Source organism: Acomys russatus, chromosome 1 (genome assembly GCF_903995435.1).
Source record: "Acomys russatus chromosome 1, mAcoRus1.1, whole genome shotgun sequence".
NCBI lineage: Eukaryota > Metazoa > Chordata > Mammalia > Rodentia > Muridae > Acomys > Acomys russatus.
In genome coordinates this window covers 46,113,240-46,185,328 of record NC_067137.1, presented here as the reverse complement: position 1 = coordinate 46,185,328, position 72,089 = coordinate 46,113,240, and the positions used below count along the sequence as shown (strand labels likewise).

The following is a 72,089-nucleotide window of genomic DNA, read 5'->3' as shown; positions in this document are numbered from 1 at the left end:
CAGACAAATGCATTAGTTACTTTTCTGTTGCTGTGATAAAACACCATAACCAAGACAACTTATAGAATAAAGTTTACTTATGGTTGTAGAACAATTAGACTCTGGCATGGCAACAAGCATCAGTCATGACAGCTGGGACAAGAAGCTAATAGCTCACCTCTTGAACTGCAAACACCCAGCAGAGAAAGTGACTTGGAAATGACATGGAGTCTTTAAACTCTCAAAGCATACTTCCACAAACATAAATCTTCTAAAAAGGCTCATCTTCTGGAGCTCCTCAAATAGGACCCTACCTGGGGAACATATATCCAAGTATCTTAGCCTATGGAAGATACTTTCAGTCAGTCCTCTACAGTGTTTTTAGGACGTGTGCCTGGTGGGCTTTTCCTCCTTGTCTGTAGTTTGTAATCCACTAAGGATGGAGTGGGTCACAGAGAAGCTGGGTAAAAGTCTTTTCAGCTGAGGTATCTTTGGGAGCAAGAGAGAGCAGAACATAGCCATCTCTGGACAAAAATTCTCTCTGGACCTAGAATCTGTGCGCCTCAGAGGTCAAAAACAAGAGCCACAGTGGCACTGTTCAGAGTTTATTCTCTGTTTGTTAGTGGTCATTGTTTATATATGGCATATCTCCATATGTGGTGGTAGAAAAATACACATTGCCCATGAAAACCCACCAAATCAGAGAAGGCTCCCCGATCCCTGGTTCTTATGGATGTCACTTTAGTACCTTCTGCCCTGTAACATGGTCAGCCCTGTGTAGTCCTCTCAGTGGGTTTTTGTCAGTCACTCCATCTAGCCAAACCCGGCCAGTGTAGTCTGTGGAGACCCAGAATTGGCAATATGCTGTCTGAATTTTCAAGATGCCTCTTTAAGATGACTCCTGGCTACAGCACCCAGAGGGTTGCTAGGGGATAAATAGATTTCTTCTTCAAAGCCAGACTACTGGTCAGATTTCAGGCATCTTAGGAACTTAAGACTGTAAACATGTAAGGCCATGACCTTCTGCCACAGCTAGGGTTGCCAATATCTGTGCTGACATCTTTCTTTTACTCTTTTACCTAGATCCCTTCATCCTATGAAGCAGCAGCTAGAAAATTGTTTCTCTTGCTCTGATGACATCTCAGGTCTCTGGAGTTTTACAAAGTTTCTGTTTCTGTACCATAGAAGTCAAGAGCTCCCCTGTGGCCACTGGCCTGACTGTAGCCATATTCTCTAGTTCTTTTCACAGAAGAGGAGTGCTGACATCTTCCCTGCCTCCTCCAATATGGAAAATTAGCGTCAAATATCTTGTTCAAAATAATTTGAGAGAAAGGATGTTAAGCAAAATCAGTGAGTTTGATATAAGCAAGATTAAGTAAAAATACAATATTTTAAGTATTAGTATAAAGTCATAGTACCTTAAAACTTCCAGGGTTTCAACTTCTGGAATGGTGGAGAACACTGGCACTAGGCTCAAGCCAAAGTTCGTGTGTGTGTGTGTGTGTAATCATATATAAAAGATTTTTATATAATCTTATCTTTATATTATAACTTATATAAAAAATCTTTTATAGAATTTTTACACAAAATCTTATATATTATATTCTTTTATATATACAATCTTATCTTTTATATATAGACTCTAATCTTCATATAATAATTAATTGACTTCTTTTCCTGTTTGTACTATCTTCATCTCCTTCACTTGTTCTAGCTAAGACTTCAAATGCTATATTTTAAAAGAAAGGAAAGGGTGAATATCTATATCTTATTCGTGATTCTAGTGTAAATAGTTTTGTTTGTTTTTTGTTTTTGTTTTTGTTTTTTTAGTTTAGCATGATGCTGACTGTGAGCTTGTGGTATATTGCCTTTATTATGTTGAGATGTGTCTCCTGTATCCCTAGACTTGGCAGGAGTTTGTTCACATGGTGGATTACATTTATTGATTTATGAACACTGAATCATCAGTGCATCCCTGGTGTGAAGCTGATTTGATCATGGTAAATAAGATTTTTTGATGTATTTTGGGACTCAATTTGCAAATGTATTTGAGATTATGTATATCTATGCTCATCAGAGCTATGGGCTTATAATTTTATTTCTTTTTTGTTGGGTCTTTGTCTGGTTTTGATGTCATGCTAATTTTTTTTATAGAGGAATTTAGGAATGTTCCAAGACAGTAGTGGACTTTCTATAAAGTTAGGAGATTCTTACAGCCTTGAGAGTCTAGAGAGCTACTTGGGGTTTTCCAGGCAACAAGAGCTAGACTCCAATCTGAAGGGAGGGGGGTGGCCAGAGGGTGAGCTGCAAGATGGGTAAAGTGGGTAGTACTCAGGTCTCTGCCTGAAGAAGTGGGACGGGGGAGGAGGGATGATGGAACATGTGGGAAACCTGGTCCTTAGACAGGTCCACACCCATAGGGGCTGGCTGATGGCATGAGCCCAGTGTCCCTACCCAGAGAGCAGGGGTTGAGGGAGTGCCAGAAGGCAGGTAGGAGATGTGTGATCCACAGGCATGTTGAAGGAGTGCCTAAACATTAATTTTGAATGAAGCCTCTAGAGTTACCATCATTTATAGAGAGCATATAAGGCCATCGTGAGGCACTCAACATGCTGAAGACTGTGGGCATGTTTCAGAGATAAGGGGCCGTTCATTCACCAGAATAAGTGGAGTGGCGGAGGGCCAAAAGAGGTGGGTGTAGGGAACCGTATGCTAGAGTAGACTTAAGAGCCATGTAAGCCCGTTGCAACTTATGATCTCATTTGAACACTGATTCTAAGGTGTTTCTCCCATCCCCCCAAAAAAGGAAAAGAAAAAGAATACACTAGTTACTTTTCTATTGCTATGACAAAACACCATGAAGAAGGCAACTTATAAATAAAACATTTAATTGGGTTCACAGTTCCAGAGAGTTAGAGTCCATGACAGCAGAGCAAACGCATGGCAGTAGGAACATCTGAGAGCTCACATCCTGATCCGCTAGCATGAGGCAGGGAGAGCTGACTTTCAATGACAGGAGTCTTTTGAAATGTCAGAACCTACCCTGTGACATACTTCCTGCAACAAGGCCACACCAAAATCTTCCCCAAACAGCCACCAACCAGGGACCAAATATTCAAATGCCAGACACTTGTGGAGAACATCTCATTCCAACCACTACAGACAATAAGGGAAACTTGTGCACAAATCAGATATTTGATATTAAAATTATGGTCTTTGGTGTGACAAACAACGAAATCAAGGTTTCATTTAGAATAGAGTTATTTTACCACAGGAAACAGTTAATGCTTAAAACCAAAAACCTTCCTGGGAATGGTTCCACACGCCTCTAATCACAGCACTCAGGAGCCAGAGGCAGGTGGATCTCTGAATTTGAGGCCAGCCTGGTCTACAGAGTGCATTTCAGGACAGCAAGGGTTATACAGAGAAACCCTATCTCAGAAAATCAATCAATCAGTCAATCAATCAATCAATCAAACAATAAAACAAAACTTGAATTAGTCCTTATCAAGCTTCCTGAGGAAATGAGCTGGTAGACAGATGAATGACTTAACTATCAAAGACTCTTCAAAAAGGTTTTCAGATCTATAAAATGCCAAGGAAGTAAAACACACAACACAGCACAACACAACACAACAAAGCAGACTATTCAGGAGACACTGGGAGAACTTTGATATCTACCTTTGTATTGCTCTAATTCTTTTAGTTTTCTTACCCAGAGCCAAAAGCACTAGTTCCAATGACAAGATAAATCATTTGTTCTTTTTGGCTAGCATGTCTTTGAGCAAACGTGTGAACTCATACAAGCAGAGCTGAAGGCAGCTTTCCTCTGAAGAACTAATTATTAGTTGGCAGCATATGAAAATCGCAAGCATAACCTTCTCATCTCTCCCCAGACATATTCCATCCATCTCTGTTCTTCTGCATATCAGTTAAATACTCTTCAAAAGTAAAGTTGGATCAGATGTGCTGACTTGATAGCTGAGCAAATGTTACACATATACAGCCTCGAAGGGCACAGTCCAATGGAGTTAGCCTGGGAGAGGCCGTCAGCCTTACCAGGGGTGAGCATGGCAGCTTCCCCATGTGACTCCTCTCAGTTTCCTGTGGTTCTCAAACACCAGGAAGTCCCCAGAGAGGGAGGGAAGCCTGGAAGGAAGCCACTGGCTGGTCCTTCTGCAGATGGTTTTGCCCCGGAGTCCAGGCAGACTGTCGAAGATGCCCCTTTCTCTCTTGCTAGGACCTTTGCTACCTTCTTCCCACAAGCTCAGGTGACCTAGGGACAGTCTGGTCTATGCTGTGCTCTTTACCCATTTGGCAAGTTCATCCTACAGATGTATTTTCTGCCCTTGATGTAAAGCTGTGGCCGTCAGCTGTCTGAGATGTGGTTTGAGGGAGGACCAATCAAGCCATCCTACTGCCTCCTCCCAAACAGTTCAAGTCAGCAGCCAAAGGAACTAAAAATAGTTGGAAAGGCTTTGGCTCGTCTGTCTCAAGGGAGTGGGTCAGCTGAGGTTCCAGAAAAGGGAGAGATGGAGCCTGGCAAGCAAGAAATGCAATTGCTTATTTTCCAAAAGCCGTGTGTGGCTTTAGCAGAAGAGTAACAGACACATACTTATGTACACATTCATGTCTGTGTGATAATATGCACACACAGCACACAGTGGCCAGCCATTTCAGAGTAGGGCAGAACCAAGGTGATATGTGTATAGGTTCACGAACATGTTTCCTGGGCCTTCTGGAGGAAGAGACAAGAAAATCAGATGTGTATGTGTAGACAGATAGTGAGGAGGTCCGTTTTGATGTGCCTGGTGAATACAGAGTCAGAACCATGAGAGGCAGCCTAGGAGCCAAACAGCCTTCCTGTACAGAGCCCTTTTTAGAACAAAAGGAGGAAATGTTGTGTTTGGAATTTCCCACAAGATGCAGCCGAATGGCTGACTGGTTGCTCTTAATTATTATTATCATTATTATTGTTTTTGTCTTAAAAAGTACCAGTTTTTGGCTTGAGGCAAATGAGGGCTCGGGGCATACCGAGCAGAAGTGGGTAGAGAATGAACCGTGGCTTGATGGTGTTAGGTGGGGAGGGGGTGTGCGGCAGGGTTCAGGATGGTGAGCATCCCTCTGTTGGGTACGTGAGAGCTGTGTGTGCTCTGTAGGCCAAGCCTCAGCTTAGACCTGAAGCACACGTTCTAATTTAGTGAGCAGAACCAGGCAAGGTCTCTTACCAAAGAGACAGTTCCAGCCAAGGAGTCAAAAGTCTCACTCATCAAGTTCCTGTCACTTGACTTAGAGGCCCTGAAATAATCTTCAACTATTCAGGATGTCTGTTATGTGTATGTAGTTTCCCACAATTATGTATATTTTTTTCTGTTCTTTGTTTCAAAACCACCTGAGAGGGATGAGATATTTACCTACCCGCCCCCTCTCCCGCTCCCTGCTTTCTCATACACACAGAAACAGAAAGGTCAGTTGCTGTTTGGTTCACTACCCATCCCCCGCAGTGGACTCTGAGCCCTGGATAACAGAAAGTTCTGCTCACCCACCACCAGTAATTTCCTGAGAAGGCCTGGGCACGCCACCGCCGGACTCAGCTAGAATTGGCAATTATGTAATAGTGTTTTCCTTGCTTAATAATAAAAGCAATACTTTATATACTACAGAGAATAAGAGTAAGTCAGAAAACTCTAGAATTTTTTATGCATGTAAATTTTATGATACAGCCTCCTTAGAGTTGTTGTTTACCAAAAGAGGGAGAAGATATGTTTGGACTGGTCACTAGATTTGCAGACTGAGAATGATGCAAGATGTCTTTCTCAGTTAAGTTATATTCTGCTACCCGGAGGAAAAACACAGTGACCTTTCCATCCACAGGCAGGCTAGGGTGATGACAAGTTTTATGAGCCTCAGAGGACCACTTGTGGCCATCTTGTGCTGAGCCTTGTTCCCTAAGCAGGAGAGAGAGCGAGCACTACTAACACAGGGATAAAGGGCATCCATTGGTCCTAGGGGTGAAATCCTCCTCCAAAGCTGGGGAGGTGCTCTACACACAACAGTGGTTCTCAACCAAGTAACTGACCAAGACCTTCCTACTGTCATTTTCTGGCATGTATCAGATTTTTAGGAGTAAATGTGTGAAGTTCAGAAAAGCCCATAGGTAACCTGATGGATTGTCCCTTTCACCACCCACCTATCAATGAAAGACTGATATACCATAATCCCACACAAGTGCAGAAAATGTGCATGAGGAAACAACAGTGGAAGCACGAGACTCTAGAAACACAGTGAAGAGCAGCACTGTGTCTTACATGCATCTTTTCCTGCACTGACTACCCTCTGACATTTCCAAACATGGCTCATCTGAGAAGAGTGGGCACTGTCTGAAGCTTTATTTTCCCCAAGGCTTAGTAAATAAGCCACAGCCTGGTGTTGGAATGCTCTGTTCCTTTTGGGCGCCACACTTTGCTGGCACACTATTCTGGGGAATGAGTGACGTCAGCAACCCTGAACACACAAGCCATCTGACCACAGGAAAAAGTGCAGCTATGGCTCCAGCCAACTGTCTCTTTAAAGACACTCCATCCTTGTCTCAGATGTGGCTTTTTAAAGTGGCAAATAGGTCTACCTTTTAATGCCTTTAGGGTATGTATGGTTCACATTATATACATAAAAGTTATGATTAATCTTGCTTTTTGGTTAATTGTTTCACCTGCTTTTCTCGTTTATTAAAAAATATAAACATTTGACTTTTTCCTGTTGGTCTGAAAGCGATATACTTACTTCCATGCCCGTTCGTTCAGCTTGTACATGCACCTTACACTATAAGATGGATGAGTAGCTTAGGCCAGCCTTCCTGATAACTAAAGCACTCAGAACATCTAATTCCAATTTGCTACTGATTTGTACTATTGTGGTGCCAATCCTGTTTAAGTAAATTCTGGGCATATTGCTTCTCACTGTTGTTTCATATAGTCAGGATCTCCTGGGTTTACTGTCTGTTCCTTTGATTTTTCCTCCTCCCTTTATCCCGCAGAATTTTCCAAAATCGTGGCATGCAGAAAATGCCACAGTTTTTGGTGTTGTGGCAGAACTGTTTATTCTTATTCCTGAAACTGGTTCAGTGGGAACAAGGTTGTCTTGGGAATGACTTCCCAGTTCAGACACGGGCATCCACTGCAGCTGCTGGGGCAGTAGTAGCTCTTTCCTTAGAACATGCTTTGTTCTGGCCTTCACCAATATTTTTATTAGCAAGTGTGTGAAATAATGGGCTTATAACATTTCCATGTGTGCTAATCATTGTGCTTCGCTCAGATCTGTACCCCCAACCCTGTGCCTTTCAAAGATGCCCTTTGCAACTCCAGGCTTGCAGTACTACTCTCCTGTCTGGATGGGAGTTGATTTTACCAAGGATTCATTGAGATTTAGTTAATATTTAGATGGTTGCTTCCCTCGAGTTCAGGTGAATCCTGAGGCTTTATGAAAAACAACCATTTATTATTTGTACAAAGTATGGACTTTCAAGACAGGGCCTCACTATATTCCCGAGGCTGGCCCAATTTGTGATCCTTCTACCTCAGCCTTTGTTAAGACATTTTAAAAAGATGTATACAATGTACTTTGATCCTATTCAGCCATTCAGTCTATCTCTGGTTGGTGTGATTCCTCCTCCTAGATAGCCCCCTTCTCTGCATTCACACTTAAAAAAAAAAAAAAAAGATTCTGCATATGAGAAGGAACTTTCACTACCTGTCCAAGCCTGACTTACTTTTCCCTCACTTGATGGTCTCCAGCTCCATCCATTTTCCTGCAAATGATGTTTGCTGCTCTTTATGGCTGAATCAAAAGCACTGTGTACACACACACCTGCTGTTAAGATGATTCCGTAACTGGGCTATTGTAAACAGTATAGCAATACACGAGTGAGCACATACCTTTTAATATGATCGTGACTGAGTATATACCCAAGTGGTAATTTCAACTTAAAAGATATGTATGTAAAACTTCCATACTGCCTTCCATTGTGGCAGCACTGATGTATACTGTCAACAGCATCCAAGGGGTCTCACTTTCCTTCTCCCCCAGCATCTGTTTCTATACCTTTGATAACAACCACTCTGACTGGGATAGGTGGAGTTTCTCTGTGGCTTCACTTTGTATTTCCCTGATGGCTGAGAATTCTCAACCTTTTCCCCATGCATTTACTTACTGAAGACTTCTACTACTTTTGAAGTCTGTTCACTTCTTGCTCTTTTGAGAGCAGTTTTGTGGTTTATTTGTTGAGTTCTCTGTATGTTCTGGATACTCACCTCCTGCTAGATGAACAGCAAAGATCTCCCATTTTGGAGGTTTCATGCAGTCTTTGCTTTGATTCTTGAGCTCCCTGGTCCTATTTGTGCCTGTACTCATGTCTCCCACTGTTTCACTTCCACTTTCTCTTACATTGAGGTTTTTGATTCATTTGGAGTTCATTTTGATACAGGATGTAAAATACAGTTCCAGTTTCATTTTCCTATACTTGGGCATCCCATTTCATGGGACTATTTGTTAAAGAGGCTGTCTTTTCTTCACTGTAGAATCAGGTAGCTGCATGGACTTAATTTCCGGGTTCTCAATTCTGCTGCATTGGTCTATGTCTTTTGTGTCATATGTCTGCCTGTGTATGTATATGTTGTGTATGTATGTATCTATGCATGCATGCATGAGTCTTAGGGTTTTATTGCTGTTAAGAGACACCATATTTAACTGGGGGTTTGTTTTCAGTCTCAGTTCGTTACTGTCATGGCGGGAAGCATGGCAGCATGCACACAGACCGCAGTGTTGGAGGAACTCAAAGAGTTCTACATCTTGATCTGAAGACAGTGAGGAGACTGGATGTGTTTCACGCTGGGCATAACTTGAGCATTTAAGACCTCAAAGCCCTTCCTCCATGACATACTTCCAAGGCCACACCTCCTAGTACTGCCACTCACTATGGCCAAACATTCAAACACATTAATCTGTGGGGTCCATACCGATCCAAACCATCACATTATGTAATGTGTGTGCGCGTGTGTGACATGCTAATTTTTGCTGAAGTTCAAGCTCTTAAAATATATCCTCTACCCTTCTTTTATCTATTCTAGAACACTAAGACTGATGTTGGGCCTTTTTCAGCTTCTGTTTTTTAATTGCTTAACTTCTATTTCTTCCTATGCTGAACAATTCCTTCTGACCTGCCTTCCAAGTCATTGGTCCCCTCAGTAGCTTTGCACTTTTGATTCTCACATTCTATCAATCCTCTTTTCAAATATTACATTTAAAATCTCATTTCTGGCGCCTGTTTCAAAGTGATTTTGTAAAAAAAACATTATTTATTTTTGAGACACGGTTTCTTTGTATAACCTTGGCTGTCCCGGACTTGTTTTGTAGACCAGGTTGGCCTGGAACTCAGAGATCTGCCTGCCTCTGCCTCCCTGCGTGTTGGGATTACAAACGTGCACCACCGTGCCCAGCATTTTTCATTTTTAAACAACATACCAATCTGTCTCCTAACTCATGTCTTAAGTCCCTGCTTTGTTGGCAGTATTTTGTGTAATTACTCTGTGAGCTGTTCATATTTCTTAGAACATTATTTTCATAACTCACCGAGGTTATGCTTTTACTTCTCCCATCACTAAGGGATTCTGACCATTCTTAGTCCGACAGTCTACTAATATACAAGAATAGGATTTGGACTGCAGTGACAGCCTAAGCTTTTCCTTTTATAATTACCTGCTCTGAGTGTGAGCAGCTTTCCATGGAGTGTCCCAGGGGCTGGAGGGTCTACTGGCTCATGGTCATCCTGAAGGGTGGGGTAGACTCCTAGGGAGCCTGCTTTAGAGCAGCAGCATCTCTGTCCATCATGGCCCTCAACATTTAGTTTACCCCATTTTGGAGAACATCTCTAGGCGAAAGTTTACTGTTTGTTGACCTTCCATCTGCACTTAGATTCTGACCTGGTAATTTCTTTGTTGCTCGGCCCAGTCCTCGGAAACCAGTGAGCACTTGGTACTGCTTACTTGCACAGATATCAGGTGTTTTCAGTCTCCTACATCATTTGGTCAGACTTTTTTTTTCCTTCTGGGGAGGGAGGTGTAGACAGGATTTCACTAGCTAGCTCAGGCTGACTCCAAACTCACCACCCTCCTGCTTCACCTGTATAGTGCTGTTCAGAGTCCAAAGCACACGGCTGCTTCCGGGCTCCTTGCTTTCAGCTCTTGAGCTTAATTTCTATCCCTAACAGCCATGACCCAGAGTGTGAGTCAGTGAAACCAGGAAGCTTAGAGCTTGTCCATTGTGTTTATTCACAATTAAGACGTTTTATGGGAGAAGGGTCTATAGCTGTCATCAACTCTGGGGGCTGAGGGTTTGAACTTGGGTCTCCATGCTTGTGTAGCAAGTCTTTATACTCACTAAGCTGTCTCTCCCCAGATAAAACTTTCCTCTGACTCTATTATTACTTCTTTCTCTTTATGATGCTGATCAGTATCCTTTGTTTGCTTATGCTACACCACTTAACCTTCAGAAGTTCACTGCAAGTTGGTCTTGGTTTGTTATGAGGCTGAGATTCCTTTTCTGGAAAATGTAAGGTAGTGGAGTATCTCAGCTTTCAGGCTCTAGCTTGTGTTTCAACTACTCAACTCTTACCACCATGGCACACTAAGGCATGAAAACAATGGTGACCATAACTAAATGAATGGGCAGGGCTATGTTCCAATAAAATTATTTGCAAACCAGATAGTGGGTTGCATTGCCAGAAGAAGGGGTGGGATGGGTGTTGCCAACTTCTCCACACTCTTCAGAGTTGTCTCCTCCACTGAACATGTACGTGTGTGTACACACACACACACACACACACACACACACACACACACACACACACACACACACACACACACACCTACCTAGGGGACCTTCTGTATCCAATTCTGTGTTCTCCAAATACCCATTTACTCTCTGCATCTGAATGTCCCCAAGTCCCCCAAACCCTCACCACTCTTAGTAAGTGGTTCTGCCATCCAGAGCTGCTGAGGGCTGAAAACGGGTGTGATCCTCAACATGCCCGCTTCTCTCATCCTCTACTTCTTCGGAGATAGCTAGAAGAGGTAGGTCTGGAAATGGCATTTGACACACACAGTCAAATTTAACATTTCACTAACAGAACTAAATTTTATTTCCATGTTTATTACATGTTTGTCTTTGATGCTGAGTACATATTAGAATTGACTTAACATACAATTTGTTCGAAAGTTTGATAGTCTCCACTGAATGGGTTAAAAAGGAATGTAAAACTACAAAACTCTAGTTTCATCTTGAGTTCTAAATTATGGTAAATACAACAACAAATATCTTGCTATTTTTCTCTAATTTTCCAAGATGGATTTCACTATAAAAGCTTTTTTGTTTCAAGGAAGGAAGGAAGGAAGGAAGGAAGGAAGGAAGGAAGGAAGGAAGGACTACTCATAAAAACCTTTTTAAGTGTAGGGTACAAATAAAAGCCTTAACACAAAATCCTACTGCCTACTTAAAGTCATGAATTGAATCTAGTGTCATAAATCTGCATATGCAATTTGCTTTTGTCAGGGATGGTTAGGCCAATCTAAGGGTGACACACGATTTAACTCCATTTGACATAGGCCAATCTAAGGGTGACACACGATTTAACTCCATTTGACATTCATGTTAACCATTTGGTATTCAGAATGGGGATGGCTAAATACTGCTTCGTGACAGAAATTAAAAATTAATCAGTTCCAAGCATACCGAGCCAAGATAAATGCTCACTCCACTTCCAGACCCACAATGTACACAAATGGGGTCCACTAGTCTTCACTGTATGTTTCCAGACAAAACTGCTATGTGGAGCTGGTAGAGTTCACATAACACAAACATACTGATTGTAGTGTGGTATTAATGGCAATTTTCTGTAGTATTCTGTAAGCCTTGTAGCATATTTTGTGAAGCTGTACCTCTCCTTTCTGGGATGAGAGTCTAGGGTCTATATAGCTCAGGCTGGTTTTGAACTCAACAATCCTCCTGTGTATATACCTCTCAAGTACTGTGATTACCACTGCCTATCCCTACCTCATCCAGGACATGCCTTTTTAGTGCTATTAATCTTAGGGACATTATAATTTTCTTGAACCAGGTAGCACAGGCTAGCCTGGAATTTGCTATGAAGTCAAGGATGATGCTGGGTTCTGATCTCTTTGTCTCCACTTCAGTTCTGGGACTACAGGCATGTAGCACACCACACCCAGACTACTTATGTTACATTTAAAAAAAAAAATCAGTTTAAAATATATGTATTTCAGACCATGTATTACAGGATAAGAATTACTAAGGCTGAGTACCGCTCACTGTGCAAAAACTTCTAATTTATCTCATTATTAATATGCTTTCTCACATAACTGTTTTAGATGATTTATGGCTTTTAAAACTTCATCTTAATGGCAAGTTGTTAAAACTTTTCTAAATCAGGTTTCTGGTATCAGATTCTTAAATGAGAAAGAAGAGAAACTCCATAAATTCACCTTCCTCCCTTCCCAGAAAAACCAACATTTCTCTTAAGATGCAAAGGCAGGCTCCTTTCTTAGAGCACAGGCCAGCGAGCTTCCTGTGTTTGTGTGGTGAGCGCAGAAGCGCACATTCCAGGCTTCGTGAACTATTTGTCTTTACTGCAACTCCTCAGTTCCTGCCAGTGAAATGGGAGGCAGCCTTAGGCAGTATGCAATGACAAATGAAGGAGCAGTGTGAAGTTGGCCTGCAGGGAACTGGCCAATCCCACCTTAGAGCTGATGCAGTGTCACCTCCAAGAGATTAGTGTCTTGTTGGGTGTGATGGCTACTCAGGATCTAGCAGTAAATCATATGAACACAGATGGTGAATATTTTAAATTTGGCTAAATCTCTGCATTAAATAATATTCTTCTAGTAAGAACTGATTATGTTTTCCATTGGGGATAACATCGAGAAATTGCCTAAGTGTTAGTTACTAAGGGTTTAATTTGAAATTAAATGATTTTAAATCATTTAAAAATAAATGATGTCCATACAGTTTAATATCCAATTTAATTTTTAAAAAACTTAATGAAAATATAACAGAATCAAGACATTTAAAATAAACGCACTCACTACCCACTCCAGCAATTCATTTAAGTCATACCAACTATAGAATATGAAAAATAAATTCAGAAGTGTAATTACTTTAAAATACACTGCTTCCACTTTAATATTTTACATTTATGTATATAGTCTATAGTGGAAGCAGAAATTCTCTCTAAAAACATTATCTCCTTAAAATCTTGAGGTGCAATTAGAGCCACAGGCAATATCTGACATATAAAATTGCAGAACAGGCCTTTCGAATTTGGCATCACTGGTACAACACAATGACCAAGGTGAAGAACTGTACAATGCCTAGACACTCGAGTAAGAATCATTATTCTCTTCGATGTAGAATGACTAATGCAAATTCTACAAGGGCAGTGAGGTTAGTAATTCTGTTGGGTATATGTCCTGACATAATTTCCAAATGTACAACAACACAAACAACTTCGTTAAGGCCATGTTTTATTTGCTGATTAATGGACAAAAGGCAATGTAATTTATTTTCAAGTATTTTCTTGAAAGTCTGTGCTCATAAAAATCATGAAAAGTTGGAAACGACTGTTAAATCACTGAAACTTTAAATATATCTTACACAATCTCATTTGTACAAAAATACAAGTTAAATATAAACATAAAGCAGTCATGGTAATTTTATGCAAATCTGTTTTATGTGATCTGTAGTTATATATAAAAGTTTCTTGGTTCTGTTATTTGTGAAAAGATCAACACCAGATTGAGTTACTATCTATTAGCAAAGGGCCCTAAAAAGCTTACTTTAGCCATTAATCTTGTACATGGTTATAAGTCTTTTCTAATTTGAGATCATCTAAACACTGAGAAAAAGAAATTAAAAGGGCAGTATGTCCATAAACCAACAAATAATCTGGCTGCAATGTATTATAAACACAAACCCACACATCTGTACAATGGACATGTTATTACACACACATAGGCACACACACACGTGCATGTATGTCTACACACACTGCACACATAACAAGCAGGCTGAACAAGCCTAGTGAGGTGCCACATCCTGCTCGATGTTCAGCTGTGCATTTTTTCTGACTTCATCAAATGAATAGCTTTTTGTCACCTTCCCATTCTTGAACACTGTATGGAGAAGATCCTGTAGAATGTAAATTTCATTATTAAAAAGACCATTACCAAATATTCAAGTCATGCTTTGATGAATTTACCTAAGAGGTCAACTTATAATAGTAAGATTATGAGAAAACATTCTTAGGCCTGTTTTCTTAAAAGGAGAAACAAAACACCAGATGCCTCATCTTTCCACTGTTGAAGAAATATGTTTGCTTGGAGGTGGCCCTGGCAATTATTATTCATAAAGCCTGGCCAACAGCCTAGACCTATCAATCTACAACTTTAATAAATGTGTTAGCCATTCAATTTTGGCCTTAAAAAAGGGATCAGATCCCCAAACCAAACACAAGATAGAAACAGAAAACCAGGTATTGATTTCTGTTTCATTATAGTGACCAACGTACATGAAGACTCTTCCCTCGAAGTCACTGAGGACTCAGCAGAGCACGAGGGCTGGATCTTCCTTGGGCTCTGCAAAGCCCAGTTTCTACATGAAAAACCCACTGAAGCTCATCTTAATTTCCTTTCTCATGAGACACAATACTAGCTGGAATATTGTGTGCTCCAAATGACAGTGTTCTAGATGTAGCATTTTCTTTTATAAGTTTCAATATAAAGTAGCAGAAAATGCTGGTTTTTATGTGCCAACCAAAATGTCCCCACGATCATTACCGTTATACTACGACTGCACAGCAGACTGGACTGATGTCACACACGCATTTCCTTTCACTTCACCTCAACTGGCTTTGCCTCATTTGAGATGACCCAATACAGCAGAACCTTGGTGGCTCCAATTGTTATGTGAAACCTACTCAAAGCACTGCTGGTGGATTACATATCTAAAAGCTAATGTACAAGGTCACATGGTTTTTACAAAAAGATTATCTTATTAATTCCAACCCCAAACCTTAGAAGACATAGTTGTTGAAGCAGCCTAATTTGCACAGTACCAAAGCATCACAATAGCACTAAATGCGCCTTTGTTTGTGGAGAACATAAACACTCATGACAAGCTTTTTCTCTCTAACTGCATCCCTCCTTCCATCTAGTGGCTTTAGCATCCATCATCTTTTTTTTTTTTTTTTGCTTTATCTGAACATTTTATTTTTTATTATTCTTATTTTTTAATTACATATTTTTATTAATTTATTCATATTTCATCTGGATTGTTAGCCCTTCCCCTGTTTCCTCCCATTCCTCCCTCCCCCCCACTCCCCCCCTTCTTTCCTCCCCTATGTCTGTGATTGAGGGAGACCTCCTCCCCCTATATATGCTCTTAGAATATCGAGTCTCTTCTTGGTAACTTGCTATCCTTCCTCTGAGTGCCACCAGGCCTCCCCATCCAGGGGACGTGGTCAGAAAAGGGGCACCAGAGTTCATGTGAGAGTCAGATCTCACTCTCCACTCAACGGTGGAGAATATCCTGTTCATCGGCTAGGTCATGGTAGGGGTTCGAAGTTTACTGCCTATATTCTCCTTGGCTGGTGCCTTAGTTTGAGGAAGACCCCAGGACCCAGATCTGACTGTCATAAAGTTCTTCTTGTAGGTTTCCAGGACCCTGTGGATCCTACTATTTCCCCATTCTTCCATGCTACTCTCACCTAAAGTCTCAATAGGATGTCCTCTCCTCTGACCCACTTTCTTGGTAAGTAAAGTTTTTCATGGTACGTATCCCTTGGGCTAGTGTTTTGATATAAGTGAGTATATACCGTTTGTCTCTTTTTGCTTCTGGGTGAACTCACTCATTATAATTTCTAGATCAATCCATTTGTCCGCAAAATTTGGGAATTCCTTGTTTTTAATAGCTGAGTAGTATTCCATAGTGTAAATGTACCACAGTTTCTTAGTCCATTCTTCTACTGAGGGACACTTAGGCTGTTTCCATGTTCTGGCTATTATGTATAAAGCCGCTTTGAACATGGTTGAGCATATGTCCCTGTTGTGTGGTAGGGCATTTTCTGGGTATATTCCAAGGAGTGGGATAGCTGGGTCTTGAGGAAGCCCTATTCCCATTTTTCTGAGATAGCACCAGATAGATTTCCAAAGTGGTTGTACTAGTTTGCATTCCCACCAGCAATGAAGGAGTCTTCCTCTCTCTCCACATCCTCGCCAGCATGTGGTGTCATTTGAGTTTTTGATCTTAGCCATTCTGATGGGTGTAAGATGGAATCTCAGTGTCGTTTTGATTTGCATTTCTCTGATGACTAACGAGGACGAGCATTTCTTTAAGTGTTTCTCAGCCATTTGATATTCCTCTGTTGAGAATTCTCTGTTTAGTTCTGAGCCCCATTTCTCAATTGGATTGTTTGGTTTGGTGGTGTTTAATTTCTTGAGTTCTTGACATATTTTGGATATTAAACCTTTGTCAGATGAAGGGTTAGTGAAGATCTTTTCCCATTCTGTAGGCTGTTGCTTTGTTCTACTGCCAGTGTCTCCTGCCTTACAGAAGCTTCTCAGCCTCATGAGGTCCCATTTATTAATTGCTGACATTAAGGCCTGGGCCGTTGGTGTTCTGTTCAGGAAGTTGTTTCCTGTGCCTATGTGTCCCAGGCTCTTCCCCACTTTTTCCTCTAACTGAATTAATGTCTCTGGTTTTAAGTTGAGGTCTTTAATCCACTTGGACTTGAGTTTTGTGCATGGTGATAAATAAGGGTCTAATTGCATTTTTCTACATGTAGACATCCAGTTAGACCAGCACCATTTGTTGAAGATGCTATCCTTTTTCCATTGAATAGATTTGGCGTCTTTGTCAAAAATCAAGTGAACAAATGTGTGTGGATTCATATCTGGGTCTTCAATTCGATTCCATTGATCCACCAGCCTATTGCTTTGCCAGTACCATGCTGTTTTAATTACTGTTGCTCTGTAGTACAGCTTGAGATCAGGTATGGAGATTCCTCCGGAGGATCTTTTATTGTATAAAATTGTTTTTGCTATTCTGGGTTTTTTTATTTCTCCATATGAATTTGAGAATTGATCTTTCAATATCTTCAAAGTATTTTGTAGGTGTCTTGATAGGAATTGCGTTGAATCTGTAAATTGCTTTTGGTAAGATGGTCATTTTTACTATGTTGATTCTCCCGATCCACGAACAAGGTAAATCCTTCCATCTTCTGATGTTATCTTCAATCTCTTTCTTCAGAGGTTTAAAGTTTTTTTTTGAATAAGTCCTTCACTTGCTTGGTTAGAGTTACTCCTAGATATTTTATATTGTTTGTGGCTATCGTGAAGGGAGTAGTTTTCCTAATTTCTTCCTCTGCCTGTTTGTCATTTGTGTACAGGAAAGCTACTGACTTTGAGTTTATTTTGTATCCTGCCAATTTGCTGAAGGTGTTTATCAGCTGTAGGAGTTCTCTGGTGGAATTTTGGGGGTCACTTATATACACTATCATATCATCTGTAAATAGGGATAATTTGACTTCTTCCTTTCCCATTTGGATCCCCTTGATCTTCTTTTGATGTCTTATTGCTCTGGCTAGAACTTCAAGAACTATGCATCCATCGTCTTTTAACCCTTTTGTACACAGTTTTAAGTGTGCTTATGCTGAAAGCCATCAGGTCCCATGACCTATGTCAGCACACAGACTGGATGTTCTTTCCAGTTTGGTTAACTAGAATAAAAAAACTCAGTTACGGCTTTCCCGTCTGCTAATTATATAATCTGAATGACCCACTCCATTTCTATGATACTAAGACAACTAGGTTTTTTTAAGCTCAGAATTTGAGACTCATGAAAACCTTCTAGAACAGTTATTAAGTTCTAAACATAGCTTTTCAAAAAGTTTGTTATATGGCTATTTGGTCTATTATAAAATTGCGATATTTTTCAATAATACAAGTAGTTATGTGAAGTCCAATAGCAATATCTAAACCAAGTATTCTTTGCTATGCTTCTCCAGAAATGAGTCACTGCTAGCTGACAGTAAGATTAAGACCAAATACGTACAAAAGCCTATGAAAGGTCATCAATATCTAGCATGCTGGTCACTGTGGAAAAAAAAATTATTTCAATGCCAGAAAACTGTTGTGAAAACAATGTGAAAGTGTAACATAAAAACTCCTTTTTCTTATTTTGAAAAGCCAGTTCAGTGCTGTTGTGAAAACTCCAGTCAGCAGACACTTACGTGGCCATACTCCTCAAGGTCCCCTTTCCCTTCCTCCAGTGTAACGAAGTTCCCCGCGGGCGTCCTGTGTAAAGACAACCGGCCCTTTTTTGACCTTTTGTTGGGATCAGCAACTGGATCCTTAAAGACATTAACCTGAAATCCAAATTAAGAGAAAAACGATACGTCATTTTCCACCAAATGTCTCTGAAAGCATGTATACAGCTCAATGCTAGAGCTCTCGCCAGCACACATAAGGCTTTGGGTTGGATCTCTAGCTAAAACCAAGTTTGTTTGTTTGTTTTTAAGTGTATTATATACAAATTTAAAAAGTCTGTAATGTTGCATGTGTAACTACATCAGTCTACAACTGGCTGTTAGAACTCATTAATTAACCTCTTCCTTTGAAATAGTCATGCTATGGAAACCCAAATCTTGGGTATCTTTTATAGGATGATTTGGATAGACATGCATTTACACATGGTAGAAAGAACTAGAGTGTTTAAGATAAAGACATTTTTGTTCCATAAACTCTTCCTTTTGCTACTTTATTACCTTCACTCTAGTAAGAGCTCAGAGGTGGATTTAGCATTCAAGTCTAGCCCGGGCCACTACACTGCAAGACCCTGAATCAGAACCCAAAAGACTTAAAAAAAAAAATCTGAAGACAGGGGAAAGGGGGAAGGGGGTGGGAGTGGGAAAAGAGGAAGGGGGCTGTGTTTGGGATGTAAACAAACAAACAATCTGAAGCCAGTTTACTTTAGGACCAGAAAAATCAGGGGCAAACCACTAACAGATGGCACCAGCAATTGCAGTGGCATGGAAGAGCAACAGATAACCTTGAATTCTCTGGAATCTCCAAAGAAAGGTGGTAGAGCACACACAGGCTTTCTTAAGGGTGTTTGTTTATTGCTGTGTGCATGTATGTGAAGGTGGCCAAAGTACAACTCTGTAGAGTTGGTTCTCTCCTCCACCTCTATGTGGGTTCTGTGGATTGAACTCTGGTTACCACACTTGCACGGAAAACAACTCTGCTGAGCCATCAAGCCTGCTCTATTTTTTCAAGGCTCATAGCATTTCCTGAGCCCTACTCCACAGATTGCTCAGTCTTTAAGAGGTGATGAGAGATGAGAGGGAGGGCCTCCTAGCTACACTATGACAATGGAACATGATTCTGGTATCACAATCAGGAGCTCAAACTCCAGCCTCATAATGGTCTTGGCAGTGATTACTGTCAGTACTTAATGGCCAAGGTAGCTGACAATCTAACCCAAATAGAACCAACTTCTTTATACAAAGGCATATACCAAAACAGTGACAACAACTGATCAACACCCTTTCTCTTAAATTATTCAGTTTATTGGTTCCCCCATTTCTTTTGTTACTCCCTGATGTCTTTCTTTCCCTGGTTCTAAGTTAGGTAGTGCCCATCAACATCATATTGTCCTTTGAGTATGGCACTCACTGCACTTTCCCCAGATTCATGGAAGTAACAGGAGAAGAAAAGCTGAAGGGCATACCCCGAGGCCATTGGTTACAACATAGCTGCACTTGAAGGAGCAATTCAAGAGGTCTCTTGTTAACTTCTGCAGCAAAGCTCCGCCAGAACCAAAGGAAACATTCTCAATGCTCCATTTTTTCTGTTTCATTCCCTCTACAATCTAGAAGATAAAAAACAAGCAAACACATGGTCTGGAAGATGACGCAGGTTATTCCCAAAGGACAATATTGTGAAACTCTACAGTTGTTTTGTACCAGTCAATACTTAGATAAGCCTAGGCAGACAATAGCACACACTTTCTTTCTAAAGTCTCCCTCATTGCGAAAAAGGCAGGCTGAAACAGGTGTGCAGTTTTTCATTGCATTGTCTTTGCAGTTGGGCTGTGGGAGTGAAGAGGAATGAGGAAATTGTCTGTATATAGTTACAGCTTTGTAAGCTCTCTCTCCCAGCCACCTCAAAAAATTACTGCCAATGCCATTAACCATAGCTGAATACTTGCTCCAAATTACTAGACTCCAGGGATTTCTAGTCATCACAAATAAATCACAGTGCACCGTGTTACTACATGTGACAGATATTATATACACAGTAATGAATATGTGAGTCAGTTGTTATTGGCAGGAGCATGTAATACTTCTTGTATGTAACACCAGTGACACTGCCTGGTCCTCCAATGCATAAACAAGATAATGGATGATGCTCTCTAGGTGTTAGGACTTAAGACTACATCACCGGGAAAGGATGATTATGAGGCAGTGGGAGAGACCTGCATGGTACACAGTTCTGCTGTTTTATATAGTTTTGTCAAGGGATGTAAGATTTAAAAACTACGTTGTCAGTGTTACCTATGTTTCTTAAGGTACTGATTTACCAATCGCATACCTTATTTACAAACAAATCCAATCATGTTTTCTATAGAAACAGTAAATGAAATTTATTAAGTTTTATTTTTTTGATTCATGAAAATAGCTGTTTTGTTTAAAAGGCCTATTTAAAATGCATTTCTGAAGTGATTAAAACAGGTCAGTTATAGCTTTAAAACGAATCTTTTACACATGTCCCCACATATCATTTACATGCTCTCCTGCCATACTGTCTCAAATTAACCTTTTCTCTTGAATTTCAACATTGTAAAAGGAATCAGAATCCCAAACAGCCTCACGTTAGTAATCCAACAAAGAGAAATACAATCATTTTTAATATTCCAGCCATCTAATTCTTGTATAGATTAAAAAAAAAACAAAACAAAAAACTGTTTTTCAGTAAGACTTAAGGTAAACCACACAGTTTACTTTAATAAAGTGATTCCTTCAGCTTTTATACAAATTTGGCCTGGTGTCTGGTGTGCCCTACGGGAGGCCTGGGGCTTCTTGTGCTCACAGAGAAGCACCACGGGAACAGAGATGCAAACACATCAGACTGCCTCTTCCAAGAGACAGATACAGAACCTGCTTCCAGCCAGGAAGGCTAGGAGTAGATGTGGTTAACAGCCTAGTGACTTTTGAACTTTCTGTATGGCTGACACCACATCCAATCTTCCCCCAGGGCCCTTAAGCTTGCCAACCTACAGAACTTACTGTAGGCACCATCTTTATAGAAGATGTCATATTATTTTATGAAGTGCGTCTTCAGCTTTACTGTACAAAAAAGATTCACCAGAAAAGCAAATTCTCCAAATTGTGCTGCGCTTAAATATGACTGCAGTAAAGTACCTGGGGCCAGACTCTTGAAGTATGAACCAACAACTCCCTAGTTGTGTTGAACTGAACTACCTTCTTGCTGCCTGAGAACTACTCAGAGTTACTGTTAGCTGTGGTGGTCACAAAGGCTCTGCCCCAGCCAACACATTGCCCAAACTCAAAGGTGTACGAGGACCTAAACACAGAGCTTACACTGAGGGGAATATGAATGAAGTGAGTTTCAATATGAAACCATCCGAGAGACGTAGCTAGAAGGGTTCCTAGATCCGGGTGCAGGACAGCTGAAGGAGAGGGAATGCCTCATTACCTGAACAGAGACAGTGCGATGTAACACCCTGAGCAGAAACACCTTGGGAATCTGTTAGATGTCAAAGAAACCCTACCTCTATGGACTTTGAGGGGGTCAGTACTATTTTAATCATATTAGTAAGTCTGTGTAGTGTAGCGAGCCTAACTGTACACAAGGAGATCTAGTCCCCAGGACACCAACTGAAAAGGACACTGTTTTGTGTAATACAAGTGAGACTTTGGGCCAAGCTTCTAAGCAGATTGGTTCTGGTTCAGAGTAGAAGCTAGAGCAGGATGCTGCAGGAGAATGGCTATGGGGGCGGGGCGGGGCGGAGCAGGATCTCAGGGTGAGTGAGGCTGGCAGTCAAGGAGGGAGGGCAGTTTGTTAGATAAAGCGCAACCCTCCATTTTTATCAAAATGAAGGAATCTGATTAGCATATGTAGAGAGGAACTGTTCAGATGAATTCTGTTTCTTGGTTCTAAAACCACACAAATTTCACTTCCAACATGAAAAACTCAGGTACTATCCTCTGGGTGTGGATTTCTTCCACCCACTTCTCTAAACTACTTTGCTTTGAGAACCAATTTAAGATGTTATTCCTATACCCATGAATGCATTTGCACCAACAGAAAACTGTACATCACAATCGGATAGAGCTGGCTGCCATTGTGACACAGACAGGAAGAGGGAACTGTAACTGAAGAATTGCCCAGATCAGACCGGCCTGTGGTCATGTCATTGGGACATTTTCTTAATTGCTAATTGATGCAGGAGGGCCCATCCCACTGTGAACAGTTGTCACTCTCAATGTAGTGGGCCTGGGCTGCCCTGAGACAGGTAGTTGAATGACGGGGTCTAGAACAATTCAATGTGCCATCCCCAGTTTCTATAGTCAAGGTTCCCCCCATTCCCCTGTAGGCTGTCCTACCAGTACTTAATTCCTTTTCACACAATCATGTCACATGATTAGCTACAGCTGTATTGTGAAACAACCTATAGTCACAGGAAGAGGGAACTTCAACTGAAGCTTCTAATGTCCCAAGACCCAGTGTCTTTAAGCTAAGGGAGTTCCCACTTAAGCAAGGCAGTTTGAGAAAGCAGGCAGAAGCACCTTCATTCTGCTCTTACAACCCCCAGACACCTCACTGTGAAACATAGACCACAGAAACCCCATTATACACCAAAGCACCCATCTTCAACTCAACCTTTGGAAAATGATGTAACCTGGGCACTGGCTTGACTCATACTATCTTATAGTTTCTTTACCTACTGTGATAAAATACCCCAAGAAAGCAATTCAGGGCTGGAGACAGGTTTATTTGGCTCACATCCAAATCACAGTCCCTCAGTGTGGGGAAGTCAAGACAGCACAGGACTCAGTCCTAGGGAATTGTGTAGTCCACAATGGATGCATTTTCCCACCACAAGCTCACACACCCACCTGATCTAGATGATTCCTCAGTGAGACTGTTCCCAAGTGACTCGAGATTTGCCGTGCTGACAACGAATACCAGTTCTTATACACTCTAAGCTCTCCAAACCAAAGTCTGTATTTCCTTTTCTCTTTAGACTCGTAGCAGAAGGTACCTATAGAGGCTTTGGCTTCCATCTCAGTACTGTAAGCTATTATTATTGCTAAACTTTAAGTGCTCCACCAAAGGCATTTATCATCCATCATAAGTCTTTAAAAGAAAATAACTGCATTTAAATTTTAATAGGCTGTTTATGAATAAAAACAACCTGTTTCAAGAATGAGGATTTCGTTCTTGGGACACTGATGCAAACACATACCTCCTGTAAAGTATTGATGTCCACGCCATCTCCTTGAATGACTCTAAGATAAGGCGGCAGCAATCTGTAGCCCTTTGAGTTCTCAGTAACAGGAAACTTCTTGCCTAAAATATCTAAGACCTGAATGAAAAACAAACAAACAAAAGAAACACATGACATAAGTAACGAAAACTGAGGTGGAGGGTGTATGCTTCCCAAGCTAAAAAAGGTTAAACGATTTTGAGAATAAAAAAGTTAAATTACTTAAAATAATCTTAAAACCACATATAAAGTTGTATAAAATTTGGTTCCAATACCTTTCAATCACATTAGAAACAGGCATGTTCTTTCCTATTCATTCAATTTATATCATTAAAGTTGCACAAACGAGTTTTCCTTCACATCTTTCAAACTACACAGATTCAGGGAAAAAACCATAATAGTAAAACACCTATTTGAAAGAACGTAGGGCACAGCACGACAAACTCATCATTATGCCTTTGATTAGGGCTTATTCTGCTTGTGGCCAACAGTTCTGCTTGCTTAATATTTGTCTGAAATTGAGTCACAACCCTGAGAGAAAATGCAACATCAGAGTAAGATGGAAACAAAGCATATATAATGTGTAGTGTGTCCAAAGCTCTTGGCTCCATTAAAGCTAACTCATGTGTACTTAACTCACTCTACCTGATGACCTCTGCTCAGAATTTTAATAGCAGCTTGCATTTAACAGATTTGAAAACTTGGTAAGAGACACTATCAGACACACTCCCTTTCCACAATAATTACTTCCTTTCCTGATACAAATTGCTTAAAGATCTTAATAAAAATATTCCATGTAAATGACTTTCTTTATTCTTATAGCTTCCCAATGGAAATGGAAACGCTGTTTAGTTTGTCAAAAGTAAAATACTTCAGGCTAAGGCATTGAGACTGGGCTGTTTACAGAATAAAAAAGACCTCCTGTAATCTACAGCCCCACTTCCTACAAGTAAATAGGGACATGCCATTTGCTCATTAGCTGCGAACAGTTGTATAGGAGAACTCCAGGCAGAGGCCTACATTGGATACTAGGACCCTATTTCCAGGTTTCTCAACCTTGATTTCCTCCTTTAAACAGAGACAGTAAGAGCTACCAGAATTTGTTTTGTTTTAAAGATTAAAGAAAACATTTTGGTATGAAGCACTGCATGGTAGTTCTCTAGTAGAAGGCACCAATGAACACCTGCTGTGACGAATACTTTGTAAAAAAGGCAAATCAGGCCTTGAACAGTAAATAGGACTTTCTGCTTATTGGAGACGCAGTATTATCTCCAGCAGGCAGACCTTGAAGCGGTTTTGAATTATCTGTGTTCCTTATGACTCTGAACACACGCCTTCTGTACTAACAACTTCAAAGTTGTAACAGTGATTTCTAATAAATGGAACAGACCATAAGTAAGCTGCTTAAAGCGAGAGCCTGAGTAAGGTGGGGATGCTACTAATTCTGAAGGCACACAGGAAGTATTCAGCAGCCCTTAACCATCTACTTGACAATATAGAAGTAAACTAACCTTTATATCCTTTCTCTGTAATTAAAGTGTGACCTTGGGAAAATTTATTGCTCTGTCTCTGAGTTAAAACTCTGAAAAATAGGAGACTTTCCCGGAGAGCCGTGAAATGATGTCTACCCAGATGAGTAGCGAAGCAGCTGGTGTACAGGCACTAATAGTATAGATTATAACTTACCTTCAACACAGTGTCCAGTGGGTTTCCAGAATCAGGTCTAATGATAAGTGGTGCCTCTGTACTTCTCGATACTATTAAATGCCTTAGGTCTTCACCCCATATTTTCTCACACGCATTATAGATGTCATAGCTATCGCTGACTACAGACACAGGCACTGATGAGAACTGTGTTACTATGTGTTCAAAAGCATCTTTTTCGTGGTCTTTCCCCCAAGCTGTTATGGTACTAGAAAACAAAGTGAAAGTACAGATTGACTCAGGCAGACACACGACCTGTTTCTGAAGCGTCATTAACCACCTTACTCATCACACCACAGTACCAGTGTCACAGGGAAGGAGCTCAGTTAGTAAAGTGCACATCAGACGGCAAAAATGAGATGCTTGGGCCAAACCACTCCTTGGCCATCTCGTTTTTAGGACTACAAGTTTTTATATTCACTTAGTAGTTATTATCACTTAGCTCTGAAATCAGTAGCTAATCAATAACAAACCAAGTTTAGTTTCAGCATCCCTCATTCTACTCAGTCCGTGAGCTGAAAGCACACACAGACTTCCAAGATGTTAGGAAGTGGGAATATATGCTCCCATTTTTGCTTGGCAACGCTAGCACTTGGTTCTTCTCTACAAATTTCTGAAACTGTATACCAAGCCACATGTCTGTCTGTTCTTCCAAAATCTTATACTTAGAAGCAATTATTTATACTGTATAAACAGTATATACTATATAATTATAATTGTTTTATCTTAAAATGCCCAGTAATAAGCAGTGATACAGTTTACTGATAGGTTCCTTATTAATATGTGCTCAAGGAACAAGAATCTTAACACTTAGTTTAAGTATAACGTAATTTAAGTCAGAAAGTAAAATGTAAAAGCTTCTGTTAGAAAAGAGTAACTTATGACCTTGCCATTGGCCCACAGTGGCCCACTGTACCAAGCAACTAAGGGCAAACCTGACACCACGAGCCATATTGTGTTCCTCCTTTAAGATGATTTTCTCAGGTATTCCTTGATGAGGATGGGAAGTCAACTAACTATATTCAATGAACTCAGGAGTTGTAATTTTAGGTTATTCTTTTTATCCTAACAGGCTAAAGTAAACACCTTTTCTCTGTCAGTGGTCGTTAGGGGTAGCCAGCAGATGAGTTTGAGGACTATAAATAAGACTACACTCATTAAATCAAGAAAGGGCCTATTTATACAAGTCACATCATAGTGAACACTTCTTATAAACCAGTGGCTATGACATCACACTTCATGCAGTTGTCTGCATGCTACGGGGAAGACACAGATGAGAAGCCCACTCTCATCAGAATGGCTCGTGTCCTAAGTCAGAGAATTAAACTCAGGGGTCACCAACCCTGGAGATTCACAACATAGAACCAACTGCTAGTCTTATGTAGCTTAAGCAGCTCCTACTGCGTAAGTCCATATTGTCAGCCCCAGGCTGTTGTTTGTGCACACTGGTCTGTTAGCCACTGTCAGTTAGTTGCTGAACTTTCCTAATGCATGTTTCTCTTTCCCTTGACTTCAATGTCACCTTCCACATTTCAGTGTTTTGGAATGTCTTCCTTTCTCCTTCCATGTAACTGGGAGCCTGGCTCTCTTAGACACTGGAACTCTTTATCCACCCCACAGACACATGGGACGCAACTTCTGCACAGCATCACCCAAACACCTACTTCTCTAGGACGGCATTTCTACAGACCATCAGTGGCTTTCTTTTAATGATGCCACTGCTCCAATCCACTCGTCAGATTGGGCTGACACCTTTCTAGTCTGAGGGGAAACGGTGCCTAACTGAATGACCTTGACTTCTTGAGTCAAATTCTCTAAGGAGATATTTACAAGAGCAGCTATGGTGTAGAGCTGTTGCAGATTTGTCCTAAATGGTCTTCTGTTGTCAACTTGCAGCTTCTCCTTTTGTGTGGTTGGATAGAAATGGAAGCAAAGAGGGATGAATGAGGTACGCAAACCACCCACTGTGTCAGCTCTTAAGTCACTTTCAGTCAGAGAGAAAATATTATGGGACCATGAAGTACACGGGGCTTCCACCCTGTGTATGCACACAGTGTCCTCTTCATTTAGCCCAGAAGCCCCAAGAGACTTTCCGTGTCTTAGACTCAGGGGATAGCATGTACTACAACTTCAAGATGTATTCAGCTGGCAGCCCGCTGTGTGATTACTACAGTAAACGTGTAAAAGACGTGTATACACAAAGAGAAACTCAAAAACTTTCATCACTTAACACCCACAACTTTCCATTTCTTAATCTTGACACTTTCATGAAAAAGTCCTCCAACGGCCCTCCCACATAGCAGTCTTCTTACGGTTAGCGAATCTCTTCTCCTGAATCGCAGGTTAGCAATTTTACCTGGTGTTTATCAACTTCTTTGCATTCATTCAGCCACCTAGCTCTGGACCTGACCTCCCCAAGGCTACTGTTCCCTATACAATTTCCTAAAAAGCCTACATTCTAGTGTTTCTGCTTTGCTGCTATCTAAATAACGTAAAAACTATTTCTAATATATCATTTGCTCAAAACTTCAGGATCTACTTTTCTGTGAAAATGTCTAATTAATAGTAAGCTAGAGCTGGATATAATCACAGCACTTTGGAAACAGAGGCAGAGAATCAGGAGTTCAAGCTACATAATACGTTTGAGGCCAGCCTGGGCTAAATGAGACCCTGTATTAAAAAACAAACAAACAAGCCAGCATAATGTACACACTGCTAACACTCAACATTAAGGTTCTTAATAAATTAACTTTCACTTTGACATACCTGTTTCAGCCCTTAGTCCCCTAAAGCATGCATATACTCTATTATAATGCTTAGTAATTGGTAAAACATGAAAAAGTATTACACAGAAAATGTTCAATCAAATTTTATCATTCTCTTAAGAAGTCAAGATTCCACATATTGTCTCTATAAAAGCTTTTTTGATCTGGCCAATGGATAGGAACTCTCTTCAGCTTGTTTGCGGCTACAACAAACACCCTAATTGTGCTTCTTTAAATAAAAATGCTTAGCAAACAGAGCAACTGTTACTAGAGTACTATTTTTATCTTCAGAGGATCAGCTTTGTATCTTTCTGTCCCTTGCAGTACCCAGCAGACTGCCTTGCACATGAGAGCTGGTGAGTTACTATGTGTCAGAGAGTCATAAGTTCCAGCTTGTTCTATACTCAAATGTGGACAAGGTTTGACATACACTTACCACACATGCTGTTTACCTCCAATAAAGGGAGCTCTAGAACCAGACTGCCTGCAACCAGGATTATAATTCTCTAGTGTATCTTGAGATGGTTTAGTAAGAGTAAATAAGTAAGCGTAGGAGAATCAGAACACCTTTACTATGTTTAAAATATTTTTATTAAAATGTCTTATCTAGAATTGAAAACACTGGGTCCAGAAGACAATTTTCTGGGCAAGATAGGTGAGATCATATAGAAAAGCAAGGGAAAAAACCCAGCACATACAACATTTTCAGTCTTCATTCAATGAAGAAAAATCTGCATAAGCAATGCAGCAAGTGAAAAATCATTCCTTAAAATAAAATCCCAACATGGCAACTGTTAAATGCTGGGAAAGCTCTTCAATTCTTTTACTAGAGAGGTTCAAAGTGCTAGTCCTGCTGGGTGCTACTCTTATAAAAAGTGTGACTATCCAGTACTGTCCATCAAAGTTTACTTAGCATCTGGCTCTGTTGTCAGGTAAGGCATTGCCGAGTTACAAATAACAAGTTCAAACAAGTTTTATAGAGCAAGTGTTTGTTTGCAGGGCCACAGATAGAACCAGGGCTTTGTGCATGCACGGCAAGTGTTCAAATAACAAACATGAGATTGAGAACAAACTCAGTTTTACCTGTGCTCTGCTGCTGGAACAGAGTAGCCTGGAACAGGATCTTTTGTCCCATAGTACTTTTTAATTAGAGCAATTCCCGCCACTGTATCTGTTCCTTTGAAGTTAACCAAATGAGCAGACGCCCCTATGCCAGCAGTCTGGAAGATCAAGCACAAACCAAAATTCAAAAGAGGAGCATAACAGCCACCTGCCTCACCCACTTCTCACCAGTGTCTCAGCCCTGTGCGTGTGCTGCTCTGTTCCAGTACGCACTGCACCTGTCTGTCTACCCTCCATGGGACACGTGCTGAGAGGTGTGCTCCACACACTGGGAACAGGACACACAGTAGGTGTTGGGTTATCTGTTGACTATGTCTCCAGAATCGCAAGAAATGGCCTACTTAAAAGCAAGCTGTCCCAGTGCTATGCTGGCCAGTTGACGGTGGCTTGTCACTGTTCTGGTTTAGATGCGAATGTTCCCTATTATAGGCTCAGACACTGGAACACCTGGTGGTGCGTGTGGAGGAGCCTTCATGGCTTGAGCCTCATGGCACTTCCAATTTTCTCACTGTGCTTCACGCTTGCATTTGGAAGTGTAGGCTCTTGGCCTCCTGTCCCTCAAAACTTCCTTCCATCTGTTGCTTTTGGTAATGATGTTTTCTCATGGCAACAAAAGAAGCTAATACAGCACCAACAATCTACATTGCATTCCAGGAGACTCATCTTGGTTTCTTACCTCTTGCGAAGAGACGCCTCTATAACCGAAGTCATGTAACTTGTATTCTAGACCATCTAAGTTACCAGAAGTTTCTAACAAATATTTGGCCAATATTTTCTTCTGCTCTCTCGAATTTGTGGCCACTGTAATTGGATACCAGGATTGAACAAGAATAGTCTGTAACAAAAATTAACCACATTAGAATCATAAAATATTGGGTTTCTTTTGGGAGAAATCACAGCTTTCTCAGAAGAAACATCCTGTACATCTGGACTCTTAGAAACTTCAGTTGGCTCTCTGAGGAGATAGACACGAGGTGCACTGCAGACGTAGTGTCGTTCCATCACTGTAAAAGGAAGTAAGTGAGCTCTCGAAGCCTCAGGGAGACAACTCCAAACAAACTTTTGATTCAAAGCTACAAAGAGGAAAATGTTTTGAGTGACCGATGAAGGACCAGCTCATGTTGAGGTAGCATCAAACTGTCCTAAGTTCCTAAATGGTTGTTCTTGATTTCTTTACTTGTGTGGGTCTGCACCAAACAGGCCCACACAACAGCTCTGACTTTGCACTAGACTCTAAGAAGTACTTACTTAAAGTAGTCATGTCGTTACTCCTTTAGACCAACTTGGTTCTAGTAGGGCTACTAACATTAGAGAATTCCATTTGGAGACACATGCTTTGCTTCCTTAGCTTTTATTAAAGCTTGTTGTAAGAAAGAGGTGAAGTAACTATGTGAAGAACAGTTGTTAGGTTCTTACTTTCTAGTACAACTGTTCTATAGTTTCACTTTTTTCTTGGCTGCCAGAAACTCCAAATTCATGCTGGTGTGTAACCATAGAATAATGCTAGTTAATTTGGATTGAGAATTTAGTACTTCATCCTAGGATGATAAATTTCCATTTTTACTTTCTAAGCCTGACAGTATGTTTTCAGAAGCAGCTTCCAATCTACTTTGAAAAAAAGCTAAAAGATATCATTACTAAAATGGTAACAATAGATATCTGAGCTCAATGAAAAAGACTGTTCATTTTTGATATAAATTGTACGAACCAGACTTACTAAATAAACATAAGCTAAGTGATCAGTAAATGAAACAAGTAAAGAGAGATTATTTTATGTTAGCCATCATAATCTGCTAATCTAAAAAGAAAACTACTGTGGTTTAGTCCTGTGGCTGAATTAATTAATAGTGTCCTCTAAGCTCCTCCGCTCATTTGAAGCTCCAGCCCTCACTCCTTGATTCTGGGTTATCCTATGATCAAGCTTGTCTCTCTCTTTGTCTCTGTGTGTGCGCTCCCCCACCCCCTTTCACTGCCTGCCTGCCTGAGGGGTTGCCTAGTTTAGCTGAAGGCAGGTGTTTAAATCCAAGCAAGACCCGAGGAACATCAGGGGAAATCACAAAACTACAGGAACAATAGCTGTATAAATCTACAAAGTCTAGGAATGGTTTGTTAGACAACAGACTGACGCACTTCTCACCTCTGACCTCACGAAATTCCTCTTCTGACCCCACTACCAATCATGATCCTAAATCCAGTGTTAGCCTGTGACCTGTGCTTCACTCTGCCACTGGGTATCATTCCAATATGAGCTTTAGACAGGCTCTGTCATCTTTTCGTCTGTTTTTTGAAACAGGGGTTCTCTTGGAGTCCTGGCTGTCCTGGACTCGCTTTGTAGATCAGGCTGGCCTCAAACTCAGAGATCAGCCTGCCTTTGCATCCCTGAATGCTGGCATTATGGGCATGCACCACGCCCAACTTTTGGTTCTATCATTCTTTACAAAGCATTAATTATTCAATTAAGACAGGAGCTCACTGTGTTGTCAAAGTCAGCCTTGAACTTATTCCTGCTTCTGCCACCATGTCTGGCTCCTCACAAAGTTTAATTGCCATCTATCTGCTTTCCGTGAGGTATGGGAGGCAATGGCAATTCAAATAGACATGAGGTCTACTATGGTCTTGTCATGTTTACCACCTTAAACAGCTCTGTCACTACAGCTTTCATTTTCACACTGCCACCTTTACTGAACTATGTCCACCCCCTCAGCTCTTTTAACTCCCCCCCGCCCCCTGCAATTTTATGATTCCTAGGACAGAATTTCCCATTCCTCTAATACCAACTCATCATACATTTTCATATTTATATTCAGTTAGCTAACAAGCTGCCATTCTCCCATAAAGGACCTTAATAAGGTATCTTACTCTAATTTTTGTGCCAAGCACCAAGATGGATTTATTGAATCAAGTCCAATCAGCTCTACATTTGTTTGTCACTATGTCGCCCTGGCTGGCCTTGAACTCAGAGGCCTGAGTGCTGGGATTAAAAGTGTGTACTATACCTAGCTCACCTCTATATTTTAATTAAGCTTGGCCATCAGTTTTTTTTTCCCAGGAGTATGGCAAAGATAAATAAAGCACAACCTGAAAAACTCTAGTTGTGTTAACACGACAGAGAAACTATCAGAGACAGTGCTCCCGCACAACACCAACAATCCAGCTTAAATTATACTGCTGTAGTAGCACACCCCTCTACAAACGACACTGTAGATGTAAGAAGCAAAGGTGTGTGTGTGTGTTACAGTGCTGTAGAACCACACCCCTCTACAATTTGGGCTAGTCCAAGGTCTACGGTAGGAGGCAGGCAGGCAGGCCTTGACAGCAACATTTCCAAATAGCAGTATGCCCGCACAGATCAAGACAGGTTTTAGCAGCAAACTGAGACCCGTGCTTTCAGAAGTGCTTTTTACAATGGCACTTATGTAACTGAAATGATGTGGCTATTCTCCCATCTGCTCCCCTGGCAGGCCTCAGTTTCTCCATCTTTGAAATAGCATTTCATCACTGTAATCTTTTAAAATCATCTTTTAGTACCAGAAAGTTTCATTCTGTTATTTAGTCATAAGAGAGTGTCTGGCCTAATGTGCTTGTTCCTCAGCCCACTTGTATGCCTGAAAGCCTCTACAGAGCTCCTAGGCTCTCTTATTAAACTTATCTGGAGATATAGTTTGAAAGGACTAGGAGGCTTTTCCTGGCACCAATGCTCACTCAGGTGAGTGGCCATCTACAAAGTTATTCACTGTTTCAAACACACATTCAGAGAGGGAAGTGAGCTGTCTGATGTCCTTTAAGTATGTTAAAGGACAAGCATGTTCAAGTTTGTAAGTAGTCAGTTTGCTGTGTTGGGCAACAGATTTTAAGTATCCAGTGGGAAACTCAGAGCTGAGGACTCAGGATGGATTTCTACAAAAGAAATAGTGACTCCACTTATGTTTAGCAGTTTGTGTGCATGTGCCCTTGCAGAGGAAGAAGGGTGCTCAGTGGCCTCTTCTCTCCTTTGCCTTGCTCCCTCGAGGAGAATGAGAACTCTTTTTGCAGTTGGAGTTCATTGATTTTTGGTGCTGCTGGTTGTCAGCAAGCTCTAGTAATTTCCCTGTCCTCCCACCCCTACCCAGCATGTGAAGGTGCACATGGCCTTGCTAGCTTTTTGTGTGGTTACTGGTCACTGTGACTCAGATTCTCACACGGGCGCAGCAAATACTCTTACCATTGAGCCATCTCTATAGCACCATTTGTTTAATAATTTTTTAAAATTAAAACTGGTATTTATCAAAGGAGAGAGGGGAACAAATGCTAATTACATTTTGCTAGCTACCACTCTAAGCCATGTGATAATTATTTTTTTTTTAACTTTGTGGCTTCTTAGTAAAATATACCAAAGATAACGACAATCATTAAACAGTCACTTTCAGAAGAGTATAAAGGAAAACTCTAAGGAGAAGGTGACATGCTAATTATTTAATCTTTTTTTTTTCTTTTACTTTCTTCACTTTTCAAGTGTGTGTGTGTGTGTGTGTGTGTGTGTGTGTGTGTGTGTGTGTGTGTGTGTGTGTGTGTGTGTCTGTGTATATGGATACCTGAGCTTCATGTTGGGAATCATCCAGGATTGCTCTTCCATTTTATTCATTGAGACAGGGTCTCTCAATCAAACCCAGAGCTGGTCTCCCTGGCTTGCTCTGGGGATTCTGTCTCTGTCTTCTATTAAGCCCACCTAGCATTTACATGGGTTCTTGGAATCTGTACTCCCATGTTTACAAGACTGTGAGGAATTACTTTAACCACTAAGCCCCCTCCAGCTCCCACTGCACACTCTTTATCTGCCTCTGGAAAGTCAACTGATCCCAGCAGGCAGGACTGAATGAGGGGCTCCTCAGCTACACAGTGGAAGTGATCAGTGTGCCTCATGGCTTGAGGACAAAATGCTAGTGTGCATGTACTAGCTGAGGTAGTGTGGTTGAGAACCACTCTACTACAGGCAGGGACACATCTTAGAGCGACAGGTATGTGCTTAGCATGTACGCTGTCTTGTGCGCTGGGCTCCATCTCCAGTACTAACAAAACCAAATCCCCAAGCCCTTCCCTGACTCTTATGTTTTTTTTTGTTTTTTTTGGTGTTTTGAGACAAGGTTTCTCTGTGTAGTTTTGGCTGTCCTGGACTATCTTTGAAGACCAGGCTGGCCTTGAACTCACAGTGAACCGCCTGCCTCTGTCTCCTGAGTGCTGGGATTAAAGATGTGCACCACCATGCCCAGCGACTCCTATGTCTTTATCTTTTATCTTCCAAATTCAAAATCTGTGAACACAAACTAAGATTGATTGTCATTTACTTCTAGCTACAGTTAATTCAGAGTTTGACTATATAGCATAGACTTAGTGTTATTTCTTCCGCAGATGAACTATTATAGTAATCCATCAATAAGCTAGATATTATCTTCATCAAAACTGTGACTGTGGCAATGTGGAGCCACACTGATACATGTAAGGAGCCTCCCCCCATGCCAAAAAGGCAAAAATAGAAACAAAAATCAGATTACATATGTGTCCTTCTGCCTCAACAGCTGTTCTAGATGTCTAGAGATCATGCTGGAGAGTCAGGGGTCTCTAGAACTTTGTCAAGCAAAGCCTCTACGACTGACTTATCTTCATGTCCGTGACACCGTTCTTTTCGACTTAGAAATTAAACAGTAGGAACACAGAACCATGTCTATATTTAGATTAGAAGCTGAAAACTTCACTGCTCTAATAGGTACAGGATGTCCAGCAGAAGTCTGCAGTTATTAGATGGACATGGGCTGCTTTTCTCATTATACTCCATGCTAGCATACCTGTAAAATGACGAGGGATCAGCTGGCTTGGTGTAGCAGCTCTTTGGGAGGTGGAGGCAGGAGGGCAGCCAATTCAAAGCCTGCCTGAGTAACTTTCTAAGACCTTGCCTCAAAAAACTTTTTGAAAAAAAAAAAAAAAAAAAAAAAAAGAGGCTGGAGATGGAGTTTAGTGAGAGTTGCCTAGTGTGCACTGGTCCTGGATCCCAGCCCTAGCAGTGCTAAAAGAAACAAAAACAATTTTAAGACAGAAGTCAAATGAGCCAAATGAGTAACCATTATTGGTCCTTTGAGTTAGACAGAATCTCCTAAGATCAGATTTCATTAGAAGGACCTAAAAGATCATTTAGTCCAACTATCATTCATTGATGAGGAAGCTGAAACAGGAATTAACTGCAGATTACACAACTTTACTGATAGTAGCAAACTTACCAGATTCTCAGTTCAATGTTATTTGTTGTTGTTGTTTGTTTTTAAATCTTTAATCACCAAGACAGAATTCTAAATTCTGAAAAAAGCAAACCCCCACTCACCTCAATCCAATTGGTCAGCCAGTAGCACTCTGGGTCCGTGTTCTCCACTGTGAACAGCACATTCCCTCTGGGGATGACTGAGCCCTCGGGAACAGCCTTCACTTCAATTGGAAGATGACCATCGTATTTCTGGCAGGAGGCAACAATACACCCATTCATTCAACAGCAGATATGCAGCTGCCTGCTGTATTAAGGTTTTGTTTTTTTTTTTTTTTTTTGGTTTTTACATTTTATGAAAACTAAACTTTTACCACCGCAGAGGGTACAGGTCTAGTTGTTCAGTAGTACCCTGCAGCTTCTAAAGTGGGTTAAAAGGATTAACAATTTAGGTACCGATCTACTTCATGCAGTTTCTGCTAAGAACACCTACCACTTAGGATCAACACTGATCAAAATAGCACTTCTCTGACTTGTTCAGAAAAGTCAAAGAGTAAGCTCAAACTAAGATACTTTATAAAAACAACCTGTTCTGCACAGGTCATTTTCACACATGAAAAACAGAAGGAAAGATTAAAGACTAGTGTTAAAGAACACATAAAGAAAAGAAAATCACTATAGAAGATTTGTAAGTTTTATCTCTTTTCTGGCAGTAGACTTTTAAAAGCACGAAGACCCTGACATTCAATGCCAACATTTAAGCTATAGCCCCATAACTTCATATACTTGAATACTTGGTTCCCAGATGGCAGAACTGTCTGGGAAGGATTAAGAAGTATGGCCTTGTTGGAGGAGGTGTGTCACTGGGGAGGTGGACATTTTTCTCTGCCTTGTGGAGAAGGAAGTAAGCTGTTAGCCACTGCTCCATCAACTCCCTCCTATGATGGTCATAGAACTCAACTATTGAAAATGTATGCCCCCCAATAAACTCTTCTATAAGTTGCTTTAATCATGCTGTCTTAGCACAACCCTTTCTCAAGCTGAAAGTTATAATTAATCCTTGTGTAGAAGGCAAGTTGTTATGGGAATCCCAAGACTTTATGTACTTCAAGACACAGCATTTACATAAGAAAAAACTGTGAGATGAAAGACTGGAGGCATCAGGACATAGCAGAAGAACACTTCTTTACAAATGTGGTTTGATCCTAAACCTATCGGCAAGACCTTGGGGAGTCATTTAACAGCCTAGGCCTGACTGTAGACTGAGCCAGGCCAGATTATGTCTAGTGAACCCTAAGATTTCCTGAACACATAATCAAAAGACTGGCACTAGAAATTACACACTCAGCACTGCATATTATCTTCAAAACAAACCTCACCGAAGGGAGTGATGATGGAGGCACATTAGCATGGCCTACACATATACAATGTGGTGTGATTCTCCCACTTTGTCAAAAAACCACAGGCATGCCATTTTAACATAAAAAGATAAAGTTCATTTTATTTTATGTATGAAAGTTACAAATATTTGTAATTGTGATGGATTTGATATGCTGCATAACTTTTCTATCTTAGTGTAGTGTAGTAATATAGAAACCACTAGATGTCTTTTGCTCTTATAATTAATTCAATTACCAGTATTTGGATGCTTAGGGCATTATAGTAAAGTAAAAAATAAGCGACAACTCCAAAGAGCTACACCAAACTATTTTGACTATTTGGGGAGAAAAAGTTCTTTATCATGTTGTAATAAATTCATAGCATCTACTTTCACTTGAGGAAGTTAAAAATAACATTTGAAACTGCGAAGTAATCATACCTTTTAAAAATTATTAGTTTATTTCCATTTCTAAGGTATATTTTCCAGAAATGTATTAAGTTATCTTTCAAAAACATGAGTTATTTAAACTCTAAGTTACATAGCATATTACTTACATCTACTGTAAACTATCTGTTAATGATTCATGTTACAGGAGAGAACCAAATGTTGCCTACAATTTTTTGGTAAGAATATCTAAAGACAACCATTATACTTAAATCATCAACAAAAAGCTTTAGTGATCATTGAATTTTCTAGTCAAATTCCATGGCGAGAAATTTTTAACTAAATGAAAATCAAAATAGATAAAACCCGACAGCCAATTTTACCTCAAGAATGTAGTTCCATCCTCTTTCATTAAAGACGTCATCTTGGAAATGTTCTTTGTACACTTCTTTGGCCTCTTGAATTTTCTCTTTGGTCACTACTTTACCTGAAAGGACACACAGGCTTTGCTTACACTCTGAAATGCACTCTCAACTGCTGTGTCACCTCAGCACTATCTCCTGCTCTCTCACCCCGTTATGACTGAAAGGGACATAGAAGATGAAACGAGTGTCATCAGGTCAAGATCAGATTCAGAAAGGAGCCTGTCCTTCCAGGAGTTCACCCTAAGCATAAATGCTCATTTATTTTAAAAGTACAGGAACAGCCAAGCACAGGGGCTCAGACTCATTAATGAAGCACTCACAAAGCCAAGGCAGGAGGATTATGAGTTTTGAAGCCAGCCTGGGTTACACGGTGAGACTCTGTCTTGAAAAATGAAAACAAACAAGTAAAGAACAGAAAATCACATACATAGCATCAAACAGAACAAACAACCCTATCCCCAATACTTTTGGCAATTCTTTAACTTTAAGATAATCTATAATTTTCCAGGTAAACTTTCTTCAGAGATGTCTCTGGGACTTGCAAATCAGCAATTTCCACAATTACTAATGTTTTACACCCACCCCGATTCTTAGCTAGCTTTTCTTATCTGTATAATGAGGATGAGGACAATGTATCTACTTACAGGATGGTAGTAAGAAATACATGGCTTAAGATCCACAGCTGCTTAGCAAACACTGGCCTAGAGCGAAACTGATAGGGATGTAGAACCAGTTTTATAAAAATTTGACAACAGTAAAAACTTCTGAACGTGTAAGTGCCAAAAGTTAATTCAAAACCACACATGTAAGGAATTCAAAGTGGATTTTGGCCATGTTCACCTGTGTTGGATCATACAACTTCATCCAGTTGGGTCTGAATACACACATGTGCATTTTGCACTGTGCATGCTGTTATACCATACAATGTCAACAAATGCTGCTTAAAATATTCAAGACTAGTGTCTGCTATGACCTGCAGTGTTCTTACTGTATGTACATATGTCTCTGTTCTTACAGACACACAACAGTCTACCCACAGACAACAGACTTTCAGTGTTTTCCAACTGTCACTCCTAAGTATGTAGTTTAAGCTGGTGCATAGTACTGTGTAGTGTTACAGTGTTTGGGTTTAAGAAAGTCTCCATTACAAAGCATGTTGTAAATGGCTTCAATAAACAAGTGACCCCTGAAAATTACTGGAGGGAATTTTCCTATTTTAAATACATTTAGAAATAAACCCACTATTGTAAACAGTTTTGAAAAATGAAACCTTAGGGCATATCTAAAGCAATATAAAAATATTCTAGTCAAATCTACCATAATTCAAAATGAGTTTTCAGATTAATATTAACCCTGTTGCTCTGAGTGCATAGCTAAGTCTACAGTATACTAAAATGGCCTGTGAGTATGACTGCCCGAAACTTTTTTCTGGAAACGCATCAATTTCAGAAAACCTCTCTAACTTAAAACACCTAACACATACACAACAAATCTAAGACTTTTTTTTAATCTGCATTTTTATTATCAGAAAAAGAAGGAGTTGTTTCCAGGCTGCAGTACTCCACTGCATCAGCCCTGTCTGTCATGGTATATCACTGCCTTGTAGATGAGCCTTGCCTATAACTCATCGGTTCTTTCACTGTGCATGGATCCTAAGCTTAAAGGCCAGCAATAGTAAACGAAATGCTTATACAATAAATTGATACAAAGTCAATTAAAAGTAAATCTTAAAAGCCTATATTTAAATAATGACTCTGGTGAGAGCTTACAATTAGTCAAAGCCACTTTAAGCTTTCACCATTGTTTAAGAGCTGTGAGCAATGGATTTAAAGAGCAAATATTTCCCTAAATGAAAATACGATCACAAACTCTAAGATTTAATATATTCAAATTAATATATCAAAATGTTTGCAAAAGTAAGTAGGCATGGTAGTAGCTCAATGCTATAATATTAACACTTGGGAGGCTGAGGCAGAAGACAGCCTGAGCTACTCACCGAATTTAAGGCCAGCCTAGGCTACAGAGTAAGGTATTGTCTCAAAAACAAAACCCTCAAAATAGCATCTAAAGCGGTGATTGATTTAAATATCAAAATTAGATTACTCAAAAATTTACTTCCAATAGCAGAACAGAACAATATAGAAAAATATGAAGTCACATAAAAGCAGTGTTTTAAACATACTGGGAAAAGCAATACCTTTTAAGTACTTATTAAGAATGTACTGCAACCCATAAAATACTGTTTCCTCGTATTTCACCTTCCTTACTTTGGAGTTTTCTGTCTTCTTTTCACGGCATTCAAAGTAGGAATAAACTTTGCTTGTGTTGGGTGGGTATTGTTTATAGTGAGTAACCTATATGAAGAAAAATACTTTCATTAGGATGCACTGAGTAGAATAAAAGCACAACAGACAAGCCTTGCAATTATTTCCAAGTCAGAGATTGTTGTTTTTTGCTTGCTATTGGTCAACCCCCCACCCTGGCTGCACAAAGCAAGAGACAGGTGTATCCCCACAATCCTTCTAAGGAGACCTTACCTCAGAGTCAAAGCAAGTGACTGAGGGTGGAAAGGCTCTCACCTGGTCTTAGGGTATAGCTTTTTTTTGCAGTCTGAGGTACACAACCATATCAAGCAGACCAAGGCGGCAGATTCAGAGAAGTTGTGCCCTTGTTTACTTTTAGTGATATGTTCGAGATTAGAGGCACTTCAGTCTGGGGGTTTTGGAATACTTGCCTGTACTTGTATTTTGGGGATAAGACTTTTATCATTTTTGTGTGTAGGTTTGTGTGTGTGTACATGTGCATGCAGGTGTATAGGGGCCAGACGTTGATTTCAGGTCTTCCTCAGTCATTCTCCATTTTATTTTTGAGGCAGAATCTCTTATCAAACCTGGAGCTTACCAATTCGGTCAGTGAGCCCAGGGGTCTTCCACCTCTGCTTTCCCAGCACTGGCACTATGAGCCTGTGCTCACATGCCTAGCTTTTCATGTCAGGTGTTGGAGAGCAAACTCAGGTTGTCAGTCATGTTGCTGCCTGGGCCATCTTCCTACCCTCCATATTTTGACTCTGACTTGTTTTATGAGGTCAGGTTTGGATTTTTGGTCCCGTTTGACATCCTGCTCAACAGGTTTTGAGTTTTAGATCAAGAATGCCCAACCAATACCAGTACTCTCTGATGTCCTTGCTGAGTGTGGTAAGCGGGTGCTTGTGACCCACTGCTTTATGCAATTATGAGGCACCGAGGACATTCTTGGCTGCCAGGGTGTGCTACAGAAACCTGAATGAAAGCAACAGCAGCAGCAAAAAGAAATAACACAAGCAAACAGAAAGCCTGTTTTAGGGGCTGTGTGATATGGCTCAGAAGATAAAGGTAGTTGTTGCTAATAATCCTAGGGACACAGTAGGCAAGGACAGATTCCGGCATGCCATTCTCTGTCTTCTATTTGGACACCATGGCACGTGTGCCCCTACACATACATAAAAGATGCACTAAAACATCTAAAAACAGAAACAGAGCGTCCCACTTTGTTATTTCTCAAATTGCTTCCTGAATGAAAAGTAAGTTACTATACAATCTAACTCTTATGAGCTTAAAAACATCAAAGTCTTTTATCACAGTTTCTATTCTATACATTTGGTAAGGGCCACTGTTAAAAACTTGCAATTTCCATTTGAAGAAAAGTTATTCACTGGACTTTCAATTTGATTTTAGTGTTTTTGTCACACTAATGCAACTAACTGTGTAATTAAGGCATTTATTTGTAAATCTATAAATGTACTTACAAATAAATGACCAGAAGAGCAGTGTGTCCTTATTTGCGCTAAGAATACAAAGAATAACTTTAAAATGTAAGGTACAGGGTAGATCACAGCCAAGTGGACCAAGTTTCACAGGTGACCACAGTTCACACCATGATCCCTGCTGAGCCATGGCTTCAAGTTTAGGAAAGTCAGCACAATCTAATTTGGCTGCATAGTCTCAGTGAAGCTTGGCTCTATTCTAAACAATCTCTGTAGCTTGGCAGTAGCATTCTAAAATAAACTGTCACAGTGGATTGCCACTGTCACTTCTGAATGGCCATCCCCTCTGCTTCCTTCCCAGGGAGGCATGCTTGTAGTTTCCCTTTTGCTGCACACAGGCCAAGGCGTGGGTACAGCTCTGCAGTAACATGGACTTTGAGAGCCTGGGTCCTGCAGGGGGCTTGCAGCTCCATTTTGTTTAGGCACAGAAAAACAACCACCACCACCAAACAAACAAAAACAAAACCCCCCAAAACCAACCACAATAAAAGGCTCAGGAACCCATGGACTGATATCACTGTCAGTTTAAGGAAAGCCAAGAAAAACCAAGTGAGAAAGCTAATACAGAACCCACAGGAATTAAACCTACTAATTTACCACAGTGTAAACAAAACAATCCCAAGGTAAGTGTATTTATAAATGACTTTTCAGTAATAGTTAAGCTGACTAGAAAAAAAAAAGATAACTAAAACTTAAAATATACCCAAGATGTATGTAAACCACAATGCCCTCCAAGCTCCAACCTAGGAACCTAGGCACTAGAGCAGGAGAAGAGGAAAACAGTGCACACTTGATGAAACTCAGGTTCATAGCTGGGTTTCATAGCATCTGCCTTGACCTGAGTTGTGAGCGTTCATCTAGTCAAAAGCGCATCCCCTACAGGAATTTACACTTTGCAGGGCAGGCTAGGGGACGGGGCAGTTGGCAAACATTTGCTGCACAAGCACGAGGACCATTTGGATCCCTGGCACCCACATAAATGCAAGCAGGTATAGTGGCCCAACTGCAATCCCAGCACTGGGAAGTGTAGACAGGGTCCACAGAACAAACTGGCTAGCTAAGACTAGCCAAACTGTGGATCTCTGGGCTCAAGGGGGCCCCATTTCAATATATTATTTTGGACAACAATTGAGGAAGATACCAGGCATTAATCTCTGGCCTCCACACATATTCATATACCATGTCTGTATGAACAGAATCTGAAGCACACAAACATGCATATACACACCACTACATAGATATACACTGCAATGCAAATTAACTACTCCTCTGAGAAGTGCAAAAGTCAAAAGTTGAATGGAAATATCTCTAACTCATTTAACTCCACCAGGGTCTAAAAGTATAATAAACCTTTCCCATCATAACAGTGCAGTTAGAATAAAAGTTATAAAATTTAAAGCCCTTAATTAAAAAAGATTTATTTATTCTTATTTTATGTGTATGGGTGTTTTGTCTACATGTATGTCCGTGTACCACATCCATGCTGTGCCTGAGGAGGCCAGAAGAGGGCATCAGGTCTCCTGGAACTGGAGTTCCAGAGGGTTGAGTCACCATGTGGATGCTGGGAACTGAACTCCTTTGCAAGAACAGCCAGTGCTCTTAACTGCTGAGCAATGTCTTCATCTACAAGCATTGAAATTTTAATGCTTTGTTTAGAATACTTAAAAAAAAATAGTGCTTTATAACCGACTTTGCCTAAATATTCAGAATGTTTTCTATGTTAAAAAAAGATACTATTTCAAAGTTGCATAAGTTGTTGAATTAGAAGTAAATCATATTCTACAATTAAGAGAAATTTAAAAGTATTTTAGAGAATACAGGTTAAGAATGTCTTCTAGGCAAATTCACGGGTAATTAACCAGGAAACACAACCGTTGACCTATGAACACCCAACATGCTCTTAGGGAAAGTACAGAATAATGGCCAATGTCATTGGTCCTTGGAAATGCTAAGGTCAGAATAGGTAAGATCATACATAGGCACAGGTGCTGGGAAGGAGCTCTGATTGTATATTCTTTATCTTTTAAACTGGGGTGAATATAATATGGTTTGCAGTTTTTTCTTTCTTTTCTTTGATGCTGGGGAACTGAATCTAGGCTCTTCTATATGGTAAGTACACATTCTAACATGGAGCTACAACTCCTAGCCCCTCCTCACAATGTATCAGTCTGGGGGCTGAGGGCAGAGAGCTGGCACAGCTGGAAGCATGTGACACAAACATAAACACACGAATAGTATACAACGGTCAATCTCTCAGTAAGGGGCCATGATTACAGGATACTCAGAGCAGAACAAGGAATTAAGTTACTGCACACAGCTAAGGCAGATGGAAAAACAGACCTGCTTAGGATTTTGGGGGGTAAAGGGGAACTAGAACTGAATGTGCAGTTTAATGAGACGTTACAGATACCCCTGAGTCTGGCTGGGGCAACTGGGTTAACAATGGTACCATTTAAGTCAGGAATAGAGGCTTATACCTGTGTGATCCTTGCACTCAGGTAAGGAAGGAAGACTGCCTGGAGCAGAGGCCAGCCTGGGACACCAGTGAGTATCAGACTAACCATAGGCATTTAGCAAACCCTACTTCAGCAACTCCTCACAGAAAGGGTTCTACTTAACGATTTGATAAAGACTACGGAAGGAATGAGTGGGGGAAATCAAGAGCTCAGTGTTCAACATTAAGCAATACTAATCAGATTTATATGCTCAGAATCAAGTGTATGAGAAGGATGTCCTTGACTCTTGTTAATTTTTGATGGCTCTGATTTCTAAGGCTAGATAAAGTGATTCAATGAGAAATACCAAATTCTTCACATTCCTAGGCAACCTCAGTACTAAATGTTCCCTGAACTGGCAGGGCCCTCCTGTGGCTAACAGAGCACCGTGAAGAGCAAAGGACCCCTTGAATACAGCCTTGTAACAAAACTTCGTCCCATTTGCTTTCCCAATGACAAGATAAACTCGGGGCCTGGAGAGAGGGCTTGGAGATTAATTAACATCCACACGGCTGCTTACAACTGTAATTCCAGTTCCAGGGAAGCCAGAGACACCTAGCACACAGGTGGTACAGACATACATGGAGGCAACCTTTACACACACACACACACACACACACGCGCGCACACACACACACACAGAATGAAAAAGGTAACTCATACAATCCTTCTAAAATGATTAGGTACCAGGCAATAACTCTCACTGCCTAGAATAAAAAAGGTTTTATTCCCGTGTTTTAACAGTAGGAGCATTCTCCAACGTGGAGTGTTAGCCAAGCAACTGCATCAATGCATTCCATTCCCAAGGGTCCCTACCCTTGTCCTACTATGACAGTGGGGGCTGAGGATGGAGGCACATTATAAGGTAAGCATCCTCCTCCTGGGGAATGTGGTGGTTTGAATAGGTATGGCCTCATACACGCATGTGTTTCACTGCTTGGCCCGTAGGGAGTGGCACTATTAGGAGATGTGGCCTTGTTGGAGGAAGTGTGTCATTCTGGGGGCAGGCTTTGAGCTCTCCTATGCTTAAGCTACCCACAGTGTGATTGTTTCCTTTTGCTGCTTGAGGATCAAGAACTCAGCTCCTCCTCCAGCACCATATGTGCCTGCATGCTGCCATGCTTCTGCCATGCTGATAATGGACTAAACCCCTGAAACTGAAAGCCAGCCCCAGTTAATTATTTTCCTTTGTAAGAGTTGCCATGGTCATAGTGGGGGAGGAGGTCCCCCTCGGTCACAGACGTAGGGGAGGGGAACAGGGTGAAGGAGGGAGGGAGGAATGGGATGATCCAAGTGATGGGATAATTGAGTTGTAATCTGAATAAATTAATAATAATAAAAAAAAGTTGCCATGGTCATGGTGTCTTTCACAGCAATAAAAAATAAGACAGAGTTACATGTAATTTTCTTTAAGGCATTCCATAGGTTGACCTTTCTCAAGTTGCTTTCTCAAGATCTTTCCTCCTAAACTGGCATCATATCACCGAAGGCAACTAGTACTATTAGTACTTGCCTACTTTCTCAGTTACACCTGTATTTTTAAATGGAAAAAAAAAAAAAAAAAAAAAAAAAGCAGCAGCAGCAGCAGCAGTCAAGGTTTAAAATACAATGAGCTGACATACCCAAGGCCATAGAACAAGTTACATTATTTGTGCAATGCCTACGGAATCAGAAAAAGATACACTAGCCCTGTCCTGGCTGGCCACTTCAGCTAATGTATGAAACAGAGCAAGAATTATAAACAGTTCTGCTTTTCAGGAGATTTTTAAGGTCTGTGAAGCTCTGGAAATCTGCTGCCACAGAAAAGAATTCATTGCTATTTAGCTCTGAAGCATAAACTACTTAATAAATACTTGCAGGAGTTGGTTCTCTCCTTCCACCTCACAGGTCCCCACTTGGCAACAAGCATCTCCCTTTACCTGATGTTTGCAGCCCTACCATTTTATTTCAGCTGCCCAAGTTTTCCCTACACGTTATGAAGCTAACTTGAAAAAAAAATATGTAACCAAGGGTAGCCTCGCACCTCTACTTTCTCAGTGCTAAGATTACAGAGGTCTGTCACTGACTGGCACATGTACGTCTTTAAGGACACATCAGGAAAAAAAAAATAAGGAGTCCTAGCAGTGCCCCTCCTCACTGACAAGCTCTAGTGTCATGGCTCTATGTCCCTAATCCTCTTGTGTTTTCTCAGAAGCACTGAAGAGGCAATTACAAAAAACGGGAATCAGTGAGAAGAAAACACTGGAAGTTTTTGTCATATGGAAGTCATATGAACTAACTTGGTCCTATGATTCTCATCTCTCTAACTTTCTTCTGCAATAATGTTCAACTTCCTGTGTTCCTCAGCACTGGAGAACACAATGTCTGACTGCTTCATCGCTACAAGGAAGTGACGCAGCTCTTGGAAGTGTCTTTCTCCACCGCTGTAACATACTGGTATTCTTCTCTGTGCTCCTGGGTTACGTATTAATGAATGACTACAGAGGTGCTGAGCTCTGGACAGCTGGCCCAGGAGGCCTCTGAGAAGCAAGTTACCCTGGCAGCACATTACACAATAGTGCAATGAGGCCTGAACAGCGATGAAGGACTTTTGTGTATCCTGTCTTTTCTAGTCACAGCACAATGACGTCTTCTGCTAATCTGCTAGAGATAAAATGTTGACAAATGTTAAAACTATACAGTTTTGTGGAATCCAGAAGAAAAGCATCTTTTATTGCTTCCCAGTTATTTGGAAACTTATTATCCCAGAGGTAAGCTAAAAAAGAAAAACCATGTCTGCTTCACAGGCAAAGTCCCGAATACAAGCCAACAACTACACTGGCTCACACTCATGTTCCCTAGCTAGGCTAGTGCAATGCCACTAAAGCTGGGTAGGAATTGCGCCTTAAGCTATTCTGAAAACATAAATGATTGAAGATGTAAGAGCAGGCCCTTTTTATTTGGAAAAAGAACTCCTGATGAAACTGAAGAGCTGCACTTGCCGTGTTCTCAACTCCCTATTACACACAATGAAACATGAGATCACAGAAATGGAAGCACATTTCCAATGCTTCTTCACTGGTCCCGAGTGTCCCGCCCTTTCTTAAGGACACTGTGAAAATGTATCCCACATGTTGCTATATGCTTGGCCACCACCTTATCTACTCTGTGTAGTTTAGGAAATGATTTTCCCTTCAGTTTTAGAAGAAATCTCTTCATCATCATTCAGCCACTGTCTTCTAACCAGCCAAGAATTTTTACAAACTGACAAAAATATGTAATTTCCAAATAAAAAGAATTCTCATTATTTGCAATCTCAAGTTTAACATTTTTGCTACCTCTCTACCTAAGATAAAGAGGCAAAAAGTAAAGGATAAATATTTTATATCAGTCTGATGAGACTGGGCAGAAATAAAATTTATTACATGCAAATTATAATCATGAATGACTTGCTAGGAGATTAGAAAGCTTTAAGATTATTTAAGTAAAAGTATCTCCAAAACACCAGGCAAATCTGCTACTAAAGCGGCTTCCCTTCTGATACTCACCTACATGCTGCTGCTTTCTTTCTGAGACACTTTGTAGCTCTGGCTGCCCCTATCTGTTATGTAGAGCATGTTAGCCTGGACCTCAGAGGTAGGCCCAACGGCTTAAAATAAAGGTGTACTCTCCCAAGCCTGACCTTTTTAAAGTTTGCACTTAACATTTGTTTCCCACTTACATTCCATCGTTTCATACATAATACAGTAAAATATCTGAAAATTATTTGGGAAGATTTATTGAACTATTACAAAACTATGAATGAGACTTTTCTAAAAAAAAAAAAAAAAATTACTGAAACTCCCAACACCTCACTGCATTCAATCAAGCAGAGATGTTGGTCTCAAGTACCACAGTAGAAATGATAATGATGCAGCAAAGGTGATTTCCGCTTTAAAACCCCATCAGAATCAGGCCACAGTGGCGCAAGCCTTTAATCCCAGCACTTAGGAGGCAGAGGCAGGAAGATCTCTCTGCGGCCAACCTGGTCTACAAAGGGAGTTCTAGGACAGCCAAGGCTATTACATAGACACTCTCTCTAAAAACTAAAATGAAATAAAATAAAATTTCATGTGAAAGACCACCTGTTGATAAATCTGGGCTCTACTAAAATGAAAACTCACCTACTTTACAATAGATTACAAAGAAATGGACAGACTAGAATGCAAGCAAAATGGGGCTCCCTGAAACACTCAGATTACAGGGTTAAAAAGTAAAAAGCTAAGAACCAAAACAAAAACACTAGAGTACTACGCCTAATCACTACACTCAAAACTATCGCGCTGCTCAAGTAAAAAACGTGAAAGCTAAAATTTAATTTGTTCTAGTACTAGAATGTTGTTTTACCTTTTAAGCATTTTGGCTATCAAAACTTAGCTTAAGATCAGAGGAGGATTTCCTCATCCACTGCTCTCTTTGCTAAGGTGCGTTTCAAAATGGAATTAATGCAAGAGTCAAATCAATAAGCCTTAAAGCAATGTGCCACCTCTCCCCTCCCCCTCCCCCAAGTTCTCCAGGGTTAAAACTCCAGTTCCTTTACCTCCTGGTGTTTCACTTTCCTTTTCACAGAAATCCTGTAGTGACCCTGAAGAGTCAGAGCACACTGGCCTCTGCAACCAGGGCTAAGCACGTGAATGATCCCTAGGTGTAAAGGAGTTTGAAATGCAGCCCAGAAGAGTGGGACGGCTGAATCAGACGCGGTTCCCGGGGCAGGGTTTGTCCTCCACGGGGGGCCACTGGCTGGGTGCGGGGGCCCGCCGCCAGGACCTCTCCCCGCGCTCCCCTGGGCAGGAACGTACCTGCCCAGCCTGGGGCCATTACCTAACCAGCCCGATCGTCGGGCAGTCTCATCCGGTCCACCCAGCCGGGGAGCCAAGGCCGCCGCCGGCGACCGGAGCGGCAGCGTGCGCCCATCCCGCCGAGCCTCCAGCCGCGCCCCCGCCGCGGCGCAGGCCCCGCCTCCGGCCCGCGCCTCCATCCTTCTGCCGCCGCGTTGCGGCTCCTCCACCTGCCCCATCCCGCCGCCCTAGCTCCCGTCGCCCCCGGCCCCGAGGCCCCCATCGTAGCTCCACCTTGTACGAGTCGGTGGCCAGCAGGATGTTGAACTCGGCTTCTGCCGCAGCATTCATCTCGGGCCGGAGCGGAGGCGCCGCGCCACGAGCTGCCCGGCGCGGGTGCGAGCAAGGAGAAAAATGGGCTTTGCTGCGCTCCGTTGCTTAAGTCACCGCTCGCTCGCAGTGGGGGGGGCGGGAGAGCAGGGAACGGAGCGCGGGGAGGGGCCGGGAGGGCGGGCAGGTCCGTGACGCGGCGGCAGCGGAGGCTCGTGCGCTACCCAGCCCAGCGCTCCCGCGGCTTCCCCGCTCCGCTCTGCGCCCCGCCCACCTCGGGGGACAAGGGGCGGGGCCCGGCTGCGCGTGCGCAACGCAGGGGCGAGGGGGCGGTGCAGAGGAGGACGTGAGGCACGCGCTCTACCTCAGCGGCGTCCGCCCCAGGCCTAAGGCCGTCGCTCACCCCAGCGCGTGACCTGGGCATCCGCCTCCGCCGCGGTTCCCTGCCCCCGAGGGGCGTGGTTTGTTGAAGGGGCGTGGTTTGGGCGTTCCCGGCCTCGCTCCTCCTGCCAGGAACCTCTCTGCCCGCCCCAACCCGGACCTTCCTGCTGTCGTACCCAGTCCCTGCTCGTCCTGGGAGTCTTGTTGGAGTCACGCCACCCGGCTGTGGCCAAGGAGCCTCCCACTGTAGTCTCCCTGCTGCCGCACGCGCTGGATACCTTTGTCCCCCGCTTGGCATAAGGATGGAACCTTTTGGTCCTGTCGATCCTGATCCTCTAAATTTTCCTTTAAAATCCGAGGAGCTGCTTGAGGTCTGAGTTCCCCTTGTGCGTGGACCCGCTTTCCTTCCCGCTGTGCCGGAAGCTGAGCTCTTTGATCCTTTGAAGGCTGTTTGACTTTTCCAGGAGAAAAGTCTAAACAATCCTTTGCGTCTAAAGGGGAAGGCTAAATTCAACCCCCTCAGACAATGTAGGGATAAGACCAAATTGAATCTAATGTTGGGAAGTAAAAGGCATCGAGCCAAGTCATTGACAGCAGAATTGTTTTCCTCCTTTAAATCGTTAAATTCTCGGAAAAGAACATGCAACCTCCCAAATAAGCGAAATGACGTCTGATGACGTCATCCAACATCCTTGAAACCTTCCTCTTACTCAGTTTTCACATACATAGTTGGAATTTTTTTTGCATAAAACTAAAATTCCCTTTGCAGGTTTAGTAGCATTTAACAATTCTAGGGTTTAGGTTTTTTTGGTTTAACAAAACTGACAGTGTCTCCATCAAGTTAGTAGCTTCCTGGAATCTATTCCTTTACAATTGACCTCTGTTCTGGGCAGTTTTATGCAGAAAAAAAAATAGTCTGATTACAAAGTAGTCTTTGTCCACGATCGCGTTTTTAAAAGCAAAATTTAATCTTGCAATTGTTTATTTTTCTTGTATAAAAATGGAAAAAGCTCAAAATGTAAAAATGTGAACACTGTAAGCATCCTGACCGTTCAAGAACAACGTCTGCAGAAGCATTACTGCCTCAGCCTCACAGCAGTCTTTAGAGGAACATGGCAATGAAGCTCTTAGAGTGTGGATCTTAAATGTTACCCCCAAATCCTGTATGCTAATGCTGCCTGCCAGCCTTTGACAAGTGGAAAGCCTTACAACTTTTAGGAGTTGGGGGTTTGATTGGAGGTGCTACCACAGTTGAGGAGATGGGAGCTGTTGGAACTCTGTCTCCTGCCTTCTCTTTCCCTTCTGATGAGATACACCCTGCCACTGCAAGCACAAAGCAACAGGGCCAAAGAACTGTGGGCTGAAACTATGAGCCAAACAAACCTTTTCTCCTTTCAGAGTTGATTCTCTCAAGCATTTTGCCGTAGTGGTGAAAGCTGACTAACGCCATCATGATGGTCACAGACACTAGCTTTCTGGAACCATGATCCCTCAAATTAAATGCTTCCTTTTCTATGTTATCTTGATCATGATGTTTTGTCACTACAATAAAAAAAAGTAACTAAGACAGTGAGAACAAATTCAGCAAAGCTAAAATGTTGAGGTTCATCTTTAAAGGAAAGGCAACTATGCACATGTTGCAATGTTCTATGGGTTCAGTTGTCATCACTACTGAGAAATTTTGATGATGGCTGCTTGTCTAAGATTCTGTAGTCCAAATCATTGCCTGAGAAAATAAAGCTGTTAGGATTAGTGGAGGATGTCAAGATCTTTTAATTTAGTATTTTCCTATGTGAGACTTGCTTATCATGTATGCTATAGGAGATGAATATTAATGTTGTCTAGAGAGACATTCTTACTTTTAATAATTATTTTAAGGGACATTAGGAAAATGTTAACTTGCACATAGGATCTAATTTTCCTTGGGAGTTTTTAACTTAGAATGAATCCAAATGAAGGACACTTAGGTGGTGAGACATACTTTTTTTGACCTTCTGTAGCCTGTATTTGACATATGAAGGATATTCTTGAAGAAACTGAACAGGAAGGATTACATTGCCACAGACTTCCTCCTGTTGTTGGTGTATTCTCAAACTCTAATAAGTTGTCTTCAACCTTCCCTTTGACTTCTGGTTTTTATTGATGAGACTAAGAATCCACAAAAGAGAGTCCCAATCCCTCCTGCCCCCAGGAACATGTGGTGTCCATTGTGAGACTCCCTAAAGTTTCTGATAACCACAGCAATGATCCTATTGTCAATTGTTTTGCACTAGTCACTCATTGCTACAAATATATCATGTAGCAAATACCTCAAAGAAACAACCCGAGGAAAGAGTCATCTTGGCTCGGCCTTCTGGAGTTCTCAGTCCATGGTCACATGGCTTCACTCCATGTTTCTTGGTCTTCATCATGGTTGAAAGGCAAGATAGAGCAAAGCTTGTCCCACATGGAAATTAGGAGGCAGAGAGGCACGAGGAAAGGGATGGGGACAAGGTACAGGATAGTGACTTGTTTCCTCTACCTAAGCCCCATTTCACAGTGTCCATAACCTCTCAGAGTAGTCTCAGAAGCTGGGGGACCAAACCTTCAGCATATAAGCCTACGGGCACATTTATATTCAATACATTATTCCACCTAGCTTGGACTCTATTCACCTCTTTCTGAAGTTCCTCAAAGCCCTCCAATCTTCAGGCCTTTACTGTACAGCATTTTAAAGTAGGCAGCCTCTTATATCCTAACAGAGAATACCATAGAGCTATGAGCTAGCCATCCATAGCATCTGGAACTCATGTATTTCCCGCTCAGCTTCTTTTCCCAGTTGCTTGGCAGTTATTTTAAAATTGTACCCTTCTCAAATTCCTACCTCCCAACCACCCCTTTATCTTGGAAGATGATGTACTTGCCTATGGTTTAGGTAAAACTGAGGACACCACCATCAGTTAGAAACTCGCCTAACCTGTAACAGTTGTGAGAGTGGAGGTATACCTTATGTACAAACCTGTTCCCAGAGGAAAGTGCAGTGCTAGATACATATTAAGGGGTTAGTAAATATTTACTGAACCAACAAAGATAGCGCTGTGGCACATGGCGCTGTTTACTCAGCTCTGACTGCCCTTGTTTTTCTTTGCCCATTTATAGACACAGCCCTCTTCTCCGTTCACGTTCTGCGGAGACCTACCATGCTGTGTGGGAGGAACGTTATGAGCTAGAGTGTGATTTCCCCATCTCTCCTTCCTTTCTCTTGCAGAGATTGTGGCGTTCCAGACAGGCGGCGATGGAATTGCCTAATGCCTGCCACTGGAACAGCAGAGACGGAGCACAGCCACCAATATTGGATATGTAGTGAGTGAGGCAAGCCACAGATGTCACTACAGTGTAACCTGCTGAATCCCAACAGACCCCACACATTTTCTTTTTCCTCTAGGCTCAGAAAAAGAGATTCAGTCCCAGGTTAATCTCCCTGCTCTTTCCTTGTATGGTAGGTAGGTCATCATCCATTGTTGCTTCTGGGCTTTCAAATGCCCACCTACAGTAGAATTCTTATGTATTTATTTATGTATAAAAGGTCATAAGACAAAGACAGGGTTTCTCTGCGTAGCAGCCCTTGCTGTTCTGGAGCTTGCTTTGTAGACCATATCGGGTTCAAACTCTCAGAGATCTGCCTGTCTATGCCTCAGTCCTTTGAGTGCTGAAATTATAGGCACCTGAGCCACTATGCCTGGATACATGGCATAGAGTCCTAAAAAATAATGTGTCTGTTTAATAGATTTTTTTTTTTATTGCCACCACCTGAAAGCATTATGCACTTAATTCCATATAGTATTATACTAGCAAACCTGTAAACAAAGCAGTGCAGCTAATGTGGAAGGATATTTGTCTTAGTTAGGGTTTCTATTGCTGTCAAGTGTAACAGCATAGCCTGGTGCTTTGTACTTGATTGTTAATTATTTTTCTCCCCAGGTCTGTTTGCTGTCTCTTACAAGCACATTCTCACATACACCTGTCCTTGTGTAAATCTTACTCTACCTAATTTAAAGTTGATTGGTTAATAAAAAAAATGCTGAAGCCTGGGCAGGGCAGAAGTGAGAGGAGGAGCTAAGGCTCTAAGGGGTGGGGTGGGGTGGGGTGGGGCAGGGAGGGGCTTTGAGGATAGGAGGATCACAGGAAGGGGAGAGAAAGGTCCTGGAGGAGAAAGAAGCCAGAGCCCCCGTGGGAGAGGAAAAGGCCCACGTGGCCAGGAGGAAGAACTCTGAGAATGGTGTGGAGAAGAGCGGCCCAGATGGAAAACATGTGCAAGTGTTTTGGGATTATGGATGGGAAAGTAGCCCAGATTGGAATGATTAAAGCAGATGGCATGGGGTGGAGGCTGAGCAGTAATGAGGAAGCTTAGCAGAAATATCTGCCCAGCACCAGGTAAAGTAAGGCTTATCTAAAGTCTACCAAGTGTCTGTGTGTTTTATTGATTTGATATTGGGTTAAATAATATCACCATAATAATTATAGGCTTTTAATAATAACAATTAATAGCCTATGCATTTTCTGCAACAGTGAAGAGACACTATGACTATGGTATCATCTAACTCTTTTTCCTATTTATTTATTTATTTATTTATTTAATCTCTTTACAGCCTGATCCCAACCCCTTACCTCCTCTCCTCCCAGTTCAACCCTCATGTCCCCAACCCCCCATTTCTACCTCTCCTTCTTATAGAAGGGGAGGACCCACACTAGCACCTCAAGTCACAGCAGGACTAAGTGCATCCTCTGCCACTGAGGCCTGACAAGGCAGCACAGCAAGGGGAAAGGGATCCAGGGGCAGGCAACAGAGTCCTAGACAGCCCCCACTCCTATTGTTAAGGCCCCAGATGTTTACCACACTGCACATCTGCTATATATGTGTAGGGAGTCTAGGTCCAGCCCATGCATGCTCTTTGGTTGGTGATTCAGTCTCTGTGAGCCCTCATGGGCCCAGGTTAGTTTAGTGTGTAGCTCCCCTTGTACTGTCCTGGACCCCTTCAGCTCTCTCTAATCTTCCTCCTACTCTTCCACAGAATTCCTGGAGCTTGCCATATTGTTTGGCTGTGGGTCTCTGCATCTGTGTCCATTAGCTGCTGGATGGAGCCTCTTAGAAGAAAGCTATGCTAGGCTCCTGTCTGCAAGCATAGCAGAGCATCACTAAGAGTGTCAGGGGTTGGCTCTCTCCCATGGGGTGGGTCTCAAGTTGGGCCAGTTATTGGTTTGCTATGCCTCAGTCTCTGCTCCATCTTTATCCCTGTACTTCTTATAGGCAAGACAAATTTTGGGTCGACGGTTCCTATCCCCTCTCCACTGGAAGGCCCACTTGACTACAACAGGAGGCAACTTCAGGCTCCCTAACCCCCTGCTGCTAGAAGTCTGAGTTAGAGTCACCCATAGACTCCTGTGAGCCTCCCCTGTCCCAGAGATGCCCCCACAGCAATTTCTGTTCTGCATCCGGGTCCTCCTCACCCCTGCTCTCTCCACACCTGATCCCCACCCCTGTTACCTGCTCCTTTCCTTCTCCCACTCAGTTCCCTTCCTCCATCTACTTCACATATCTATTTTATTTCCTTTTCTGAGTGAGATTCAAGCATCCTCCCTTGGGCCCTCCTTGGCTTCTTTGGGTCTGTGGATTGTAGCATGGCTATCCTGTACTTTATGGCTAATAGCCACTTATAAGTGGGTACATATTATGCATGTCTTTCTAGATCTGCGTTACTTCACTCTGAATGATCTTTTCCAGTGTTGTATCCATTTGCCTGAAAAATTTGCATGATGTCTTTATTTTTAATAGCTCAATAGCATTCAATTGTGCAAATCTACCACAGTTTCTTTATCCATTCTTCCATTGAGGAACATTTGGTTGTTTCCAGTTTCTGCCTATTATGAATAAAGCTGCCGTGATCATAGTTGAGCAAGTATCCTTCTAGTATGGTGGAGCATATTTTGGGTTATGGCCAAGAGTTGTATAGCTAGATCTTGAGATAGAACTATTCGTAATTTTCTGAGAAACTTCCAGATTAATTGGTTGTAAAGTCTGAACTCCCACCAGCAGTGGAGGAGTGTTCCCCTTGCTTTACATCCTCACCAGCATGTGCTGTCACTTGAGTTTTTGATGTTAACCATTCTGATGGGTGTACGATGGAATCTCAGAGCTGTTTGATTTGCATTTCCCTGGTTACTAAGGATGTTGAACATTTCATTAAGTGCTTCTCAGCCTTTAGAGATTGCTCTGTTGGAAATTCTCTATTTAGCTCTGAACCCCATTGTTAATTAGGTTATTTAGTTTATTCTTGTTAAATTCTTGAGTTCTTTATATATTTTGGATATTAGTCTACTGTTGAATGTAGACAATTTGTAGTGTCTTTTGTGCTTTCTTTATTTCTTTTTTCTTTTTTCCTTTCTTCTTTGCTTCCTTTATTTCTTTCTCACATGGACAGTTGGTAAGAAAAAGTTGTTTTGCTTGGATTTCCCTGATGACTAAGGATGCTCAGCATTTCTTTAAGTGCTTCTCAACCATTAGAAATTCTCTGTTGAAAATTCTCTGTTTAGCTCTGTACACCATTTTTGAATTGGGTTATTTGTATTTGGTTTGTTGGTGCTTACTTTCTTGAGTTCTTTATGTATTTTGGATATTAACCGTTTGTCAGATGTAAGGTTGGTAAAGATCTTTTTCCAACCTGTAGGCTGCCATTTTGTTGTATTGACAGTGCCCTTTACCTTGAAGAAGTTTTTCAGTTTCATGAGGTCCCATTTATTGTTTTTTTGTTTTGTTTTGTTTTTTAGTTTTTTGAGACAGGGTCTCATTTATTAATTGTTGATCTCAGTGTCTGAGCTGTTGGTGTTCTGTTCAGAAAGTTGTCTCCTGTACCAGTGAGTTCAAGGCTATTTCCTACTTTCTTTTCTATTAGATTTAGTGTATCTGGTTTTATGTTGAGGTCCTTGATCCACTTGGACTTGAGTTTTGTGCAGGGTCATAAATATGGATCTATTTGCATTCTTCTACATATAGACATCTAGTTAAACCAGTACCATTTGTTGAAGATGCCTCCTATTTTCCGTTATATAGTGTTGGCTTTTTTGTCAAAAATCAAGTGTCCCTAGGTCTGTGGGTTTATTTTTTCAGTCTTTTATTTGATTCTGTTGATTGAGTGGCCTGTTTTTATCTCAATAACATGCAGTATTTATTACTGTTGCTGTGTAATACATCTTGAAATCAAGCATGGTGATACTTCAAGAAGTTCTTTTATTGTACAGAATAGTTTTACCTATCTGGGTTTTTAAATTTTTTCATATAAAGTTGAGGATTGCTCCTTTCATGTTCTATAAAGAAATGTGTTTGAATTTTGATGTGAGTTGCATTAAATCTGTAGATTACTTTTGTTAAGATGGGCATTTTTACTATGTTAATCATATCGATCCATGAGCAAGGGAGACCTTCCAATTCTGATACCTTCTTCAGTTTATTTCTTCAGAGACTTGAAGTTTTTGTCATACAGGCCTTTCACTTGCTTGGTTAGAGTTACACCAAGACATTTTATTATTGTTTGTGGCTATTGTGAAGGGTGTTGTTTCCTGGATTTCTTTCTCGGCACATTTATTGTATAAAGGAGGGCCACTGATTTTGGAAGGGGAGAGGTAATTTTGTATCCATCCTCTTTGCTGAAGGTGTTTATCAGATGTAGGAGTTCCCTGGTAGAGTTTTGGAGGTCACTTGGGTATATCGTATCATCTGTGAACAGTGATACTTTTGAGTTCTTCCTTTCGAATTTGTATTCCCTTGATCTCCTTTAGTTGTCTTATTGCTCTAGCTAGAATTTTAAGTATTATGCTGAATAGATATGGAGAGAGTGGACAGCCTTGCCCTGCCCCCGATTTCAGTGGAATTGCTTTGATTTTCTCTCCATTTAATTTGATACAGTATTGGCTTGCTGTATAGTCTTTATTGTGTTTAGGTATGCCTTGTATCTCAGATCTCTCTAAGACTTTTAACATGAAGGGGTATAATTGTCAAAGGCCTTTTCAGGACTGAATGAAAAGATCATGTGTTTTTATTTTTCTTTCAATTTGTTTATATGATGGACTACATTGGTGGATTCACATGATTAACTATTCCTGTATGAAGCCTACTTGATTATGGTGGATGATATTTTTGATGTGTTCTTGGATTTGGTTTGGGAGTACTTTATTGAATATTTACTCAAAATATTCATAAAGGAGATCAGTATACAATTTTTCTTCTTTGTTGAGTCAATATGTGGGTTAGATTTCAGGGGGCTTATGGCCTCATAGAATGAGTTTGGCAATGATCCTTCTGTTTTTATTTTGTGGAATAGTTTGAGGAGTATTGGTATTAGCTGTTCTTTGAAATTCTGGTAGAACTCTGTGCTAAAACTATCTGGCCCTGGAGTTGTTTTTGCTTGGGACACATTTTCCCCCCAGAGCTGAGGACAAAACTCTCTACCACTGAACTAAATCCCCAATCCCAGATGAGAGACTTTTAATGATTGTGTCTATTTGCTTAGTGATCATAGGACTATTTAAATAGCTTACCTGATCTTGATTTAACTTTGGTAAGTGATATATATATATATATATATATATATATATATTTTTTTTTTTTTCAATCCATTCATTTAGATTTTCCAGTATTGTGGAATAGAGGTTTTTGAAGTGAGACCTAACGATTCTGTGGATTTCCTCGTTGTCTGTTGTTAAGTCCCACTTTACATTTCTGATTTTGTTAATTTGGATACCGCCTCTCTTCCTGGCTAAGAGCTTGTGCAACTTGTTGATTTTCCCAAAGAACCAACTCTTGGTTTTGTTGATTCTTTGTGTTGATCTTTTTATTTTTATTTTATTGATCTCACCCCTGAGTTCGATTATTGATATTGATATATGGGAGTTATATGCTAGGTTCCTGGTGTTGTCAGATTTAGACCCCAAAACACAAAATTTCAGGAACACACAGAAGGTAACATTTCTAATAAGACATAAACTGGGGTAGGAGCAGGGGAATGGAATAAAAGAACAACAGTCTATTAGTACAAAGAAATATAGTACCTTAGACGAAATTGTTAGGTCTCAATAAAGTAGATCCACTTGCTTCTCTTCTTCAAATACTTAGAAAAAATTATGAAAATAATTAGCCATAACAGAAATCGAAATGTGTTTGAACAGACCAGGAACAGAAGGTGGAAAGTCATGGTGTGTAACACGAACAAGAAAAGCACCTTAGACATGCAAATGATTTTGGAGACAGGCTAAGGGCTGTGTGGTGAGTCGATAGCTGAGAATGTCTCTGAAATTCTGACCCTCTAACTTCTGTCTCAGCTATGCACCCCACTGGAAGAGTTTCAGAGACTCCCGTCCCGATGAGGCAGAGATCTTGACTGGGATGTGTGCTTTTGTGGTGTTTGAATTGTCTCAAAGGATGAATTACAACCAGATTGAAAGGTTGAGCCAAAGAAAATGTGCAGTGGCTTCCTTGTTTCTCTTGAAGACTTTCCTGTAGTAAGTGAAGGAAGTGTTTAAGAGGGTATATTGTTCAGGGCTACAAAGGAGGAAAGTGATAAACTCAGGATCACACATATCTTTGCATCAAAGCATGGCTCATTGGCTATTTTCATAGTCTTGGTTGTAATCTCCCAGAAAAGAGGAATATGGTCTCCTAATCAGCAATGTCAGTTTTGTCAGTTGCACTGAAATTCATGCCAGGAAAACACAAAACAGTTCCCCAAGGGCAGAGGACTCATTTTTCTTCCCACTGCTCCTCCGTTTTCTCTGTCTTCATGCCCGGTCTCCAGCTTCAGCCAAGGTTTCAGGAGGCCCTTGTAGAATGAAGAAAGGCTCCAGATGTCTTCTTTCCCCTTCAGCAGGCGTGGCTCGGTACTGACTTCTCCTTTCATAGGGATGTGCCCACAAAGCCGGAGCTCCTGTGCTGTCCTCTCCCAGTGTCCTGTGCTGCTAGGCAAAGCTCGCTGCCATTCTGATTCTTACTCTCTTGTAAGTGGTTTGCCTTTTTGCCCCAAAACTTTTAGGATTTTCTCCTGATCTTCAAAAGGAAGCAAAAAAGTCAACAAGGAAGACTATTAAATGAGAATTATGAAAGGAAAATGTCAGGATGTGAGCCAAGAATCTGAATGGATAAGACTTCTTAGAATATGCATTTTTATAAAAGCTTACTTTTTATACCAGATACAGCTAAGACAAAATTACTCAGAACAATTCAAGTAAAGGTTTGGAAGATGCCGAAGATAAATACTAATATAAAGAAAGCAAATATGACATTAGGAATTTCGAAGTGATAAATCATTGAATATATAAAGAGAATATTTTATGTTGATGAAAGAAACAATTTGGAAAAAAGACAATGAGAAATAGTAGGGATATGGCTGCTCTTCCAGAAGATCCTGGTTCCCTCCTCAGCACCCACATGGCAGTTCACAACTGTCTATAACAGCAGTTCCATAGGGTCCAGTGACTCCTCCTGGCTGCCAAGGGCACCAGGCACACACGTATACAGACGTACATGTGGACGAAACATCCATGCACATCAAATAAAACTAAATTAAAAATGGAAAAGGAATAGTTAAAAAACTTTAACTTAAAGTATAACATCTGAAGTGTAAAACTGAAAATACTACTAACACAAAAAGGAATGTACAGTTCTGTATACATATTTGGGAGACTTTTACAGGTATGATATTAATTCTAATGTTAATTTTTAATTTTACTTCATTGAAACCAAAGAATCAAGAGAAGCCAATAGAGCAAGTGAACACACTTAAGAACATAGAGAATTAGAATCATATAAAGAGAATTTTAAAAGAATATAAAGTATTTAAACAGTGTAGTTATCAAATTTGATCTTATATATCTACATTTCTATCTATCTATCTATCTATCTATCTATCTATCTATCTATCTATCTGCTAGCTCTTTAGCACAGGCTGGCCTCAAATTCCCTATTGGTCAAGGATGACCTTCAATTTGTGATGCTCCTGCCTCTACCTCCTGAGTGCTAGCATTATAGTGTATTTAGTTGATGGTATATATGTAGGCAAGCCCTCTGCCAGCTGAGCTACATTCCCAGCCTTTATACCTAATTTTTACAAAGTGCATGCATAGTGTCTTATATAGCCATGAAATACTACAAAGATTGAACAACAAATCCGAGGAAATACCTCAAATTTTAAGAAATTATTGAAATTAGAAATCATGTAATCTTGATTCTTTGGTTTCAATGAAGTAAAATTAGAAATTAACCTGAGAATAAAAATTTGGTGGTTTTATACAATTTTAAAATTCTAATCAAGCAAGTGAAAGACTTGTATGCTAAACATTTCATCTTTTAAGTCTTTCTTGAAAGATATTAGAAGATGGAAAGATCTTTCATGCTCTTGGTAGGATTAATATAATAAAGATGGCCATTTTACCAAAAGCAATCTACAGATTCAATGCAGTCTCCATCAGAATTCCAACACTAATGTTTTTTTATCTTTTTTTGGAGACAGGGTTTCTTTGTGTAGCCTTAGCTGTCCTGGACTCATGTTGTAGATTAGGCTGGCCTTGAACTCACAGAGATCTGCCTGCCTTTGCCTCTCTGTGTGGAGGGATTAAAGGTGTCCAACACAGTTCTTTACAGATCCTGAAAGGAAAATTCTCAACTACATATGAAAAAATAAGAATGCCAGGATAGATTTAAAAAATCTTGAGCAACAACAACAAACTGCTGGAGGAATCACCATCCCCAATTTCCAGTTATACTACTGCAGAGCTATAGTAATAAAAACTGCATGGTATTGGCCTAAAAACACACATGACGCATTGATTAATGGAATTGAATTGAAGACCTAGACATAAACTCACACACCTATGGACACCTGATTTTGATAAAGAACCTAGAAATACATCTTGGGGGAAAAAAAAAAAACAAAAGAAAGCATCTTCAACAAATGATGCTGGTCAAACTGGATGCCAGCATGTAGAGGAATGAAAAAAGATCATACTTATCACACTGCACAAAACTCAACTCCAAGTAGACCAAAGACCTCAACATAAAACCCTACACTGTTGTAGAAGGATGAATTAATTTTCTATATTAATTAATATACTAAATTATTAAGGCAGTAGTTTTTTCTAATGAGCTAGTTTGCCAGTTACTGACACAGAGAGACTATGATTTATTTTTAAGCTGTAAGCACTATGCTGGACAGATTCTGAGCTACTCTCACTCTAGTGCCTTTAAAACCCACCTACAAAGCAATCACTTACCAATCAAATGGCTCCTGAGGCAGCTTGTGCTCCATCAGTCAGTTCCTACGGCAACAAGCTCAGCACCATCTTGCCTTATTGCTCCTCTTCTCTCTCCAGCTTCCTCTCCTCTTCCTCTTCCATTTTCTCCTCCCTCACACCCAAATCTAGGCACCTAAAACTCTGCCCCCCTCTCTTCTACCCAGTCACAAGCATCAGCTTCTTTATTAGCCAATTAGGGTTAAAGAAGATAGTTCAACATTCATAACAAATCCCATGGCATGGTGCAAACCAGATCTCAAGTATTGAAACTAGCATTTGAAAACACAGTTGGGCCTTCCCCTAATAATGCACACTGAACCTGATAGAAGAAAAAGTGTGGAAGAGCCTTGAATGAATTGGCACAGAGCTCAACTTTCTGAACAGAACACTCATAGCACAGACACTAAGATTTAAAAAAATCAGTAAATGGGACCTCATAAAACTGAAAAGCTTCTGTAAGGCAAAGAATGCGGTCATTTGGATAAAGTGGCAGCCTATGGAATGGGAAAATATGGAATGGGAAAATACCAACTCCACATCTGATAAAGGACTAATATCTATAATATATAAAGAAATCAAGGAACTAGATAGTAAAAAAGTAATTAAATTAAAGATGGAGTACTTATCTAAGCAGATAATTCTCAATATAGGAATCTCAAATGGGTGAGAAACACTTAAATGTTCAACATCCTTAGCTATCAGGGAAATGCAAATCAAAACTGCTTTGAGATTTTTATCTTATACCTGTCAGAATGGCTGAGATTAAAAACACAAGTGACAGCCCATGCTAGCAATGATGTAGAACAAGGGGAACACTCCTCCATGTCTGGTGGGAGGCAAAATGGTACAACCACTATGGAAATCACGATAGCAGCTCCTCAGAAAATTGGGAATCGGTCTTACCTCAAGAACCAGCCATACCACTCCTGGGTTTATACTCTATCCTCCCATAAGGACACTGGAAAAAAAAAATCATCCCCAATGAGGTAACCCAGGCACAGAAAGATAAATATGGTATGTATTCACTTTAAGTGGTTAGGTAAATGTTAGGTAAACGATAAGCCATAATCCACAGACCCAGAGAGGTTAGGTAAAGAGAAGGAGCATAGAGGGGAAGCATGAATCTCCCTGGGAAGGGGAAATAGAACAGACTCAGTGAGGAGACTAGCTGGGTGGGAATAGTAGCAGGAAGGATCATATGTGGGGCTGGGGAGGGGGGAGGGTACAGAGAGAGAGTACAGGGAGATGCAGTTTGATTGGGGGAGCATTTGGGGGCAGTGCAGAAACCTAGTGCAGTGGAGACTTCCTGGAATCTATGAGGGTGACCGTTGTGAGGACTTCTAGTAATGGAGGATACAGAGTCTGAACTGGCCATCTTCTGTAGCCAGGCAAGGCTTCCAGTGTTGGGACTGGGTTATATTTAGTTAAATTGTTGGTCAAGCAGGTTCCATGGAGATTCTTAAACAACTCCTACTGATGCTAGGACAGAAAAAGTTCACTCTCTGAAAACTGACAGCGGGACTCCACTACCAAGGAGAACTTCTACACAGATCCTTATACAAGGTCACACTGGTGTAGGCTTGGGGCCTTTATCCCTGCGTTCTAGTCTCTTTGGCATGAGAAGGCACTATACAGGCCGTGGAAAGAGAAACTTGGATAACAACGCAGCCAAAAATCCTCGATCTACAATTTATCCTCCCTGAAAGATGTGCTGGTGCAATGGTGGCTCAGAACTTGTAGGGATGGGAAACCAATGTTTGGTTTAACTTGAGGCCCATGCCATGAGAGGGAGCCCCTGCCCTACACTGCCTGGATGGCCATGTACCAGAGACCCAATGGCACAGAGTCCTAGGGTAGAACCAAACAAGAAAAGGGGGAAGAGATCAACGAAATGATTCCTGATGATATTTTGCAACAGTCAGATTAGTGTCTAGTCCAGTTGTCATCAGAGAGGCTTCCTATGGCAGGAGATGAGAGGGGGTGCCAAGACCCACAGCCGGACATTGTGCAGAGAGAGTCTAAATTGGAGGTTTCTGTTGGGTCCCTCCCCTTAGAAACTGGAGAATCCCACAGAAGAGGGGAAGAAGGATTGTAGGTGTCAGAAGGGATGGAGAACACCGGAAGAACATAGCCCACTGAGTCAACTAAGCAGGGCTCTCATGGTCTCACAGAGACTGAAGTAGCACAGGGCTTGTATGGGACTGCACCAAGTCTTTGCGTATATATTGTAGCTGTTAGCTTGGTGTTTTTGCGGGACCCCTCACAGTGGAAGTGAGTGTATCTCTGACTTGTTTGCCTGCTCTTGACATTCTTTTCCTCCTATTGGGTCACCTTGTTCAGCCTTGATATGACAGCTTTTACCTTGTCTTATTGTGTCTTGTTTTGTCCTGTCTGGCTGTCGTTTCTTGGAGGCCTGCTCTTTTCTGAAGAGGAAATGGAGGGGAAAATAGATCTGGGGAAGAGTAGAGGCATGGAGGGGCTAGAAGGGGAGTGGAGGGAGGAGAATCTGTTGTTGGAACGAATTGTATGAGAGAAGAATGTATTTTCAAAACAACAACAAGAACAAAAACAAGAAAGTTGGGAAGTGAGAGGCTGTGCTAAGGAGATACAACCAATCCCACCCATCAGTCCAGAGGTAAAAGGGTGGTTCTAGAGAGAGAAGTGAGTTCAAAATAGTTTTTTTTCCTTCTTGTGCTTTTTCTTCTAATTATCTATCTCCCTGACCCTTTTGTCCTTCTCCTTTTGACTCCATTGTTGTTTCTGTTATTACTACTGCTATCATTGAGACAAAGTCTTGATAGGTAACCCAGGTTGGCCTGGAACTTACTGTATAGCCTAGGGTGGCCTCCAGCTCATCATATTCCAGCTCTGGGCTCCTGAATACCGGGCTTCTGCACACCATCATACTTTGATCATTATTTTTAATGTCAGAAGTCGAATATATTACAAAAATTAAGAAAAAAAAAAAAAACAATTACAGCGTCTGGCTTGAGGACCAGGTATGGTGATACATGCCTGTAATCCCAGAACTCTAGAGACTGGAGAGAAGGCTGGAGTGATCAGAAACTGGCCTAGTTACCTCAGTTACCTTTTTATTGCTATTGGTCAGGGCAATTAAAAAAGAGTTTATTTGGAGCTCACTGTTTCAAAGGGTTTGTGCACCCCATAGTGACACACCTACTCCAACAGGCCACTCCTCCCAATTCTTCCCAAACAGCTCCACCAACTGGGGACTATTTAAACACACAAACCTATGGAGGGCATTCTCTTTCAAGACACCACAGGAACTTAGGGCCGTCATTGACTTTACAGCAAGCTTGAAGCCGACCAGGGCTACGTGAGACCTGTTTCAGTGCCGCCCTCAAAAACAAAACAAACAAAAATGCATCAGGGATATAGAGACTGCAGTGAACCTAAACAAGGAGAAAGAGCCCTTATGTTGTATATTCCGGGGGAGAACAGAAAGTGTGGGTTGGTAAAGGCAAGGCCACATTTTGGAGCCTTGGTTTTTGGTTTGGAGAATGCAACAACAAAACAACACCTCAGATCAATGTCGCCTGCAGACAGAGGAAAGAGAAGAGGCATTAAGAGCAAGAAGGCTTGAAATCCCTGTAGTGTAGAGAGGAGGAAAGTGGCCAGAGGAGCGTGTTGAGGTCTGAGCTGTGCTGAAGGCCCAGAGAAGGTCTCTAATAGTACACCACAGTGGTGTTTGTGTCTCTGAGGTGAGAGTTTTCCAGCAGACCTCTTGGCTCAGTGTAAGCGCTGGCAGGTGAAACGGAGCTGGCTCTGGTCTGGGATCTCCCTTCATTTAGTATATATCTGAAAGCTCTTACAGTAACACTGTGTCTAGAATAGGAACTAGTAACTATTTGTTAACTGGCTCCCTGCAATGCTTTTGACACAATCCTGGTCACCTCTCTAGCTGCCTTCTTTTATTCCTCCTTAAAAAGCAACATCTTTCACATTCTCCATGTCTCTCTGCTTCATGATTTCTCCTGAAACCTTTCCCAGGTGGATGTGTGTTGACCACATCTTTTTGTTTACTGGTTTTGACCCAGCCAATGGATGTGGGATGGAGCAGGAGCATTTAAGCTCTTGGCATCATTACACAAATGCTGTGCACATGGCCTTCTTCTTTTTAAAATACATTTGTGGCATGTGCCTTTTAAGGGATGAAGCCCTCTCATCTAGGGCTGTTTATATCTCCCCTAGCTCTCTTTGCGGGATTCAGGGTTTTGACTGATGCCAGGTTTAGGTTTCAGATAAGTGGGGAAGAGGAGGTACAGGCAGTTCCCACTTTTTCACCACTGTGACTCTCTTACCTGGCACCACCTCTCTCACTGTTAACCCTGCAAGCAGTGGCTGCCGTGTCAGTCCAAATGGTGGAAGCTGGCAGCCTATCAGAGGCCAGGAGCCTACTCAGCTGAGAGTGTATCTTCCTTCAGAGCAATTGAAGACTTGGTTCTCAGGGTCCATCTAAGGATGGGCTAATATGCAACTGCAGGTTGGCGCCCTAGCTTCAACAGCAACTGAGACAAGCTAAAGGCATAGTCCACACTAATCACATAAGATATCCTAGAATAAAACAGAAAAGTTGAGTCCTTTGAAAGATAACATTGTTACTTTTCCAATTTACTCAGTGAAATACGTCTTAACAAAGATAAAAATGCATAGAAAGAGCCAGGCATGGTGGCACACACCTTTAATCCCAGCACTCAGGGGGCAGAGGCAGGCAGAGGATCTATGTGAGTTTGAGGCCAGCCTGGGCTACAGAGTGAGTCCAGGATAGCCAAGGAGACACAGAGAAACTCTGTCTCGAAAAACCAAACCCAAACAAAACAAAACACCCCCCCCCCTCACACACAGAAAGAGACATTAGGATAAATGAGAAGACGGAAGTATGTTATTAATGTAATCATCTTCTACAGGAGAAATCTCAGAATGACATTTGTTCAGCAGGCTTAGAAGGCAAGAAGTCCAAATTAAAACAGAGAAATCGATGTCCTTCAAGAAGAAGAGAAATGAGATGAATCCCCTGTAATAGCTGACAGGAGTAAGGGGCTGGAATCCACTTACAATATGGAGCAGAAGGAGGGCTTCTTATAAAAACTCTGGTGATCAAAACCCACAAAATATCCTACCAAAGGCAGAATCCAAATATGCGATTTAAAATGTGTAGCACTGTTTAATGATTGCTGGAGAGGGAGAGACAAAAATGCATTTGATCTTGACCACAGGACATTTTTAGTGGTGTGGGGACTATGATGTTGGTACAACACGGAAGAGATTCATACTTGGATATGTTCACGGTCTCCCTAGAAACTCTGTTTGTGCTGTGTCTTCTGGTCCTGGGGTTCCTGATCATGGTGAATGAATGAGTCACAGTATCTTGCTCACACATTTACAGACACTCCTTCATTAAGCTCCTTTTCTTCATCTTCTGAGAATAGCCTTTAGTGCCCTGGATAAAGAGATAGTGCCCTGGATAATGCAGTGCCCACTGTAGGCTGTGAAGTCACACGGGGGGCAACTGCAGCATGTACTCTAGCGTCCCTCAGCAGGGCTTGGTCCCCACAGCCATGTGCTTCTCATAGTGTGCTCATCTTCCCGTGCCAAGTATCACTCCAGTGTTTGCTTGTCTTTTAGATGTAAAAAAAAGATCTGGGCCACAAGCATACCATGTTAGACTTAAGTGGATAAACAGCCATCAATTTCAGCGGCCACTCAATGCATTCTGAGGTGGAGAGTGGGTGACTGAAAAGCCTCTGTCCTCCGTGTTGACCAACAGGTCAGGCCTAATCCATCCACACTCTGCGCTGGTCTGGAACCCTTGTGCAGATAGGCCTCATTCCTGACCCTTTCATGGAATGGCCTTGCTTCTCTGCACTGGAAGAAACACCGCTTATGTTGATTTTTGAGGTTTTTCTCTCTCTGCCCTGGTGTGTGTGTGTGTGTGTGTGTGTGTGTGTGTGTGTGTGTGTGTGTGTGTTGTATGCTAGGGAATATCTTTGGGCATCACTCTTCAGGAGCCATTAACCTTGTGTTTTGAGATGGGGTCTTTTGTTGGCTTGGAGATCAATGATCGCCCTCCCTTCTCTGCCTCCCCAGTGCCGGGTTGCTAGTTTGTGACCTGTGCTGGCCTTAGCTGGTATGTGTGTTCTAGTGATAGTGCTGAGGTTTCATGCTTGCAAGGCCAGAACTGTGTGCTTGGCGGTGTCTGCCCAGCCCCTTAGGCGACAGTATTGACTTGAAAAAATATGGGCTGCTTAATGTAACACTTCTCATATTGGGTAATGTTCTTCTTTTCTTTCACTTTCTCTTTATATAAAGTTCCTTTTCTTATCAGAATCTTTGAGCACGTCACTTAGTTCTTCTTTTCTGTTTCTTTTTAACTTTTGACTTCCTCAGAAATAAAATTGGAACCCTTTCCCATTGCTTTCCTTATTCTGTGCTCATGCTCACATCATAGAGTCTTCATGGCTTCCTAGAGCAAGCTACCTACTTTCTCCTCTTTGTTTTACCATTCTTTGTATTTTCATATCATCAAATATATATTCCCCTAACTCTTTTGACCTACTCTCTGGTCCTTTAGATACTTATACCCACTTGACTGACCAGACTGGGTAGCTAGCCATTTTTTTTCTTCCTTTGAGGTTTGAGGAATACTTCCTGTTGGTTTATACTATCCTATTTTTTCTAATAAATTGTAGAACAAAGATTATCAGATTTATCTAGAAAATTTTCTAGAAAAATTTCCCAAATAAATATGTCTTACCTTTCCAATTCATCAGGTTCCATCCTGCTATTCTAGTGTTGGGATGAAGAACAGACATTATATATATATATTTGTGTGTGTATACATATATTTTTGTGTAGGTATGTATGTGTATATATGTTTGTTATAATTTGTGACTTCTATTATAATCATCTCCCTTCCAGCACTCTACTGATTGAGATCCTCTGTTCTAGATGCTTCACTTCTGTAGTTAGAAATACATCCTTTGTCCAAGGCACAGTCTTGTAGCCGATGAACAGGCTGTCTTAGTTACTTTTCTATTGCTCTGAAGAGACACTATGACCAAGGCAACTTACATAGGAACAGTTTGTAGGAGGTTTGCAGTTCTAGAGGGTGTGTCCATGCTCATCATGGCAGGAGGATGTCAGCAGGCCTGCAGAGATAGTTGAGAACAGTAGCTGAGAGCTCGCATCTCACTGTAGGTGTGAGACAGAGTGAGAGTTATCCGGGAATGGTGTGGGCTTTGAAAGCCTCAACGCTTACTCCTAGTGACACACTTCTTCCAGCAAGACCGCACCTTCTAATCCCTTCCAAATTGTTTTGCCAAGTATTCAAACATATGAGCCTATGGGGCCATTCTCTTTCAAACTATCATACAGGCTGTGGATTTAGAAAGCATTGCACTGGAGTACCTGGGGGCAATAGCACGCAGAAGCGGGAGTAGCCTGTCTGATGGAGGAAAACCCATCTGGAGCTGAGCTGAGATTCACTATATTATAATTAGTAGTAATAATTTTCTGCAATGGAACTTACAGAAATTCAGGTAAAAACACTTACTGTTCTGGGCTGGAGAGATGGCTCAATAATTAAGAGCACTAACTGCTCTCCCAGAGGACCCAGGTTCAATTCCTTAGCACCTAAATGCTAGCTCACGATAGTCTCAAGTTATAGTTCCAGGGGGTCTAGTATACCCTTTTGCAGCTGGTGTCGCATGCACATGGTGCACAGACATATGCAGGATAACTATGCACTTAAAAATAAACATCTCAAAAAAGTAAAAACGAGGGTTTCTGTAAAAAGAAAACAAAGAACCCTGCTGCTTGAGCTCAGGCAAAGCCTTTGGCTTACCTACAGTCTCTGCCCCAGACTCTCCAGCAGGTAGAACAACAACCACTACAAAAGAAAAGTATGGATACATTGATGAATGGAGTAGCGTCCTGTTTGACTAGTCCATAGACACAATAAGACTGCAGTAAGCTCCTACTATAGAAAAGTCATCAGGGCGCACCAAGAGCCAGAAAAACAAATAAAATGTCAATGACTAGTGACTTAAAAGAAAAGTCAGAGGAAAACTAAAGAGGAACAAGCTTTGCTCTTCTGAAGAAAAACCAAGCTTTAGGTTTCTTGTATTACAAAAATTCCCCCAAGTGAACTGTGCTCATGGATTTGTTTTCGTTTTGAAATCCAGTGTGCGGTAGAGACTTTTCTTTGTTTTGCAAGGCAGTGACTAAGTTCTACCTAAGGTCCAGGCTTTTGCTACTAAGCAAGTATCTGCCACAAGCAAATTATATGAATAAATGGTATCAGACATAGATTCAGAAAAACCCCAACAGAGTGTGAATTTACGGAAGTCCTTACATGTTCTTACCTGTGTATTCTCATATAATGTCTAGTGCTTAGCACACACAAACAGAAAAAAAAAGTTTGAGTCTGAGTGTATGTTTCTGTGCACTGAGAAAGAAGATGACTCAGGTATGTGAAGATGGCTGTATTTGATCAGTAACAAAGGAAACGCTCCAGACACCAGGGCTGATAAACAGGAAGACATAAAGCTGGAAGCTGGAAGGATACCATGAGACAGCTTAAAAGTGACTCCCTGCGCCCCCCCCCCCCCCCCCCCCCGCCCTTTGGCCTATATTACAAAGAAAAAGATTGTGTTGTTCCAGCACCCATTGCTGCCTTCTTGGAACATAAACATACTTTTCACTGTATCCAGATGTAATTTTGAAAATACTTCCCCTTCTGTCCTAAAATTTGTATACATAAAATCTGACCGGTAATTTGTTTCTTATACATTCTTGTTTATGACTGTCTGGTAATGATGTCACTAGCAAATTATTTTAATTAGTTTTTGTTAAGTATTCTATGGGTCAAATGTAAAAAAAAATCCAAATACTCATATAGAAAATAGTTTCTCTTTCAACATTTTTCCATAACCATGTGATTTCCCCACCAGTAACTAACACTTTTAGTTTCTTGCCTTTTCTTTCACAATCTTTTGTGGAAGCAGGAACCATGAGGCCTCACTTAACCTCTTGTGAGAGTGGGGCTGTTGTTAAGGTTGTTTGTTTCAGAAGCTGGGCACTGAGGGGATGGGCTTAAATGGTCTCCCTTTTGTAATTTTCTCTTTTGAGCTCCCATCTTCAAACTTGTGAGATTAGCCCTGGGAAGGCCATGACTCAGGCCTATGTACTCTGACTACACAGGTAACAATGTATCAGTCTTCTCACAAAGCCACACTTGGGCAAGCTTTACTCCCTGAGGGAGCTTCTGTCAGTCCACGTCTAGGATTATTGATCTCAGGAGTGCTCAGGCTTTCTCTGGTTTGACACGGAGATGGAAATCCCAGCTCATCCCTCATCCAGTTACTGGATCTGTGTCCTTACTGATACTTTTTTTTTTCCTCATATTCTGAAACAATGTTGCTCTTTAAAATAAAATCCGCCACCCAAAAAATAATTCTACACTCTTGGATCATTTTATGAGGAAAAACTCCTCATCTGTATGTCTTCCCTAAGTTGCATGGAATTCCTCCAGCAGGTGTGAGGGCAGTTGTTGGCTACACTCCATTCCGTTTTCTTTTGGGTGTATTCCCTCCCATTTCAAGGGACTACTCTTCCTTCCTGCCTATTCATGCAGTTAATATTGGAGCTGCAGTGTTAGTTCCAGTGTATCTTAGGCTTTGGCCATGGTCGATTAGCCCAGGGATGAATATGAGATCCAGTCTGCATCTCAAGGAATTTAGACTTTGGTCCCAAACTCACACCAGTCTTTCTCTAGATGAGCGAACCTACTGGTAATCAGCACTAAAGACTTTAGGTTGTGTGCTGTCACTAAGAGAGGGAACACATGGAGGCAGTTGGTCTGGGAAAAGACAGGGCAGAAATGAGGCAGAGCTGTTAACTTCAAGAATCCTGCCTGTGTCTGCTGCTGCCTCTCTTGCCTCCCATAAAACACCCAGTCCTGTTGTGGAGTCTGTGATTCATGCTACCTGTGCATTTCTTAGTAACCAGCTTAATGGTGAGTCTAACAATGCAGAGGAGCAATGGTAGGCTTTAAATTTTTAAAAATCGACTTTGTTTGGGGTTCCTTAATGCCTCTACCTCCCTTTCAACCCACTGACCCTAGGTTAATGGGCAGGGAGAGTACAGTTCCCTTAGCTACTTCCTGCTGTTTAGGATATTCAGTGAGTAACAACAAACGCAGCAAAAGCCTTTTCTTCCCCTCTGCACGAGGCAGTTTCCTGTTCACAACTGTCGCATGCACTCTCATGAGGCAGTTATCAGCTGTGGACAAACTGGAGCAGCCCCCATATTGAACACCTGTGATTAAAA

The 72,089-nt window shown here is 41.3% G+C and overlaps 1 protein-coding gene across 1 annotated transcript; it reads right to left on the bottom strand.

Annotated features, from left to right (window-relative positions):
* Positions 1 to 13,566: 13,566 nt before the first annotated feature.
* On the bottom strand, positions 13,567 to 49,174 carry Nampt (nicotinamide phosphoribosyltransferase). Its single transcript, XM_051144806.1, has 11 exons — positions 49,008 to 49,174; positions 39,818 to 39,974; positions 37,579 to 37,682; positions 35,554 to 35,682; positions 29,881 to 30,039; positions 29,166 to 29,302; positions 25,300 to 25,525; positions 23,593 to 23,712; positions 19,831 to 19,971; positions 18,332 to 18,466; positions 13,567 to 14,232 (listed from the first exon to the last, which is right to left on the bottom strand). The coding sequence occupies exons 1-11, from the start codon at positions 49,062 to 49,064 to the stop codon at positions 14,122 to 14,124; spliced, it is 1,476 nt and encodes a 491-aa protein (XP_051000763.1). The 5' UTR covers positions 49,065 to 49,174; the 3' UTR covers positions 13,567 to 14,121.
* Between the last annotated feature and the right edge of the window lie 22,915 nt (positions 49,175 to 72,089).

Excerpts from the sequence above, each read along its gene's own strand:
- Nampt (XM_051144806.1), bottom strand. The coding sequence starts at position 49,064 with ATGAATGCTGCGGCAGAAGCCGAGTTCAACATCCTGCTGGCCACCGAC. Across the intron at positions 39,975-49,007 it reads TGGCCACCGACTCGTACAAG|GTTACTCACTATAAACAATA; the intron begins GTGGAGCTACGA and ends TTCTTCATATAG. Across the intron at positions 35,683-37,578 it reads GATGGAACTACATTCTTGAG|AAATACGATGGTCATCTTCC; the intron begins GTAAAATTGGCT and ends GCCTCCTGCCAG.